At 41.2% G+C, this 72089-nt stretch overlaps 1 protein-coding gene across 8 annotated transcripts; it reads right to left on the bottom strand.

Moving 5' to 3' along the window:
* Positions 1-14805: 14805 nt before the first annotated feature.
* Positions 14806-42516, bottom strand: tle3b (TLE family member 3, transcriptional corepressor b). 8 transcript variants are annotated; one of them, XM_079811104.1, is made up of 22 exons: positions 42153-42515; positions 41484-41686; positions 40678-40778; positions 40228-40291; positions 38855-38899; positions 31257-31319; positions 31067-31141; positions 27966-27998; positions 26060-26264; positions 25895-25911; positions 22569-22688; positions 21916-21966; positions 21683-21835; positions 21128-21260; positions 20742-20917; positions 20081-20157; positions 19284-19533; positions 18287-18534; positions 18029-18176; positions 17585-17735; positions 17166-17242; positions 14806-16328 (listed from the first exon to the last, which is right to left on the bottom strand). In XM_079811104.1, the coding sequence occupies exons 2-22, from the start codon at positions 41505-41507 to the stop codon at positions 16221-16223; spliced, it is 2319 nt and encodes a 772-aa protein (XP_079667230.1). In that variant the 5' UTR covers positions 41508-41686; positions 42153-42515; the 3' UTR covers positions 14806-16220. The 8 variants fall into 8 exon arrangements, with proteins under 8 accessions (XP_079667230.1, XP_079667227.1, XP_079667228.1 ...); XM_079811101.1 differs by having other exon boundaries at positions 31037-31141; positions 42153-42507; XM_079811102.1 differs by having other exon boundaries at positions 27966-27995; positions 31037-31141; positions 42153-42507.
* Between the last annotated feature and the right edge of the window lie 29573 nt (positions 42517-72089).

Below are 72089 nucleotides of genomic sequence, written 5' to 3'. Positions count from 1 at the left end.
GCCTTGCACATTTTTACATAAGCCATCATATGCTCTATTTCTTTCTGTCTCCACTCACTCTTCTTACTCATAGCATTGAAAAATGAATTCCCTGGAACGGTCTTATTGTAAACAGTGAATGTGAAATCAGTAGAGAGTTGCAGGTCTTTTAAGGATCTAGCTTAGCTTTTGAAAAAGCATTTTAGACCAATGGGCCACTGAAGGTAGAACAGTATGTTTACTTCTTTCTTTTCTGTAATAAATCACATATTCAGGCAAATTCAAAAACATTGAGATACTACTTGAGGTAATTTTAGAACAGACATTTTGATTGTGTAGCAAGCGACTGATCAATACTCAGTCAATTGAGACATATGGCAGGAAAAGGGCTTGGATAACAAGACTGGAAACAGCATTATGGAAAGGAAAACTGAATTATTAACAGACCAATATTGTGGGCACAGCGGTTAAAGATCTGGACTGGTAACATGGAGACTGAAACCCCAGAATGTGTGATACATGAACTGGAGAGTTAATCCATAAAATGGCCAAAAACAATTCCACTTGTTGGCCAAGCAAATCAAATGATAAAAAATAATAATAAATTAAATGATAAAAAATGATAAAATTGCTAAGAAAGTCTAAAGTCACCGTGTTATTTCTGCAGACACACGCACGCACGTTCCTAACCACAACCTCTTAAATCCCTCTAAATAATTACATCTGCTCTCAGACATCCAGACACCCACTTAAACAGACACAATCAGATTAAATGACCTTTCAATATATATTTGGTTTACCCCTTATTAAACTGAGGCAGCTTAATTGTATAAAGACACACTGAAGAAGAAAAACGACATGCCTGTATCTACAGAAATTGTGGGAAAACATTTCCACCATTAAAAATGACCACTTAAAAAAAAAAAAGTTTAAATCTTTGCCCTAAAAACCTCCATTCTCAGTAGATTTTACATGTACATGTCTTCTGAGAGGGATTGTTCGAGATTTAAGCTAGCATTAGACAAAATACTACTTGAGTCTGATCTGTAAGAATAGCTTCCCACCACCTAATCAACCCGAGGCCTGTGCTGTCTGTGCGCCTCGGTGCCTTGCCTTTGTTGCACCCTGAATAGACGCTAAATATCCTCCCAATCTCCTTCCTGGCTCTGACTGAGCTCTCAGGACCTGGTCTATTCACATGCTAATGCAGACAGGCTTGATTCCTTAATCACAATCCTGCTGAAATCCAGGAACAAGGAGATGTAATAGGGAACCATTTCCTCATTGTTATTTCATTTTTTTCTTCCACTCAGTAATTCTCTTACCTTCTCAGTTTTGCCATGAATTGCAAAGCAGGGCAATGAGAATGGAAAAAAGTTGGAGTCTAAGATGAGCCGCTCTTTATTGTAGCATTGGATTCTTAGTGGCAGCGACTCTCCGCATCAATTCAGTGGAGGATTTGATTTGTTTCTGTTGACGAGCTCTGTTAATTTCCTCTCCCGCCTCATTAAGCTCTAACTGCCAATTAATGTCTTTTGTTCTCGGTAATGGCTGCCTCCCAAACAGAGCTATACACACACACACGGACACAGGCTTACACAACAATAGGGGAAAAGTATCAGTAGTACACCCCTACAGACGAGAAAAGAGAGCGAGAGAGGGAGTCGTTGATTAATTGGGAGCTCAGTGGAACAGCAGGCAGACAGGATCTCTCATTAGCTCCTCTCCAAACTCCACCAGCACTCAGACACCACTCATAGCCCCTCAGGACATGAGGTCACGAACTCCCATGGCAACAGTTGGACAGACTAACAACGCCCTAATTGCGAAAACCTAAACAATGACACCATAACTTTTCAAGTTTGCACACATAGGCACATAGATACACACTTTGCACTACAAAAGCTTTTGGAAACAACGTTATAGTTAAAGATTAAAGAAAAATTATCAGAATATTAAATCTATGAGAATAATTGTTCACCGTACCACTCATCTCTGCTTTGAGAAATCCTCAACTACGGTCCCATTATTAGCAAAGAGTGGCTTTTTTGAAACACAAGGCTCTTAGATTGAGTGTGGGGGAAAACCACACTTCACCCTTCGGTCCATTAAGAAAGAATGGCTGTTTTTGTTCCGGCCAGGCAATAGAGACAGATACTTTCTGCGAGCGCTCCTATCGGGGCTTTTACAGGAAAATATGATTATGTTGTGATTCGGTTTTCAAAGAGATCCATCTGAAAGGTTTTTGAACCGTGCATTTTTAAGATGACCTTAAATGAACTTTGGTCAGCCTAACTTCTGAAGTACTGAGAACAGTCATCAACTTTTCATTTGAGTCTGGAGAGAGAGCAGGAGAGAAAGAGAGAGAGATCAAAAGAGAGAGACATTTTTAGAGCATTTTTAGAGACCTCAAAGAACGATGGAAGTGGTGAATGTATGCATGCGTGTGTAGACTGCAGATATTTTAGAGCTCTCATTCGTAACCTGCTCTCATCTAACACAACATTCCCAAACCATGCTCTTGACAACAAATATTGCATACTCTTGCATGCATTTTATAGCTAGATACATAATAGAAAGCCCCAGTCAAAATGCCTGTATCAATCTTTTCAGTATATTGACCACTTCGACACACAGTCACGAGAAACCATAATCTAAATGGCCAGTCAGTTCAGAGCCAGTAAAATTTGAAAAATAATTGATGTACTCTAGAACACATTAACTGGACCAGCTAACAAAAATACAGCTTTATATCACACCTATTATACCTCACCAATAGGTGGGAGTTGAGGAGAGACCCCCTGATGTGATTGTAAAGCGCTTTGGGTGTACAGTAGGACATAGTAAAGTGCTATATAAATGCATCATTCATTCATTCACTCATTCATTCATTCATTCATTCATTCAGTCTATTCTCATTACACCGATCAGGCATAACATTATGACCTAATATTGTGTTGGTCCCCCTTTTGCTGCCAAAACAGCCCTGACCCATCGAGGCATGGACTCCACTAGACCCCTGAAGTTGTGCTGGTATCTGGCACCAAGATATTAGCAGCAGATCCTTAAAGTCCTGTAAGTTGCGAGGTGGAGCCTCCATGGATCGGACTTGTTTGTTCAGCACATCCCACAGATGCTTGATTGGATTGAGATCTGGGGATTTTGGAGGCCAAATCAACACCTCAAACTCGTTGTTGTGTTCCTCAAACCATTCCTTAACCATTTTTGCTTTGTTGGGGGGTGCATTATACTGTGGAAAAAGACCTCAGCCACCAGGGAATACCGTTTCCATGAAAGGGTGTACATGGTCTGCAACAATGCTTAGGTAGGTGGTATGTACCACATGGATGGCAGGACCCAAGGTTTCCCAGCAGAACATTGCCCAAAGCATTACACTGCCTCCGCCGGCTTGCCTTCTTCCCATAGTGCATCCTGGTGCCATGTGTTCCCCAGGTAAGCAACGCACACACACCCGGCCATCCATGTGATGTGAAAGAAAACATGATTCATCAGACCAGGCCACCTTCTTTCATTGCTGCGCGGTCCAGTTCTGATGCTCACGTGCCCACTGTTGACGCTTTCGCGGTGGACAGGGGTCAGCATGGGCACCCTGACTGGTCTGTGGCTATGCAGCACCATACGCAACAAACTGCGATGCACTGTGTATTCTGACACCCTTCTAGAACCAGCATTAACTTCTTTAACAATTTGAGCTACAGTAGCACGTCTGTTTGAACAGACCACACAGACCAGTCTTTGCTCTCCACATGCATCAATGACCCCATGACCCTGTCGCCGGTTCACCACTGTTCCTTCCTTGGACCACTTTTGATAGATACTGACCACTGCAGACCGGGAACACCCCACAAGAGCTGCAGTTTTGGAGATGCTCTGACCCAGTCGTCTAGCCATCACAATTAGGCCCTTGTCAAACTCGCTCAAATCCTTACGCTTGCCCATTTTTCCTGCTTCAAACACATCAACTTCTAGGACAAAATGTTCACTTGCTGCCTAATATATCCCACCCACTAACAGGTGCCGTGATGAAGAGATAATCAGTGTTATTCACTTCACCTGTCAGTGGTCATAATGTTAGGCCTGATCAGTGTAAAAACATACGGAGTAAATCTACTTTGATACCACGTGTCAAGTATAGTGTCAATGCGTCTCCTCACTGGCCTCACTTGATACTATTGGAGACATTAAGGAGGCAGAAGTGAGTGAGGCTTCATGTCACTAAGCAGCTGTTGCTGTGTTTACATATCAAACTGCTGTATCATTAAACCCCTCCAAAGCACTCCACAGATAGACTTAATGTGAGAGAGGAAGCTTTAAAACAGAAACAAAACAAGCTTACACCAGTACAGATCAGTGCTTGCATTGGAAATTAAAGAAAGGATTTAAAGAAAGAAAAACACGCCGCTCAAGTGTGTGAGAAAGCAATGCAATGTTAATGAATGTGTTGGAAATTATTAAAGAGATAACCAGCATGACTGACTTTTTTCTGTGGAACCAAAAGATGATAGTTTGAAACATTTCAGTGTTTTTTTGTTTGTACAATGTTAGGATCCAATATTGTTTTGGACACTAATTTTCCATGGTGTGGACAAAAAAAATATCTTCTTTTGTGTTCTACAGAAGAGAGAAAGTCAGATTTGGAACACATGAGGGTGAGAAAATGATAACAGAATGTTCTGCTTATGGGAGAAATAATCCTTTAAGAACGTAATATAAGGAAAATAGATTATTCATGGTGGATAGGCTAACACATACTTTACCACATTTAAACTATGAGTAATGTTTATTTTTTTGTAAAAGTTTCATGGAGTTTTAAAAGCAAAACAAAAACCCACAACTAAATAATCTCCAGCACAAGCATTCTCACATCCAGACATCCTTCTCTCCCATTCTCTATCCCCACAACTGATCAGTGGATTACACTGATCAAATGAGACAGACAATATGCCCAACATGGTGGCAAAGCAGACATCCTGCTGTGCCAGGGACTGACAGAACCCACTCACACGCCTCTGCCAACCCATAGAGGACATGCCGTCTGGGGCTGGCACAGGTCCTGTACTCTGACCACTGCAGCTTCACGCTCATTATCTCTTCCTGGAATTTCCTGTTAACACACATGCATGAAGCAAAAAGCACACACTTACACACTGCTAACATTAGCAAGAAACTACTTCGGCCTGCTAACAGAGTGACAACAGACAACTTTTTTAAGGGAACATATTTTGTTTTTCTTAACATTTGGCTTGGCCTATACTGTATACCACCATCATCATACATACTATACATGTTTGCATAAAGCTGAAGTGCTGGATACACTGTCCTTGCAGCCAAATTTCAGATGTAAAACAGTACTACTGAAGATAAACAATTATCCAAGTATCAAGTCTCCATTTGCATCCTTACCTGACAGAGCAAAAGTTCAACCAGAACACAATCAACAATCTCCTTTTCTCTATTCAGAAAAGAGGAGCACTTATCCCAGCGGGTTGCCAATGATCAGTTTCTTTCTAAGACTTCCCTTTGCCTCGCTCACTCTTTCAATCTCTCCATTTCATTCCTCTCTCTGCCATCTCCTCCCTCTCCTGTTGGTAATGGTGTTAGATAGGGATGGAAAGATGTCATACTGTGCAATAGGCACATCAAGTCAAGCAATGGGATATTAAAGCTAAACATATTGCATGATTTCCTTGTATTGTCTTACTATGTGTTATGTGCCGAAGGGAGGAATCTGCAAGGTGATAGATTTCACTGAACACACAGGCTTGGTTAAACAGGGAAAAAAGGCACATACAGTGGCAAGAAAAAGTATGTGAACCACTTGCAGAATCTGTGAAAATGTGAATAATTTTAACTAAATAAAAGAGATCATACAAAATGTATGTTATTTTTTATTTAGTACTGTCCTGAATAAGATATTTTACATCAAAATGTTTACATATAGTCCACAAGACAAAAAAATAGCCGAATTTATTAAAATAACCCTGTTCAAAAGTTTATGAACCATTAATTCTCAATACTGTGTGTCGTTCCCTGAATGATCCACGGCTGTTTTTTTGATGTGTGATTGTTGTTCATGAGTCCTTGTTTGTCCTGAGCAGTTAAACTGCCCAATGTTCTTCTGAGAAATCCTGCAGGTCCTGCACATTCTTCAGTTTTCCAGCCTCTTTTTCATATTTGAACCCTCTTCAGCAGGGACTGTGTCATTTTAAGATCCATCTTTTCACACTGAGGACAATTGAGGGACTCAAACACAACTATTTAAAAAGGTTGAAACGTTCACTGGTGCTCCAGAAGGAAACACGATGCATTAAGAGCTGGGGGTGAAAACTTTTGAACAGGATGAAGATGTCCAAATGTTTCTTATTTTGTTTAAATATCTTTTCTTTTTCTTTTTTTCATTTAGTACTGCCCTTCAGAAGCAAAAGAAAATACTTGCATGTTTCCCAGAAGACAAATTGATCTTTACCTTAATCTTCAAATTCAATAAGTTTTCACCCCCCCGGCTCTTAATGCGTCGTGTTTCCTTCTGGATCATCAGTGAATGTTTCAACCTTTTTTAGTAGTTGTGTTCGAATCCCTCAATTGTCCTCATGTGAAAAGATGGATCTCAAAATCATACAGTCATTGCTGGAGAGGGTTCAAATATGCAAAAGATGCTGGAAAACTGAAGAATGTGCAGGACCTGGAGGATGTTTCTTAAGAACATTGCACTCTAAAAAATGCTGGGTAAAAAATAACCCAAGTTGGGTTGAAAATGGACTAACCCAGCAATTGGGTTGTTTTAACCCAGCGGTTGGGTTAAATGTTTGCTTAAAACAACGCAATTGCTGGGTTTGTCCATTTTCAACCCAACTTGGGTTATTTTTAACCCAGCATTTTTTAGAGTGTGGGCAGTTTAACTGCTCAGGACAAACAAGGGACTCGTGAACAACCATCACACAACAACAACAACAACAACAACATCAAAAAACAGCCGTGGATCATCCAGGGAACGACACACAGTATTGAGAATGAATGGTTCATAAACTTTTGAACGGGGGTTATTTTAATAAATTCAGCTATTTTTTTTGTCTTGTGGACTATATGTAAACCTTTTTATGTAAAATATCTTATTCAGGACAGTACTAAATAAAAAATAACATGCATTTTGTATGATCTCTTTTATTTAGTTAAAATGATTCACATTTTCACAGATTCTGCAAGTGGTTCCATATAAAGGGAAGACTCTATATGTTAGTGATGTATTATGTAAGTATAATTACTGGATAGTCAAATCAGTAGAAGAGAAATGCACTTCTCTTTCATAGCTTTCATGGATAAGGTGACTAAGTCAAGGTCTTTGACAGAAGACGAATTATCTATTTTAGAATTCTCTTGTAAAGACTGCATTCCACCTTCACATCATTGCACATATATGCCAAATTTGAAGCCTTAATGCTTCTAGCCTCATAACCAACAAACAACAAGCTCAATTTTCATGTGCTTATCATCATGTGATTAGGGTGGATGCTGCACACTGGTGGTGGAGAGACCCCCTGATATGACTGTAAAGCTTTGGGTGTACAGCAGTACATTTCCTTGCTTTCTTACTATAATTTCCCTCTCTTCTCTGATCAAAGGGTTTTTACACTTTTTGATGCTAAGGACCCCCAGATATGACATTCCCATTGGGACGGTCTATCTTACAAAAATATCTATATACAAAAATAAGGAATATATACACTATATTGCCAAAAGTTTTGGGACACCCCTCCAAATCATTGAATTCAGGTGTTCCAATCACTTTCATGGCCACAGGTGTAGAAAATCAAGCACCTATAGTAAGGCATGCAGATGCTTCTACAAACATTTGTGAAAGAATGGGTCACTCTCAGGAGCTCAGTGAATACAAGCGTGGTACCGTCAGTGTTGGGGAGTAACTAGTTACATGTAACTAGATTATATAATTTAATTACAAAATAAATGTAACTAATCAGTTACAGCTACTGAGAAGAAGAAAAAAGTTACTGAGAAAAAAATCCACATTGCTGCTGAAATCTTTAAGGGCTGTTCACACCGGAATGATTTTCGTGCGCATTTAACGCCTCGTGACTAAACAAGGGGCGCCAATGTGAATGTGCACACCGACGCACAAAACGTCACGCGTAAAAGCATCATTTAAAAAAAAAAAAACCCACGTAAATACTGTCTCTCTTCTTCTTCTGTGTGACAAGCGAGTGTCAGAAGCATAATGTGGCACAGCACCACCTTGTTTACCGAGAGCGCCATCTACTGAATTTGCACGTTCACTCGGTGCATCGCCAGTGAAAATTGCTTAGGTGTGAACACAAAGACGCACCGAAAAATGCTGCCGATAAGCGCGGGATAATTGTCCTGGTGTGCACAGTCCTTTGGGCTACAACCGGTTTGAGAGTTGCCACCATGGCGAGTGATAAAAATGCATTCCAGTGCTGGAAACTAGAAAAGTAAACAAAAAGTAATCAAATGTACTTTAATAAAGTAATTGAAATAGCTGCATTACTTATCACATTTTAAAAAGGGTAACTTGTAATCTGTAACCCATTACATTTTAAAAGTAACCTTCCCAACACTGGGTACCGTGATAGGTTGCCACCTGTTCAATAAGTCCATTCGTGAAATGTCCTCACTACTAAATATTCCACGGTTAATTGTTAGTGGTATTATAACAAAGTGGAAGCAATTGGGAACAACAGCAACTCAGCCACGAAGTGGCAGGCCATGTAAAATCACAGAGCGGGGTCAGCACATGCTGAGGCGCACGGTGCACAGAAGTAGCCAACTTTCTGCAGAGTCAATAGCTACAGACCTCCAAACTTCGTGTGGCCTTCAGATTAACTCAAGTACAGTGCATAGAGAGCTTCAAGGAATGGGTTTCCATGGCTGTGCAGCTGCATCCAAGCCTTACATCACCAAGTGCAATGCAAAGCGTCGGATGCAGTGGTGTAAGGCACACCGCCACTGGACTCTAGAGCAGTGGAGACGTGTTCTCTGGAGTAACGAATCACGCTTCTCTGTCTGGCAATCCAATGGACGAGGCTAGGTTTGGAGGTTGCCAGGAGAACGGTACTTGCCCGACTGCATTTTGCCAAGTGTAAAGTTTGGTGGAGGGGGGATTATGGTGTGGGTTTGTTTTTCAGGGGTTGGGATTGGCCCCTTAGTTCCAGTGAAAGGAACTCTGAATGCTTCAGCATACCAAGACATTTTGGACAGTTTCATGCTCCCAACTTTGTGGGAGTAGTTTGGGAATGGCTCCTTCCTGTTCCAACATGACTGCGCACCAGTGCACAAAGCAAGGTCCATAAAGACATGGATGAGTGAGTTTGGTGTGGAGGAACTTGACTGGCCGGTCCTGACCTCAACCCGATAGAACAGTGACCTCACAAATGCGCTTCTAGAAGAATGGTCAAAAATTCCCATAAACACACTCCTAAAACTTGTGGAAAGAAGACTCCCAGAAGAGTTGAAGCTGTTATAGCTGCATAGGGTGGGCCGACTCCATATTAAACCCTACAGTTTAAGAATGGGATGTCATTAAAGTTCATGTCCATGTAATGCTAAATTAAATAATAAGCTTTTATATTCTTGCTGCACAAAGAGAAGGCAAATGATTTTTAAAAAATTCTACCCAACAACTATTGGACTAATTTGAGACTGAAGATAAACATTTTCATTTCAATTCAAAATTATTTATATAGCACTTCTCAAAATAGATATGACCGATTTTACAGTTTCAGTTAACTTTGACAGTAGTGAAGTAGTTTTTTTTTAAACTTTAATTTGAACTCACTTGTGGCCCTTTGGGTACCCCGGACCCCAGTTTGAAAACCCCTGCTCTGACCTTTCTATATAAAATGTATACATATCATAAATATACAAATTTTACTCAATTTACTGTATGCCGCATGTAATTTAGGCGCTGCTCTTTACAGTGTTGAGAGTGAAGCAGAATAATCCATTACTAAATTGTGCACATTAAAACCAACTTTGCATTGTTAAACAAAACAAAATGCAATCGTCTGCCTGTAAACCTGGGGAATGAAAAGTAATACACAGTCGAGCTTATGAATGGTGTGAAGGTGGAGAGTATTTACTGACAGAAGCAGTTGTGCACCAACCACCAACTGTGTCTCACATACGCACACACAAACATCACCATCTGCTCCTGTGCGCGCTGTTAGCCCGATGTGAAAACATATTAGCATTGTGAAATGTGTGTGTAGGTGGGTCAGCTCAGTCACGGCAGAGATCAGGGACAGAGGCGGAAAAAATCTCTCATCAGATTAGGAAGAAAAAGGCTTATGGTGTCAAGAGGTATGAATTACAAACCAGACCCATCTGTTCTCGCTCTCTCAATGTCACTATCATCAACTCTCTAATTATTCTCATTACGACTATTTATTTAGAGTCACAGTAGTCTGTCTCACATCATGGCAGCGCCATTCACAACATACTTCAAGAGCAAGACCACTGACCCCCCCGACGACTCTCACATTCATCAATCAGCATTAGCATGAGACAAACAGGTCATTGTTTACTTGCACTACTGAGGCTGAGGTCTTCAAGAAAAGCACTGCAACTGAAAATAATGAAAAGAAGATGCTCATGAATATAAAAACATCACTCTTTAAAGATTTGATGGCATTTTTGAGGCAGCATTGGCAACCGCCAATACCAGTAACCACAGGAAATCATTAGCAGTAAGAGCTCATTTCAGTCCTGCTCCGACTGATTAAGGAGCTAAAGGAGAACTTCATAATCATGTTAAATTAAAGGTCCTTTAGATTTAATCTCACCCTTTCCAATCTCTTAATTACTTATTTGTCCCAATTATTTGCTTTACTGAGCCCATTAACAGCCCTTTTCACCTCTAGAATTAACCAGTAGCAGCTGCAATCATGCCAGTGTGAAGTCCTCTTCATTAGAGTGCACACACACACACACACACACACACACACACACACAGGGGAGCATGTCAGAGGAAGCTCACACTCTTCTGATTAAAACCAGCATTAAAGTCACTTCAGGTGGCGTTTCAGAGGAAGAACCCAACTGTGCCCAAAGATGATCTGTAGCTGTCACACTCTCCTACACAACACACACACTCATCACAGAATATAAATCATCATCCAATGCTCATGCCCCACTCTTTGTGTGATGTATCACCGCATATGTAATGTAATTTATGTGCAAATAAAATATTTCCTCAAACAGTCACCTTCTCAGCATGGTGCAAATCTTTCATATCTGCTGTGAATCATTCTGAAGACGCCTGCCCCGCTCGCTCTGCCAAAACAGGATATTAACAATTAAAGTGGCACAGATACATCATCATTTTTCCAACTCCCTAAAATGTTGGTACATGATGGACATTTATCATTGTAAGAATGAAGAAATGAACTGCATGCGCAGCAATGATAAATCCTTGGCAAAATGTGTTATGATAGCGCAAGCTCTGCAGTGTTAAAAACCAAAGAAAAGAAGATTAATGTCATAGCGTAGCACAAAACCGCTTGTCCGAAGAAGGATTAAAGGGAAACCTTCCCAACTTTATCGGACCATCTGTGCAGAACAGCATGCACTCGCCTCCTGTGGTTATTACATCTGATTTTTTGTCACAGAGATGGGCCACAAAATTGTTCAGGGCAGGCCGTTCAAGAAATGAGCGGTTTGTTGGGGCTGCTGCTAAATGACCTTAGCAGAAAGATCGGGCTATTACACTTCTAATGACCACTGCAGGAAGCGTTCCCTTAATCCGGTCTGATTGCTAAAGTTAAAAATTTCCACTTCCAACAGGTTTACAGCTAATGACCATTTTGGACATACCTGATGATTAACTTCATAATAATCACTTCCTGCTTCTGTAACCTCTTCTGTCCAGTCTGTCAGAGCTCCATGATGCATGCAACTGTAGGGTACAATAGGATTTGTACACATGATCCATTGATGAAATGGGCAGAAGCAAAACTTTTTACTGCATTTTACAAATAAATGCAGCCATCGTGAAAATAAAAGACTTTAAAAAAAAAATCTTGAAGCAGTCTGTTTCTGCTATAATGTCTCAGAATGAACAAACGTAACACTGAACTCAAAAGAGATGTGGGGAGATTGTCACGTTTAATCACGCATTAACTACCCCAGCCTCCAACTGCAGATGTCAGCAAGAAGCTCACATACATGAACATCACATACACACTAAACTGCCCTCTCAGTGTCTAATCAGGCGGATGAAACTAATCTTCTAGTTCTCTTCCAGTTCAGTAGGAGTCTCCTGAAGAGCCGTAGGAAAGATTCCTGAGCACGCTCGTCACGCAGGAGGAGAGAGACTGCAGCGGAGGATGAGTGAGGTTACCGTTTCATCTGGCTCAGTAAGCCTGGACTAATTTGAGGCCTGAGTGGAGAGGGCACTTGTGTGCAGGCCTGATGAAAGCTCTTCAGAGGAGAGAAAAGAGTGGAGGATTGTATCAAATCGCTGATCGCTCTCACAGAGAAGCCCTTCTCTATCTCCCTCTCTCTCTTGACAGAGCCTTTTTTCTCTCTCTCTCTCTCTTCCTCTTCAGCAGTGCCACTCAACAGGATAGCCCTTTAATCTGCACCTATTCAGCTGCTCCCTTATTAAGAGTGAAACTAGGAAGAAACAAAAAGAAAGAGAAGAAAATAAAAACACACCTTGTCTACGTACAGCTTTTTCACATCTGAGCAAAAGAAATGAAAGAGATGAGAGTGAGCGAGAGCCTGCAGGAAAATCAGTATGTTGGGATTTGGAGTGCTTCTCTCCCTCTCCTTCATCCTCTGAAGCACGCTTTCTGAGGAGAACATCAAACTCAGGGCTCCCAGCTAAGAAAGGTAATGTTTAGAGAGACCCAAGGAGGAAAGCGAACAAGCAACCAAAAGAGAGAAGAAAGGAACTGGCTTCACAAATGCTACTAAAATGCGCTCCGTCAGTCGAGTTTAAACAGCATTCACAGGAACTGAATTAGCTCTGGGTTTGAAAATCTAAAAGGGCTTTTGGACAGGGCGGATAATGCAGACGCCAGACTTGCCGAGCAGGGAAATAGAGCAGGTCAGTCCGTCATCGTCTGAGGAAATCTGCAGAGATTAGTGCAAATCAATAACTCTCATTTGATCTACTGCCATAACGCACAAAGCCGGCGGCTCATTTAATAGGTTGGTACATCAGTCCAGTGCTGAATCACAAAATCTGTTGCTGACACTCCTTTGCCAACAGCCAGTCCAAGTTCATCACCCAGTATCGTGGATTCAGACAGGAGCACCCAAACTAGCAGCTCATGCGGATGTGTAATGGAATCCAAAAGCTGTCTTTGAGGAAAGCGTAACGGGGGCCTTCTCTGACACCTTTGAATAATCAGAAGGAAGTGGCATCATATCGATGACTTGTGCCAAACTATGCTTTACTAGACTTTTCTCTTTTGATGGCGGGACACTAAAGGCCCATTCACATCGAGGACAATATCTATAACGATAATTATATTGTTTTAACAATCTTCTAATATGAGAATTGTGTCGATACCACAGCTATAACAATAATGACACACTGGAATGATATTGTTGGAATCACTTTTAGAAAGACTTTTGTTCTTCTTCCAGATGATAAACAAAAAAAAAAAAAACATTGACAGCCAATCAGAATCCAGCTTAGGCATTTAAAGCAGCAGACCGAATGCATTACCATGCAATTTTTTGGAGCACATGCACGGAACACCACATAGACCCACATGGATTCTGTGATAATAGAAAGCACCACACATTTCCGCAGGATTACAACTTTCTCTTTTATACTTGCAAGTCATTTTAATATATATTCTGCGTCTGCCTAATTTGGTGATTCTACCAGTTGGCAATAGGCATATATGCAGTTAAATCTTTTTTTACCACATTTAAAATCCACAAAATGTATCAGATTTCCCACTAAAATAAGATAATCTGGGCCTTTCCATCTCCACCACCAATCATTTTATAAACAAAAACAAAAAAAACATTTAGTTGAGCACATTCTCCCTGTCCTTCTACAAGGAAAGTTCAAGGCCAAACTCAAAACAATCAGTTCATCACCCAAGCAGTGTTGCAGTATCACAGGCCCCACCAACAATACGTACCCGTCCTCTATGCCGCTGCCTCTAAAAACACCCATCAGTGCTAAGTACAAATGGCTCCTATAGATTTTCACATACACTCAAGACATTCTAGCATTGTATGGATGACTGTTCTAAAAAGCAAAGCAATAACATGACACATTTTATAAAGAGCTACCATGAGCAGAGGAAGTTTAAGATAAAAAAAAGTTGAATTTCTCTAGGCTGGGGGCATCTTACTTCTAAAGCATCAGAGTGCAGGAGCAGGTCAGACAGCGACATATGCTGAAATCACACCCTTAATGAAACCAGTCCAAACCACCAGAATAAATCAATTGACATGAACACACTTCCTGGCCGATAATCAACTTAAGGTGAGGAAATCAAAAAGGTGCGTTGTGTGCCGTCACCAGCTGTGGTTGGGGGACCGCAGGGCATATTTGAGTCAGCTGGGTCTGTGGTTACAACAGATAGCCGAGACAGCAGAAACTATGTCTCTTTGACACACACACACACAGCTACATGTCTCAACTCTTCAATCAGCTTGACACCATGTGGGAACATCTACATGACATATCCAGTATTGCTGGCCTCTGTCATTAATCTCCATACTTAAGACAGCATGACACACACCCAGCCTGTAATTCAAACCTGACGATGGCACTCAAATAAACCAGCATTCTTGACACATTTTACAAAAAAAAAAAGTTTATTGAATTATTAACAGCTGTACATGATCAGTGCTGACACAGTTTGCTACATACTTTGGTGTGAAGTTGAGAGGTTGTGAAAGGCAGGCGGGTCAGGGTTTGTATTGTACTAAAGACCGGTTCTGTTGCGGCCCCAGTTTCAACAGTTAAAACACATTTACACAAAAAGGTTTAAAAGAGCTGCTCTCTTCTCTCACACTCTCGCACACTTTCACACCAAGCTTCCACCAAAGTCAAGTGCAGGCAATGAATATATTCATTACAAAACTGGCTCAACTGGTACTGAAGCGAATCCCCAATTGACTCTGATCGCTCACAAAGAAGGTTTACATCAATCTGAGCGAAAACAGGGCTGCAGGCTCATTAGGGTGGGGCTCTCTACAGCAGAAGCAAGCTGTCAATCACTGGGGTGAGTCATATCCCGTTTCAACAACAGTGAACTATAGTGGGGCCGCTTATGGGATCAGTTGGCATGTTACTCATCACAGCGTGCAATTCATGCCGAGTCAGCATGTTACAATCACACTTCATTATCTGACTTCCTCTTCCCAACAAGACGCCACATAATGCAAAGGGCACAGAAAAGTAGTACAGTTAGTCATCCTCCAAGTTTAATATCGCTTTCAATTTACAAACGACTCTTCATTCTCCTCTGGGCTGTTTCTGTCATATTCCAACTTCTGCAGTATTCCAGTCTGATCCCGTTTCCACGAACAGCACAGGCTCAAAAAGCACAAAAAAAAAAAATTACTAAGATTATTCTGGAAGGGGTTTTCCATGTGAGCCTTTTAGCAAATGGCCAGCCCAGAGAATGTGCTTACAAAATCAAAATTAAAAAAGTGTGTCCTAATCTACATTCATCAAGCATTAAGGACATGAGGACAAAGAAACCCATCACAAGTATATCAGGACATGGAAATATATATAATTATATATATTTATAAAACGTCTTTATTACTCCATATATACACTTTTTAACAAATTGTCCAGAGAGCAGGAGGCTAAATTTGAAGCACTGCTTCATATTACATCACAGATCGTTCACTTTGTTTAAAGGAAGGAAGGCGAGGGGGGGAAAAAAAATACTATGGAAGGAATAGGCACACACAATCCCATGAGCAGACCGAAAGCAAAGGCAAGACGATATTTACTACATTAGTGCCGACAGGGAGTCCTTGGGACAGTTTAAAACGTTTCTGCTTGGATCTGTAAAGGGCCGCTCCACTTCTGTAACAATCCAGGTGTTAAAAATGAAATCCGATCCCAGTGGACCAACCAATTCCTAACCTGGGTTCCTACTATAAAAGGAGGAAAAAGTGGAGGAGTAATCCCTTGAATCGATTCAAAATCGGGCCCAAAGCTCAATCCATAGGTCTTTACATCTGGTGAAGCAGTGAATTTAGTAGATCACTTCATACACAGTGGCCTTCTTGTCTCCAGATCCCGTCACGATGTACTTATCATCAGCCGAGATGTCACAGCTCAGGACAGAGGAAGACTCCTTGGACTGTGGAGGGAAGGGAGCAGAAAAACCATTAGCCTGACATAATCAAACAGAGACTCAGTGACATCATAAACCACAGAGAAGCATGTTAACATCACTCCCTTGTAAATAATAACTGAAAAATGTACGGCACTCTTAAGAGGCAAATATGGGTGTTAAAAATAGACGATTAGCAACATATATGAGCGGTGGAGAGTTGCGTGATTTTTGCGAGAAGCAGGGTGCCGTAAAACATTTTAACAGGCTATATTAATATTTTGAATTAGCTTTTATTTTTTACATTTTGTATTAATTTAAAACAGTTTGTCACTTTAAAAAAAAAAAAAAAAAAATTTAGTACTTCAACAAACTTCAGTTAGCTGCCAAGGCCTACGTAGCTTTTTCCATCTAATATTTATATTTTATTTGTTTTCTGCTTTAACAACAACAAAATATCTTAACAAAATTTTAGTTGACAATAGCAAACTTTAGTTTAAAACAGTAGTTTCTTCACTGACATACTGATTGATTTTGATGTGCATTATTTGACAAGGTCATTCAGACAGAGTAAGCTCAAATATGGCAGCCGTGCACCCTCTGAAACTTGCACCAGAACATTAAACTTGAAAACTTGTATGCCCACAATGATAGCCTTTTCTGTACAGCTGCAATTCCACAACAAAAATAAAAGCCACCACTCAATGACTATTACGACAGGGATTAAAGTCCCAATGAAAGCCTGAAGAGAGAATCAATCAAACTTGCACTACAACTCACACAAAACACACACTTCCAATGTAGTATGGACATTTGGAGCACCTCTGTAGCAAGGGGGAGGGAATGAGGTATTGACTGACATACCTGGAAAATGCTGGCACCATAGGGAGTCCTCCAGGCATTCAAGAGATTGTCCTTCCCGGTGCTCACAAACCATTTACCTTTAGGAAATGGAACAAACACACATGCACTAATGGGTACAGAGTCAAGGTTGATCTAAATGACTTGATTCACTACAGCTCGACTTATTTGGAAGTAGAGTGGGCCATTAAAAGAGGGAGAGGGAGGGAGAGAGAGAGAGCAGGGAGTGGTACAAAGTGCAATCTGGCCCCGCTAAAATGGAAAAACACCACTGAACACTAAACTAAAGCGCAATTGTTTTCCCAAGTCATGTCCCATGTTCTCATACTTTACAGTAAGTCTAATGCCCCCCACCCCCCATCAATTAATTTTCAGGTGCAAGACATCTGCACTACATAAAAGGTAAAGTAACAGCGTCTTACCACAGTAGGCAAATTTGAGGGAGAGGACACAGCTCTCGTGCAGGTGCAGCTGGTACTTGTCAGGCTTGGTATGATGAAGCACCTCCACATTACTACTCTCCATTCCCACAGCCAGCCACTCACCCGTCGGACAGTAGCCCAAAGAGAAGATCTGCATCAGAGCGCAAAGCACATCACACACCGATTTAAAAACATATAAAGCATTCAGCATACAGATCATGTGTCATAATCTTTAAAATAAGTCAAGAAAATACATTTTAAAACATTGTGACTTGATGTTTTGGACATGCAACATGAATCAGTCATTCTATGGTTCAAACCTACAATGTTTGAGTACTTGCCTAGTTTGTTTATTACGTAAAAGAAATTGGGTAACATTTTACATTACATGTGCTCATGTATCACAGGGCAAAGTATTCATGTGAAAGTGTGTGTGAAGTTTACCTGTGAAGTGAAGTCATGCTGCTGAAGCTGTCTTCCCTCTCTCAAGTCCCAGGAACGTACCGTGTTGTCCAGTCCACCCGTCCACAGTTTGGTGCCATCATGGGAAATGTCTATACAACTTGCCCCATCTGTGTGGCCCTGGAACTGCCTACATACATAGACATAAACACATTGTCTTTAAATGCATCAGTGCACTGTATACATCTCTATCCACAAAGAGACACCAATTCATGTGGCATCCCCTGGTGTGCTTCCTACCTGACAAGGGTTTGGTTATGAAGGTCCCAGACAGCAATATTTCCGTCACTGCAGCAGGAGAAGCAGACCTTGGCGTCGGGGCTGATCGCCAGCGCATAGCAGGCTGGAGCAGAAGAGGTGAGCTCGGCTTTGATACGGGGCGTCTGAGAAGCTAAATCCCATATGGTGAGAGTGCTGGCTTCTCCTCCAACAATCAGAGTACGGCCATCCGGAAGCAGCTTACAGGAACGGATGTAGTTATCCCTGTTCTGAAAGGAGAGAGAAGAGGGGAACTCATGTTGACAGACATTTTTGAAATGCTGCATTAAAAGAGTATTTTGAAAAAAATGCTACAAAAACAATCTTCAATTTCTTTTTTGTGTTTCACAAGAATATGTACAAATATCCCTCTCTAGGCTGAAGAGGTAAACCAATCAAAATGGCAGAGCTAAAAAGCAGTTGTACAGCTCCCTGTTATTTGCTCTGGCTCTCTAAATCTTGTCTAACCTGTGTTTATGAAGGTTAATAGAGGAGAAGAGGCGGCCGATAAGAGGGCACAGAACGGTAAGTGGGTAGGGAAAAGCTTTTAAGGGTTTTTAGTTGCAGCACCAGTATGAAGCACATTTTCAAATTAGCAGGAGAATTCTAGATCTGTTCCTGAGGGAGATCAATAACTCCAGGCTTTCAGACAAATTAAATCACTTTATAATGGCCAAACAGCTCATCAAATACACGGCTTTCTGCACTATAGAGCAAGCACAGGGACATGCACACACACACACAAACAGCAAGTTACTCTGACTGAGGGGGATAATGGAGAGCCATCAAGGTATTTTCTCTTAAAATAACTACACATAGCCTACAGATTTGGTTCTTTATTTGGCAGGGGGATTAAAGGTAGGATAAAGATTAAAAATAGTAATGTTTAAAAAATTAAAGAGTGGATTTGTACTTCAGAAAGTATAATTCAAAAATAAGCCTGGTCATTTGTGTGGACTGATTAGACATCAATTTTTACCAGACAGTCGAGTTGCGAGACGGGGCTCTTGCTGCCAGGCTGACTGATGTCCCAGATCTTCACGCAGCCCTTGCCACCAGTGTAGACGTGCCGCGTGGGGTTGCTGATAGTTACGGCGCACACCACCTCACCATGGCTGAGTGTGTTGATCTGCCGAGCGTGACGGGGAATGCCTGGTCCAATAAGAGCGTCTGGAGGAAAAGGTACCGGTTGCATCTGGCCATCCGCACTAACGTGGAAGGAGTAGGCCCTATTTATCATGGACAAAAAAGAATGAGAAGAGAATAAGGATAAAGAAATAAGAAATTCTCTTACACCAACGTTCAAAAGTTAGTAAGATTTATAAAGTTTTTAAAAGTAGTATGTTAAACTCAGCCAGGCTGCATTCATTAGATCAAAAATACAGTATAACATTAATATTTTGAAATATTCTAACAATTTAATATGTAACTAACCATTTTTAAATATATCTTGAAACGTAATTTATTTAATTCAGAAATCTTTCTAATATGCTGATCTGGTGTTCAAGAAAAAAAATTATTGTTATTAATGTTAATATGCTCAATATTTTTGTGGAAACTGATACTTTTTTCAGGATTCTCTGATGAATAGAAAGTTATAGAAAAGAACAGCATTTATTTTAAATGTAAATATTTTCTAACATTATACATGTCACGAGAAATGTAATGCATCCTTGCTGAATAAAAGTATTACTTTAAAAAAAAACGTATTGACCTAAAACTTTCTAACAGTAGTGTGCTATACATGATTACAGATAGCTCAATAACAGCACTTACGGTTTCCCTCCAGGTATAGAGGTCAGACTGGCTGGCAGACCGGGAGCACGCATGTGCGGATGAGGATCAAAGCCGGCCTGCAACACACAGACATCTTAGCATAAAAAAGTAAAATGTGAAAAATACATAAGCTGCAAAACAAACTGAAACTGATTTGACAGTCTAATTTTCCCGTTTCAGCTCTATTGTTATACATTTTTAATCTTCTAGTTGAGCACTTGTTTGCACTTTATCTCTCCCCTCAAGCCTTTATTAGAGACCCCCAGACAACTGTTTTACTTCCCATGCCATCAGCGCAAACAGAGATGCAGAACAAACGCATTAAAAATGCAAAAGGTAATATTTAACCGGAATGCTATGCTAACAGGGTATGCATGCTAAGTTAGCTAAGCTAACTCTAGATCCTGGGGATGTACCTATCAGAATGTTTTAGATGTCTCACTAATTAAAACACCCGATTCAACATATCAGCTGTTTTGATTAGGGAGACATCTTAAACATACAGGGAGGTGGGTCCCAAGAACTGGAGTTGAGAAACACTGTCCTAGATGATAAGAAGAACAGGAGATGGAGAAAGAAAAACGGGAACAGGACAACAAGCTTCTGCAAGCATTTAGGAAAGTTTATGTAATCATAGAAAATAACAACATGGGAGTCTAACCATTGGTGAGCGTCCATAGGCAGCAGCGGCTGCGGCGCTCATCTGAGGAGAGATGTGAAGGCCAGGGTAAACACCTGGACTAGTTAATGAACCATTCATCTCTGGGTGGTGTCCCATCATGGCAAACGGAGCCCCATATGGCGCCGCAATCGACAATGGTGTACGTAGGGCAGGTGCTGATGGGAACATATGGAAAAATAAAAAGCCACAGTTAAAAAGCCATAAAAATACCCTCACACTTACACGTTTGGTTGGTTAGCATAGATTAGCTCTTTTGCCTCAAAAAGTTGTCCCATAACTAAAAATATGGTCACAATCTTCAAGTTTAGACAAATGTGAATGGTTGATGAATGGATAGCTTTATAACGTGCGCATTTACTACTTACCCAGCGCCTCCATGCCAGGCGGTTTTCCGGGAATGGGTCTGAGCCCAGGGGTGTTGCTGGTTCCTGGGGTGGGAGCGTCGTTGCGTGGGGTGGGGGTGTTGGACTTTAAACCTGGGGTGGAGGACTTGTCGTTCTGCAAGATGAAGGAACAGAGATGGAATTAACTAAGCTAAAGCTACATACCACAAATGCTCAAATCCAGAGAGCTCTCTCGCACTAATCCAGTCAAACACTGACAGCTCATTATTGCGGAGGAGGATAAAGCTAAACTTCAGACCGAACCCTTCCCCGAGACCTCATCCTCTCGCTCATCTTTAATCACTCTCTCTTCTCTCTTTTCTCCTCTTCCCCTCTGAGGCTAGCTAAGCGCATCGAGATATTAGCCAAGGCTAGCAGCTAAGCCGCTGTTTGTCTGACAGTAGCTGATGTATTCATGTTACGCTTCAAACTGACATTTATGCTGAAGCTATAAAACTGCTGAGAGGAAGAAGAGGGTTTGTAAATGTGCAGAGACTTGACACCACAAACGCCCATCCTCTAGCCCCTAACGCTTACATGTGGGTGGTCCTTCACTTTAGAAGAGGGCGTGCTCCCAGAGGAGGCCACAGAAGCTGGGCTGTTGGGGGCATCTTTCTTCAGTGCTCTGGGCTTATCAAGTCCATTCTCAGGAGGAGAGTGAGACGGGCTGACCCTTGGAGTGGCTGGATCCTACAGTGGGAAAAAGAAAAGTCAGTCACATACGAAAGATGTTCTCCAAACAAAAATGGGAAAGTCATGTTAGTTTTTACCTCATTAGACACATCCACGACTAGATCATCACTTTTGTCACCATCACTGTCCTGTAGTGTATAAACAGCAGTGATTTAAGACCGTTATGAATATTGTGGGGTTCAATAATACATTTACAGCAGGGTACGAGTAAAATTTATAAAAGTAAAACGTACACTACAGTTGAAAAGTTTCAGGTCAGTGAGATATCTTAAATGTTTTTGAAAGAAGTCTTTTAAGCTCATGAAGGCTTAATTTATTTGATCAAAATACAGTAAACACAATAACATTCTGAAATATTATTGTAAATTAAAATAACCATTTTAAATTTGAATACATTTAAAAATGTAATTTATTCCTGCAAAAGCAAAGATGAATTTCCAGCAGTCCTCCAGTCTTCAGAAATCTTTCTAATATACTGATTTGGTGCTAAAGAAACATGCATTAATATTATCAATGTTGGAAATAGTGGTTGGAAAAGAACAGCATTTATTTGAAACTAATGTTTTATAACAATGTAAATGTCTTTGCTGTCACTTTTGATCAATTTGTCATCATATCGTTCTTCAGACAAATTATTGGTAGATTGCATTTGCCATCAGATAAAATTAATTTTCAAACACTAATTTAACACTATCAAAAATGAATGCATTTCTCAAACTGTATAACTTACATATCGGCTCATGTTGTCCTTCTCCTCCACTCTGCGTTTCTTCGGGTCCAGACTGTATTCAGACGAGCCTCTGTGTTTCTCACTGGCTCTCAGACTGTCTGATGGTGATACTGAATTATTCTGCCAAGACAGAAAGAAAAAAACGTTGATCAGAAGTTGAACAAATCACTAATAAAATCTTATCCCTGTGCACTTGCTGACAATACAAACTCTTAATGTTCCCTTGAAATAGCATTACATTTAAAGAACATGTAAACTGCCCACTTGCGAATAATCAATATTTCAGGATCCTCAATAAAAGGTGTCACCTTGAGAAACTCAAATTGATAGAACACACATTTATTTATTTTTATTTAATATTTATTAATAAGAACTTCTCCCTCAGTATAATAAAAATGGCACTTTAGGCTCAGCTCATTAGCTGTAGACAGTCAGCTATGCTGAGGATGGCCCAGGCTCTCAGCAGCACAAATACAAATATCAGAGGCGTCATGGGGCCACCAGTGGCTTTGAGCGGGCCATGTGTGTAAATTCCTCCCTTGTACAAGGTAAACACGGAAAAGCGAGGGGGTTAAGCCCCAGGCCCTGTTAGATCACCCTGTACTCCCTGGCAATGAGGAAGGGAGAGAGCGTGGGGCCTGCCAAGCAAGCAAGCCCAGGCCCCATGAAGCAAAGCAGGCGGGACAGCTGAGCAAACTATCCCTGAAGAGTGAGGCCTCTAAACCAGCCTGACCACACCACACTTCAAACATTCTGGGCTAACCCCGCAGCCCTGGGCAACCTGCACCGAGCATTACACAACGCGAATGCGCCAAACTGGACAGCAGGGTCAAGCGAAAACTGATCCCTGCGGCACGGAGAGGGGGAGAGAGAGAATAACACAGTGAAACGCAAACACCAGACCAGAATAAACGGACCCTCACCCTGAGAGTTAACCAGCCAGACGACAGCTTGTTTTCCTACCCTCCCGCACATGCCCATCCCAACTAAAACACAGCAAACAGCCACCCTTTCAGCACAACTAGTGGGCCTTAACTGAGGCCGTAGCAGAGAGAGCGAGTCCACGCATGGCCCTCTGCCAAGACCACTCACTACCTTTATTATAGGTGGCATGAAAACATAATATGCCTTAGTGCAATTATCAACATGCAAATGCTGAAATTTAATTAAATAAATAAATGCACTGTGCGTTTCGGAGATAAATGCGGCACATGATCTGGTGCATTCGGTGTCTCGGGGCAGCTTGCTTCGCAGTAAATGCTGCTCCTCACGAAAACCATCTCTGCACGAGCAAATTGTGGAGTCCTCCAAATAAGCACAGCAAACCTGGGTTTTCACCACAAAAAAATAAAGTGTACTTAAACTGAGAAAGTGTGTGTACATACAGAAGGAGAAAGTGAAAACAGAACGGACAGGAAAGGAGAAAGGAAGAGCAGCTGGAATTTCATTGCCCAGAATGCACAGAGAATGGCAGCGGCTGAGTGGCGCTCCCTCTGTGAGCACAGCTGGGCAGACGGGCACCATCTCTGGGCCAGAGAGTGTGGACCTGCCAGGGCATGATCTCAGTGCCAAGCCCACACTCTTAGTCTGACTGGCAAACCTCTATTCATGCAGAGAGTGAAGAGGAGATAGATGAAAAGGAGGATGTGGCTGGGCCAAAGGAAGTGATCTCCAAGGCAGAAGGAACTCCATGCTCTCCAGGAGATGACACAAAGGAATCCCAGGAGCTTTAAGCCCACTCACAAACACTCTACAACATTCTCAGTGTTGCTTTTGTCAGCATTAAGCAGCCCATTCCTCTCCCCACCCCCTTCTTCTGCTAATCCAAAAGTAATAAATAGACCTAGACTGCTCTCTCAGCCTGACAGGGAGCGAGCGAGCAACTGAGCGTGTATGTGTGCATCTCAGCTGCGGGTTTAATAGGCTGACCTTTTAAGACAGGCTTAACGTGACTCAATAAGCAAAGTCAGAGCGGTGCTATCAGATGACCCGTGACAACAGGAAGTCCTGGCGGGCAGAGAGCAGGATGGTCGCTGCTGCACTAAGCGCTAATCAGCAGCAGAGTCTGATTTCTGCAGGCATGACTGCACCCATTCACACTGCTGCCCATTCAACACACACACACACACAAAACTCTATTGCCAAGTCAAACCTTTCTGCATATCCAGTTTAAGAGGTGAAATGGGGCAATCCAGCATTTGGGAGATAGGGAGAATTTAAGTGGTTATATGAAAACCTCAAATAAACACAGCAAGAAGTATGCACAGAGGGACAGAACCAGAGCTGTGGAGACAAAGAGCTAAAGGAACGAATGAAAGAGCAGTTAACAAAACTGAAGAAAAGAGGCACAAGAAGAAACAAAGGAGGAGGCTATGAGATATGGATGAATGAGTAAGGTTTATCTGAGCCAAGAGCTGCAGACATGAAGAGTGCTCGAGGACAAATCCTTTAAGATAGAGAGTCAAAGTCTTTTTTAATTGTGATGAAATTATAGCGCTGCTAATCCCTGGCCTGTGCTTTTGCGCAATTTTTACCTGGATTAAAAGCAGGATTATACAACAGGCTCCCTTCTCCTTTTAATTTTTTTTAAAAGCTTAGTGTGCGCCCTAATGCTGCCTGCTTGGCTCTCTACATGCTGCTTATGAACCACTGACTCCCTCTTTATCAAATGTCAGGACTTAAAGGAATAGTTCAACGAAAATTATTTTAATTCTGCCATGACATACTTCATACTTATTCCAAAACAAATTATTTTTGTGGAACACAAAAGGAATAATGTTAAAGAATGTACTAGCCTTTCTTACACACAATTACAAACAACAGGTTTTCCAGGTTTAGGTTGTTTGCTAATTAAAAAATATCTGCATATCAATGAATAAATCATGTTTTGTAAAGAGTCATCTGAATGGTGTACACTGTACTCATAATTGTTTTCTATAAAAAGCATTTTAATTTTGTATTGTGCAGTAAACAGCAGGCAAATCACTACCTGTAGGGTCGTAAACGTAGCTGCCTACCGTAATTTACATAAAATTCAGAGATGATCATACCGATCGGCTTCGACAGATGGAGGTGCAGTGTCTAACACCATTGTGGCATCGGTACTTAAATGTACATGAAGAACAGCAATGCGAACGCTAGCTAAAAAGCTACTGAATGCACATTTAAAATGGACACAAAGCTACCACTAAAGTTAAACTCCAAATTACACATTTGTAAAGCCTTCCGCACTATTCAGTAGTTTACAATAGATTAGTAGATTACAATTGTTAGTCTTGGAAAAAAAGGAAAGTAGACACAGAGAATCAGAAACTGACAGAACTCACCGTGCTAGACTCCCGCTCTTTATCCAAGGGAGAACGATGAAGACGATAAAAGAAACAGAAAGAAAAACATCAAGTCAGCGTTTACATTTATTTTCCTACCAAAGCATGAACATGCTGCTTCAGGACATTGGTTTTCATTTTCTCTTCAGTGCATGCACAAGTTACCTCTGTGCTCCAGGTCATGGTGGTTCTTCTCATCTTTGACTGGCAGGTGTGCCTGGCTACCCAGAGCCCCCAGCGCCAGCAGACCTGATCCTGAGCCTGTGACTGGAGGGATGCCTGGGGGCTGTAGCCCCGAGGGGTGAGGGGGCAGCTGGACTGGGGGTCCGTGGGCAGCATGAGAAAGGTGCTGTGCCTGGAGCTGCTGCTGCTGTCAACACACACATTTACATCAAGTGGGTCGGAGGGAATGGGGAAATGGACAGCAAGCACTGACTAAAGGTGACTGGTTAAGCCCCTCTCTCACAGGATGCACGGAGAGGAACATTGGCACCCTAACACTTCCATTAGTGGCTGGATCAAAGCAGGACACTCTTCACAAGGACATGTCCTCCTTGAGCTCAGCGGGAACAGCTCACTCAAACACATACATATTTCTAAACTTATGCACTGCTCTTAAAAAAAACCCACACTACTTAACATGCATCTTTTTGCAGAAACCAAGATATGCACAAAACTTTTAGTAATTACAGGAGATTCACACTGGTTTGATTTATACACACTCCCATCTTACACAAGAGGCTAAATTAAAATGAGTGTGCATGACTTTCAGATATTTGTTCATTGAATCAATATGTACATACATTAATCCACACACATACACATACACACACACACACACAGTCAAGTGAGTTTAGTGAAATGTTGGTAAACACTGCAGTCACCTCACAGCATATAATATAGAGTTTACACACAGACCCATGGTTATTATCACTTAGGCTACGCCACACCTCCATGCCTCCTTAACAACAGCCAATGATATATGCCATTCTCTGTTTGTGTTAATTTAATAGTAAGAAACACGTGGTGTCAAAGCAGTGGCTGTTTACAGCCGAGAGAGGAAGATGTGATTATGCAACCGTTTAGGTAAACATAATGTTGTTCCTTGCTTAATGTCTGAAATAAAAATGGAGAAAACTTGTGTTTTCGTCTAATACAATTAAAGCTACACATCTCATTGCACGTAATTGTACACAGCGTTATAATTATAGAATTTAAAACCAAGATAATTTTGCTTTATTAACGGTTCTGTGACATACATACATTGCACATGAGCTTCTCATATCTACAGTAGACAGACACACCCACATTAGTAATAACTGCAGAAAACCCAATTCAGTTTAAATCAGTACTTAACTAATAACTGTAAAATCAAACTAATTCAGTCCATATAGTGCTTAACAAAATACTGACATTGATTGTCAGATAAAAAGCTGAAATACACTACCGTTCAAAACTGACAGAAAAGACATTTATAAATGTTACAAAAAATTATATTTCAAAAAAGAAATGCTGGTATTCTTCAAATGTGATAAGAAATCATTAGAAATTATGTGACACTGAAGAAATAATGACTGACAAAACAGCGTTGCCATCACATTTTAAAATATATATTTTTTAAAAAGTTACTTTTCACAATATTAGCATAGTTTTTCAATATAATAAATGCAGTCTTTGTGAGCATAAGAGACTTTTTAAAACATTTTTTTGAACAGTAGTGTATATGTATTTTAGACCCGTGAATAGACAACTGACAGTAATTTAAGATTTTTTTTCTCATGCAAAATGTAATGCATTTAAAGTTAATGCATTCAGTTCTTTTAAGCAAACAAAATATGTATCAAATACATTTTATTGATGTCTCAGCAGTCCTGCAGTCTCATTAATGTAAACAGCACTCATAAATATATAATATATATTTATAAAACTGTGAGCAAGCACTACTATTCTGACAGTAAAAAGCCATTGCTTTGACTAAAAAAAAAGCACAATGCAGAACATAAGCACACTAAATAACACAGAAGCGTTAGGATCTAAAGAATGTTGGGGTTTCAGCTTCTTTAGCACTGACCATCAGAGCAGGGTAGACAGCATGAGGCTGCTGCTGATGAGAGAAAAGAGACGAGCATGTCATTACACGCTCACATAGACGTTCACTCATGAATAACACATCACTACTTCACAAATCCACCCAGACACACCAAGCTGACCAACATTGTTTTTAGCAACAAAGGGTGCTTTTATTTAAATGTGTTTTTCTAACCTTCGCACAGTGCTGAACACCCGGCCTTAACCTTCCTAGAAAGACACCCTGATCCCCATTAGTAATCTGCTAATAGTTTAAAGTGGCAAATAACTGGCTAAACATTCATTTTTATTGTTATAAGCCATGTTTTGAGACACACTGAGGCTATTTATGCTGCTAGTGTGAAATCTGAAATGCAAATGAACAGAAACAGTATGCAAAGTGAATCTGGTGTTCTGTATCAAAACAAAGAGCAAACCAGCAGCAAACCTCAGAGTCAGCCACTAATGTTTTACATGAAAAGCATTAACATTCACATTGACATCTATATGAAAAATACTACAATTTATGAAATGAAAGTCCAGTTTGGCTTGATCACACCTGTATTAATATCAAATTACAAGTGGTGATTAAGTTAATGAATTGCAATTGATAAAAATGCAATAAAATAGATTTGCTTTGCTTGTCTGCAAAACTGCACAATTTGGTAAAATAGTTGGACTTATTTTTATTAATACTACCAACTGAAATGAAAAACAAGAAATGACTACAGTGTTTTAGTCCTGAACCAAGCCACACTACAAACATTGAAAAAGAACAGTGCCATGATTCACTCTGAAACAGCGCATGGCAAAATATTTTATTATAAAAATTGCAGTAATTTCATGTCTTCAATTTTATTTTGAATAACTGTGCAGCCCTAACATATGTAACATAAGTCTATGTGTGTGCGCGCGTTATTCATACTCATTTAACATTTCTACAGCATCATTAACATAAGAACTCAACGGCAGTAACTTATTAGCTAAGCCACAGACATGTACAGCACTACCACTTTAACAGGTCAGTCGTACCACAGACTAAAGCTTTCATGGGCGTATCTATCCTCTTACTAACCCACTTATTTGCCTCTGCCCCTCCCTGTGGATATCACTCCCTCTCACAATGTCTCTCTCTCTCGCCTTTCACAATCTTCCTTATCCTCTCTCTTTCTCTCTCTCCGTGCCAAACACTGCTGGCTCCTGATTAACAGTGAATCTTTAATGACCCCCGCCCCCCTTCCCTCTCCACCAGGGCACACAGATTGATCTCCTGCCATCTTCACCAGCCAACAAATAAAAGCTTTTTTTTTTTTTTTTTTCAAGCCTGTGAGGATGTGTTAATTCCTGCAACAGTGAGGCAAGTGTCCGCCTGACTACATCTATTTATCCGCCATCATGATGACCATGTGACTGCTAAGTGTGTGTATGTGTGAGCAAAAGCAACAAGCCCTGCCCCCATGCCTCCCCCACCTCTTGCCAAGCTGCTCTGCTGAATGGCTAGCTGTTAAATGATGGAGCCCCGTCGACAGTTGCATTCAGGCAGATTCGAGGAAGCAATTACCTTGAAAACAGGGGTCAGAGTCTTGGCTCATCTGCCTTAATTGAATTCCAATATCTGGCTCTGGCTGTCCTGACCCAGCTCAGGACCTCCTACCCACTAGCCCAACCCAGGCTAATCAAAGCTGGGTAACCACACTCCCCACAGAACTTTTACATGCACATTCAAGTTGATTAGTTGGATTAAGGAAATAATTTAAGGACGATAATTATCCACCTTACACAAATAAATGATATTGTTGAAATTATTTTCAGAATTTTTTTTCCAGCTGAAAAATGCTAAAAACATTGACAGCAAATCAGAATCCACCGGAATTGAAAGAGCTAGAGCATTTAAATCAGATGATGGTTTAACTGTGTGCACTTTTATAATAAACAGAACATTATAATTAGTTAGTGTGGACACTAATATTACATTATAGTTATCTTAATAGTTTATGTTTTTTGATGTGAATGGGCCTTTAGTCCGGCTGAAATCATAACGGTTTGGCTGGACCTAGACTGTCAAGCATGTATACATTGGTCAAAATACAACTGACCTTATCGCTGTGCGCTTGCTCTGAACGACAAAGACAACATGCAACTTCAAATATTCAATTATGCATTTGAACATGTATATTTGGACAGAAAGATGAAGACTGTAGCTTGACTATGCAAAAACCTGCCATAACTTGCTTAACTGCGCATGTAAGAGTACTTGTGTTTATAGTCTACTGACCTTATCAGACCTCATACTTTTATTATTTCACAGTTATCTCAGGATTACAATCAAACGTATTGGCTGGCATACCGAAACCGGTTTACTTTCTCAAAAACCTAAGGCTGTAATTCAAGTAATGCTTGTGTTGCCCAAGCCAGTAGGAAGCTTCTCAATGCTCCTTAACACAAGCTCTTTAAAGTATTTAACATGGCTAATCACAGACAACCCTGACAGAATTAGACTTCTCCCTTTGTGTGATCAAAACAAGAGCTTAATTACACAAGCCCAAACAGGTCTCTCTCACACGTGCCTCTCAAACCTTGTGACAAACCGACACAGATTGGCACATATTGACAAGACAAAAACGATGGCATAAAAAGGCAAACAAAATGGTGTAAACATCACATTACAAACTAAAAGTAAAAACAAGACCATGAAGGGCAGGAGCAAATCTGCAGCAGGAGACTGATGGGACTAAGACACATCAACAATCCTGATCTCCTCTCAGAACACAGGTTTAAACGGCTCTAGCAATCACGGATTTGCCCTTGGACTGTTAAAGAGCTGCTGAGGTGATACGTGTTGAATTGAAGGTTTTACAGTGGAGGATTAAGACTGATTTATCACCTTTGACCCCACCTGTGGGAGTAGGCTAATTTAGCTGCTTTTTAAAGAGCAAATTTGATGTTTTTTACTACACACTATAAATCCAATTGTCATTTAGGAGCCAGGCATGAATGCATTAGTACACTGAGCTGCATGTGTGCAGGTTTGTCCCTGGCCCTGGTCAAATGAAGGAGAAAGAGGGGTATACACACGGTGAGAGGCAGATTGGGAAGTCCACGTACCCCGATGATGGCATTCAACTCGGTCATTGTCACTTGCTTAGCACGTTCAACAGCCTGTGCGACCTGCTGTTGGTGCTGTAAAAAAGAGAAAAGAAAATCAATACACAGCAAATTAGCATGGGCTAATGGAGATAATTGACACAACGATGGCAAACCGCTCATTTTATGAAAAGAGATGGAGAATATTTACCTCTTGTGACAAAAAAGGCATTATTTGAGCAAGAATTGCATTTAGCCGTTTGGCAATCTCAGTCTGAAACAGAAAAAAAAGACACAAATGTTGTCAGCTCTTCTCTAATCACTCAAATGTACTTAATTCCCGACAGCATGCGCTCCAACACCCTCACGTTGCTGAATGCTCTAATCAAGCCTCCGTGGATCTAAATAAGGCATGATGGGATACCTCCAGAACTCCTGATAAATGAAGTAAAAACTTCAGAAACGTCTGTTTTCGCTAATGTTGCCATGTGTCTGATTCGGTGCATAATGAACATGAGGCTCTTTGAGGGCTGATATGGTGTGTGCGGCTCACAAAGCCAAACGGCACTCCAGCACACTGCTACTGAAACAGATCTGGCCAAATCCACAGCTCTGCCAGGCCAAGATGGGCAGAAGGCCTGCAGTGCCCATCTGGCAGAGAGAGAAGGAGAGATAATGGAAGGGGGGAGGGGCGTCTGGCCTCAACCCCCCACCACCCCCTCATTACCCAGACAGATTATTTCATTAAGATGCTGAAATATGCTAATGCCGATTTGGTGCTGGGAGATTAACGATGGCAATACTGAGCAATTACCATTTTTCCCCATGCTCCCATTCCAGCAGCGCAGGAGGCGAGGAACTGGAGCCCTACAGCAATATTCAAAATGACTTTTATTGATATGGAGAGACGGACAGGGTAATCAGCCAACATGCTCTGGTTCTCCTGCATTACTCACAGCTACCTGAAGTCCCCAAGAGCTATATTTCATCATGAGCTATGCTAACGCTTCAGGAAGAAAGGGAGAGAAGGGAAAGGAGAGCATGAGTGAAGGGGGAGAGGGAAGTATGGGGCGGTGAACAAATTGATTATAGGTTGGAGCAGATGGCCCAGCAGGTGAGGGAGAAGAGAAATTTCTCTTTCTTTCACTGGAAGCCACATTCCATTCATTTTTTGGCAGTGTGACCTCAGTGCCTGTGGGAGGGTGCTGACCCTGGCACTCTGATGGATTCGGTCTCTCTTTAGAGCGGGCGAGAGTGGATGTGTTCTGACCTGTGATGAACTGTCTCTAGGGACATGAACAAAGGATCTAAGCCCTCTCCACACCCGTTCAGAGTCATTGAGCTATTAATGCTTTTACAGCCCAGCTTTGCTAGACAAACACACACTCCTTCACAAAACAAACGCATACAACAATCTGTTGGCATCTAACCAAAAAAAAGAAAGATTTGAGCATAAGAACCTTGCCTGCCCTCATACACCAGCCATAAGCTGAGGTTCTTTTTCCTCGCTCACTCTATCAGTTCACCCCCTCCCCTTGGCTTCCATTCCTGTATGCCACTCTGAGGTTGCCACAGCAACTGGCCCACCCCTATCTCTCCCTCAGATCATTATGTAAATTGGAGCTCTGCTTGACCATAACAGGCAGTAAAATCATATTACGCGCACAGGGGCAGGTCATTAAATTGAATTTTCGGCCTGTCGATCAGATCAACTCAGCAAATTAATGTGGGATGAAAGGGAGCAGACGGGGGAGGGGGGAGTAACGGCTTGTCTTTCATGGGTGGGGTGAAGTGCGTGTGTGCGTGCGCGCGCGTGTGTGTGTGTGTTAACAGAGGAAAGATTGAGAAACAACCCCCTATGCCTGTGCCAAAAAACCCTGGTGACTGTCCAAAGGAGAATATATTCCACAGTAATTATCAGAAGTGACTTTTCCACTGATAAACGGCATACAAGACTTGTTAGTACACAGCACACCATGTACCACAGCAGTGAGCACCTGCTTTAGCAAACAGCCTCCTGTTGTGACGCCGGCTTGAATCAAAATGTGGATTGTGCTACAAATATCTACATTTAAAAAATAAAAACACTTTAGGAGAGACATGATACAAGGGTGAATCTCACGACAATAAAACTGCCTATGCTTAAAGAATTTTTAAAGATTAAAGCATTGTGACATTGACAATTATATCAGATTGTATCCTCTAATCTCATGATCACGATACAAAAAAACAAAACAAATACTGTACTCCTATTAGAGTAAAAAAAGAAAAAAAAAGGACAAACAATTTAAGGGAAAAAAGAAAACGAGTGACCCACACATTACAGTAATGATAAAAAACTAAAGACAAACATTATTGTAACACAAATGCAACATTGTAAATAATCTACTGGAAATTGATTTATGACAAAATGCACCATTTTCTTTAGGCAAAATGTGCGATTCGCCCTTGATAGTCCATAAAACAAGAATTTAATCCGAATCACTTCACACAAACTAAACTACTACATACATTAATCTCAGATTAAACCACTGCCCCACGGAAAGAGAACAGGAAGTGTGGTGTTGCTGAGTGCCGTAAGCTACTAGAACAGCTTCCACACAGGCTGATAAGAAAATAGGGCAGAGGGAGTGAAAACAAGGCCCTTCAGCAGAGAGAGGCTTTCTGCTCAGCTTCACAATCCCAGGTGCTCAGTGCTGTCAAGCAGCATGTGAAGAGCTCTCACGCACAGCACTGTCAATGGCACGCCAGAAGCCATTTACCTGTTGCTGTGGGTACGAGCTGAGTGCAGGGAGACACTGATGAGGATTAAATATGCTGCAAAACAACTGCACACTGAAGGAGAGCCACTCACTGACAAATGAACACACATACAGCTGCACTGTGACTCAAAGAACAATTACAGACAAGAGGGAGAGAAAAAAACAAGGAGACCGTTTGGATGGTTGAACTTACATTTACATGCTCGCTTAAACTTAAGCAGCCACATATACACATGCATTCTTCACAGAGAAGACAAGCTAACAAATAAACAAAAGCACACATTTGAGTTTCTCATTCCTTCCCGCCTGATACAGACTCCTCTAACCCTCGGCTTCCCTCGGGCTGAAAGGCTGCATTGAGCAGCAGTCGTCTGTACAGGGTGTCTCTGTCTTGCTCTCGCTGCATATGCAGCACAAATCCTGTTGGAACTGTTTAGTGATGTTTGTGTCTCTCTGTGCATTCATCTGCTGAAGCCGGACACAAAGGACACAGACACAACCACCTGGTTCAGTGAACAGAGCTGAGAGACAGATGTGGCCTAAAATTACACACACAAACTACAGTATCTATATTCAACACTAAAGATGCAATGTGGTTAGCAGCTTAAAATATCCTGCTTGTATCTGATTACAGATTGCGCTGTCCAATAACATGACACATATTTAGTGTAGCTATTTTGATATTAAAAGACTTAATTTATCATTTTGGGTCTACATTTAAAATGTATGTCGGCCAATATTGGATATTGCACCGCGAGTGATACAAAAAGTGCTCATTTAAAGTTAGTCCTTAAAGGCGTTAATTAATAAACATTTAATATAATTAACTTTCAGTGCAGAATTGGCATTTATATTAAATGTTGTTGTGACAGCAATTTACTTGATTTGACTGTTTATTCTTATTTAGATAAAATATAAGTTGTGTCCCAAATGATGCACAATACATTATGTACTTATACTATGTAATATGGAATCCACCCTCTAGTGTATAAACTTCATAAGGTTATTTTATCATCCAGCATTGGAATATGATAGCACTGTGGAATGTAATTAACAGCTGAGTGCATAGTGTGTCCAACTGAACTTAGTATTTGGTATTTGAAGTGCACTTTTCTTCTTGGAATTTTTAGTGAACACGCTGCACACACTATTCATAATAAAAATGGCATGGAACAGTGCTTAAGTATGCAAATTGGGACACACCAAAAGAATATGTACGTAAAATAAATAACCCACACAGATTAACCATGAGAAGCTTAAAAAATGTGTTTGACTAAGCCTGCAAAGTTTGTGAAATGAATTGTTTATTAGATATTTAAAGGTTTGTTTAAAATGAGCAAACGCTAATACTTTTTCGTATACAGTTTATTTTCTTCATTTAACAGTTCTATCTAATGACTGTTAAACAGAGACCATAAACTAATGAAGACAGTGAACGGGAGCATTGATGGCAGTGATGTGCGCTGTCAAAATAAAATTTCCGTTTCCGACACATTGGCCAAACAGAAAAACGTATTGGGCGGTATAGATATATATAAAAAAAAAAATTAATTAAAAAAGCCAAATATTGGCGGACCACTAATTATAATATAACCCTGTCTGCACTTTTTGATTTAAGATGATCATGCTTGCCTTTTAGGAATTTACTGGCCTGCCATGATGATGTGGGCGCACTTTGTCACCGCTAGACATCTCACTCACATGTACACAAACACTTCTGAAGAGAGACTGCAGTGTGCTCTGAGTCAGTTTGCTTTGGCTCAGAATCAAATCGACCATCATCACCTTGGCAAACAATTCCTGGAATCCTGAATAAATTATTCATCTGAACAAGTTCCCTCCCCGCTGCCTGTCTCAACCCCCCTCCTCGCTCTCTCTCACCCTCTAAGGCCACAGACTGAGCTTCACTTAATGAATCTGGCTTAGTGCGTGTGCACACAAAGAACTGACCAAATACAGCCACACCAATAACACACACACACACACACACACACACACACACACACACACACTAGTTCTGCATTCATTCGGCAGTGAGTACTTCAGGACAAAATGAGGAAGAAAATGAAGACAGAGGGAACTGTGTTAAACACAGAGGGACAGCAGATCAGGGGCCTCTGAGGCTCAGTAATTAAAGGGCTACATTGACAAGCACAGGCGTCCAGTTCCTGCCCCCACATGGCCAGCCCTCCCCCCATGACCATACACTCACCATCCTGCCCCGAGGCTCTAACGTACCGCAAGATGTGAACTAGGGGTGCACCGATCCGACTTTTTCAGTCCCGATACCGATACCGATGCCTGGGCTTTGTGTATCTGTCGATACCCGATACCGATCCGATATATTGTTGAATTAATAATAAACTGTATATCTTCCACCTTATACCTTCCTTGAAGAGACTAAAGGCACTAGACTTTACTAACTAAACATAACTAAGACAAAATAACAGATGTATGTAAGGTGTTGAATTCTTATTTATTTAAAAAACAATTGTGCATTCAAATCTAAAATAGAATGTAATCTAACTTCTTTAAATAAATAAAATGTAGCAGTGGAAACAAAAAACAGTGTATTGGTCAAACATACAATAGTAATCTGACAGTTACCAAACATTTTTTTACACTACAGATAATTGTTTTGGTATATAATCATATCAATATTAAAAAGTAGCATTACAAATTAACAAATAGTCTAATTTTCTGCCATATGCAATTTAATAAAAATTTTCAGCTAGCTAATAACAACTTTGTTCTGGTTTCACCTCACTCCAGATTAAATGATTGTAGGCTAGGCCTATTTATTTTACTACACATTGTCAACAGAAATAAGATGAAATACTGTTGATAATTAAAAATAATTCTTACTACCCACTCTTGCTAAATTGGGTAAGCACACTTGTGTTCTCATTTCAGATGCGTTCTGAGTAAATTAATAAACTGAGTTCATGAGTTCAGTGTTGGACAGATCAGTTGTTCTGGCCAGTCGTTAAAATGATTCGGTTCAAAGGAGTCATTAGGTCACGAATCGGACATTAGCAGACGCGTTGTGTGCGAATCCCGTCTGTTAGAACATCGCGAAAGATGTCAACACACAGAAAACACTTCATAACTGGATATAATTTGTCTCCCGCTTATTGAAAGTATGCTTTATGTCAGCTGGTCAGAGAAGAGTCAATGTTTTTTGAGCGCAATTCACACCCAGTGATAATTCAAGGACAAAATTGTCCGAATGTGTCACGTGCAACATGGTTTCGGTCTTCCGAGCTTTTGATTTGGATTAATATGTGAAATATGAGAGCGAACACTGATTATTTTGAAGACCCAGAGAGCGCGCGCGGGGGAGGAGCTCTCAGATCGGTCTCTCTGTCACTCAGTCACAAGCGCAGCATCTGTTCTACATCACTCGTAAATCACAATAACTCATCAAATTAGGCTTTGGCCGTCAAAAAAATGTCAATGCAGGAAAGACCCTGACTTTGCAGCAATACCCTCGAAACAGCGACGAACTAGTTGGCGTGGCAAGCGTGAAATATCTCCTCCACACAGCCGTGGCTCGCTCCCTTCTAGCATGCGACACACGTGAAGCTGACGAATGACGTAGGTTCTGCTGCGACGGAAAAAAAACACCTGGATCGGCTTGTGGATCTGTTAATTTTTCCGATCCCCGATCCAGCTATTTTGTCAGTATCGCGGCCGATATCCGATCCTAATATCGGATCGGTGCACCCCTAATGTGAACCACTACAAACTCTCGAGCGTGATTACATAAAACAGTTATTTAACAGTATTTTGAATCTGGTGGATCCTGAAAGCACATGACAAATCTGGCACCCCGGTGTATTTTCCTTCCGATCTTTTCCAGCCAAAAGCACTACATGAAGGGCAGACTGTGTTATCAGACTGCTGTCATCGCTAACTCCAGAGAGAGCAGGGAGTCCATGCTCCAATGAATAATTCATACATTTGAGTCCACTCAGTCAGAGCTCTATTGATAAACAAAAGAGAGGCTCTGCAAAAAAAAAAGCCAGTCGATTAACCTGTTTGCGCAAAGCCCCTGCACCTACCCTTCTCTCCCTTTTCATTTTCTCTCCGTCTCTCTCACAGCTGGAGATAAGTGCCTGACAAAACCTTTCAGAAAATGCAGTGTCTGTGAGAGAGAGACATGTGGCCCAGACACACACACACAAACACGAAGTAGCTGATGGATCGTGCATACTGTTCCAATTCACCACCCTCACACTGATACCATTAACCTTGTGAGGCCTCAGGGTGAGAATCATAAAGGGCCTCTTCAAACTGAGCCCTCCTCATATGACTATACATCATATCACTACTAATGACAGAGAGAAAGAGAAAGAGGAAATGGGGGTGTTGGCTGGTCTCTCTTTTAAAATGCATTTGTTACAAAACCAATCGATCAGTTGCAAGCAAGGGGGGAAAAAAAACAACAACAACATACAGGCTGCCAGCAATTAGGACAGCTTGTGATGGCAACCAATCACATCCATTACTAAAAAAGCCTAAATAACAATTCCTTCTGGACACAGCTGACCTAATGACCTTTAAATGGGCTGGCCTCTGTCTGTGCCTCCATCTTTGTCTTGATTTTCTTTTAAGTTCAGTTATGTGCAGACACCACTTTTGGCTACTTTTATTTATAGGGGCAGCACAGGAAACAAAAAGAAGAAAGGGGAAGAGATTCAGGAAACATATTCAAACTTGCACAAGCCAGATTCAAACATGTGCACTAACCACTATGCCTCTGACCACTGTAATCAATTTAATCACTACTCAAAACGTATACTTGCATGTTTTTGTGCAAGCGCCTCTTGCAGACTCTTTGAAAGATGAAAAAGTAGCCGCTGCGCTGCAGGACATTTTTTCAAAACCCCTACACTGTCCAATAATGTCTGCAAAGACCCTGCTGTGTTATTATCGTCTCTTTGACCAAACAAATTTGTTTGCTGTCATGGCAGAGGACACGTGCAAAACAGAGAAGCATACACATTATGTACAACGAAAACAATATGGTGTCAGTAGACCATACCTGTTTATGCATTTCAATGTTCAGCCCATAGGACATCTCATAGTACTGCAAGAGAAAATGGGAAATGCATTTAGTACACATGTAATAGTACAATGCTATTGCCAACAGTAGCACCTCTATACACACACAAACACACACATCTCATGCACCCAATTTATTTCCTAGTTTAACAGACAAAAAAAAAAACAAGTGTACACAAGGCTAAGACAGATAATTGCCTGATTATATGAGAAGAGAGCAATGTTTACGAATCTCTCTGGTAACACTTATTTAGCGACCACTTACTATTTCCTCACCACTAACATTCAACTCAAACCCGTTAATAAACAACAGCACTTAAACAAAGCAAAGACTGACAAATAAGCATGTCATCTGCCATCCTTCACTCTCTCTCTCTCTACACCCTTTTAATCTCCAAGAGACATTTACTTTCAGTGAAGAGGCATCTCATAGGCATCCGTGTCATCTTAAGATAAAAGTCATTTTCTACACTCAAAATAGCCGATCAGACCATGTTCATCCGAACAACTAAGGCAAACATTTATTTTTCTCTGAGAATGTCTGTGTATTTCATTTCGTTTATCTGGTAGTGGCCTTACCACCACAAGGCATTCCTCCGAAAAATAATATTTAACAAAGGTGCCGGCATGTTGAGTCAATATCTACTGCATGTTCAAATAAGATAAGAGAAAGTAGAGCTCCGTTAACGCCGTTCAACCTGTGCACTATTACATCACATCCTGATGGAATTCAGTTTCCACTCACTGGACTTCTAATAAGAGGTGTTCCTCTGCACTAATATTAGTGTAATTCTTGAATTGCACACGAGCCAATATTTAGTGAGATTGCAATCATCCTGAAGGTTGATAACATTTCAGCTGGGTAGTAATTTAAGACAAAAACAACTATACACACTTAAATTGTATAAATGCGTGCATTGTTTAATTTTTAATCGGTTGGCTGAGAAGATCGCTGGCAGCCCAATTGTCGTTTACGGTCACTGCACGTTATTACCGTAAAATTCTTATTTAATCTTGACAAATTACTTACAATAGAGTGGACCCTTAAATGCTGATTAAACGGAGCAAGCCTGCCTTACTCGAATCAAGAGACATTCAGCACCTCAGGTCAGAGCAGATGGAACAAGAAGCAACTCCCTGTCCAAAACACCCTCCAGGCATTTTACAACAAATAAAAACACCCACACTCTTATACTCTCACCACTGATCCTTCGGTTCAATCAATGCAAACGCTATCACACAATAAATAGAGGTAGTGGATACTAAACATTAGCTCAGATAGCTGGCTGGTGGCCCTATTGATGTTTTCTAGGAACAACAGACCTACGAAAACAATCTACATCTTGCTCTTACCATGACATAATGTCGCTGCATCTCTGTCTTCTCATTTGCCAGTTTGTCATACTCCACTTTAAGACTGTAAGAAGAGAGAAAGACCAGGAATGAGTTCTAAGTGCTGCTGGACGGCAAAGTCCCTTAAGACCTCTAGGGTGGGCACATACACATGGGACTTGTTGACACAAATACTAATGTTGTTTTTACAGTCACTTACATGGAATTTCAAATTAACATATGAAACTATTACAGTTACTGCATTATACATAATGGTATAATACATTGTATAATATAGTTATAGTTACTTATTAACTCTGTTATGACAACTACAACATAGTTGTACTGATACTGCATTTGATTTGCACAGACTTAAAGCAGCATCAGAGCCGCCTCTGAGTCTAGTAACAGGTGTGAAATGCATTAGCCACATACATCATCATCATATAGTTCATTAACAGCAATATTTACCTGTGGTACTGAGCTTGAAGGAATTGAAATTCATCTTTGATCCTGTCACAAGATTCTGCTACAGTGAATTTGAAGCCTGGCTGACCAGGCTGGTGAGGTGCCTGAAAAATATCAATCATTCATTCATGTTAACTGTTGTAAAGCATAGCTCACATTATTAATATGATCTAACCTAGTCACTGATGCAATATGCCATTACACCAACGGAGTTTTTAATATGTCACTGTACCACCAATACCAAAACAAACTACGACCTTCTCCATTACTCATTTTACAGCAGTCCATAGGTCTCAGGTTTTACTTTCACTGTGTTTTTGAACAAGTCATGGGTATAACCACGGGTGTCAATAACACATTTCATGCTTCCCGATTTTGGGGGGAAATTATATTTCATCGGGGCAGAATTGCAGTTTGTCAGAAGTGCCCAGGAGCTCCCTCGAGCTCGGCCTGTCGGTGGTTTGGGCACTCTGGTGGGAACAGCCTCCGACAATCAGCAGCGGTCGGCGTGACACAGACGGGTCACTGCGTCTAAACAACCCCGGAGAAAAACTAGCCACTGATTTCCCTCCTTACACATTATTTTTTACTTGAAAGTGATATGAAAATGTACCACTGTTCGGAAGCAAGTTAACGGACACCCAGGAGAGCACATTATTGTTAAGTTTTAGCAGAAATAAAGGACACACCGCGCGAGAGAAACGTCACGCGACACAATAGTGCGCGAGGATCACGAGCTCAACGGTCGAGAAGGTAACGCGCTCGCGCGGCGCTGGACACAATGCATCAATATAATTTATGTTACTCACCGGATGCCGGCCCTGCGGATACATCTTGAATGTATCCCTTCTGAGGTGAAGATCCAGGGGAAGTGGCGTTCCTCAGTAATCCGAGAAGATGATCGAGAGCCCGTCCGTCACCCCTCCCTGCACTCGCGGACACACAAAGCCCAGTCCGTCCACCCGATCCACGCGCTTCTCGCAATCCTTTCCCCCGATTTAACTCCTTTATCCTTCACAGAGCCGATGAGCAAAACAAAAACACAGCGCGATGGCTCATTATCTCCAATAAGAGTCAAGCATTCAGCTGCGCGTGTGCTGTAAACACAGAATAGTTGTGTCGAGCGAGTCAAACACACATTTGCTGCTTGTCATCTGCGCTGCGAGCTGCGACTAACAAGCTGCTTACAAGTCTTCTCGCAATAACAAGATTACCTGACTGCTGTTTGCATGAATGTAACCCGACAAGATTACGGGACAATGTCAAAAACGCGAGATAAGACATACAGCAACAGAATCCAATCAACTCAAGAGCAACGGATTGTACATTTATTCCTTTTTGCACAATGTCGAGCCTCGAGGTACATACGAAATAACCTAAAACAGGAACGGAGAAAATAAAGCACGAAGAGCGCTCAATTGCTAAATAAACAGTCTAGATTACAAGTGGATTCTTGTGAAAGTTATCTTTCGCGTTACCTTTAGCCTCCATAAAATCCTTTTCCGCGAATGTAAATACAGCAATAATTCCTCGCTCCGCGGAAACGTCGAAGTCCTCCACTCGTGACCTTATACGAGCAGTATTAGGCGCTGGTTGGGAATCAATCCCAACCCTAGAAAAGCAGCGCCTGCAATCGCTTCGAGAAGGTTTTCCCCAGTCAAGACTCGGGTCTCGCTTGAACACAGTTCGCAGAATTGTCGTCGTTGGAAAAATCTCCCAATCCTTATTTGCGTGTTTGTTTAAAAAGGTCTGGTTGTGAAAAGTTTGCCTCGAACGAGCCAGGCGCTCGCAATCGCTTTGCCTAGTTTCTCCAACACTCGCAGTACCACACACAGACTGCCCACTGACACGCGGGCTCAACTACCGCGAGAACAACCGAACGCGACCAATCAAATCACGAAAAGAACTTCACCGCACCCGACCAATCAAACGTGGGATCCCACGTGGGGCACGTCTGTTCTACCCGCGCCGATTGGCCAATAAAAATCTGACCTCATGTTCGCCATTTTGGCTCTAAAATAGGTTGCTTTCCCCGTAGACAAACAACTTACATGAGCGACGATTGTTCGAAGTCTAGCCACTAACTGAAATCTCAAGAGACAGATTGTAGCATAAGAAATACATATTACAAGCGAAATTGTCTGTTGCGCTTCTATTCACTGATTTATGACCATGACTGCTGCTGTTTCAACGAAAAGCAGTTGTAAATTATATCATGACTCTTTGCCGTTTCATAAAATGTCATGTTTTCAATAAACTGTGAACTCGTCACTGATTCAAAAAAATATGTAAGCAACTGATCGACTGGTTTGAGTAAAAAAAAAACTTCAAATGTCCAGTTTTATCCCTCCCAAGGACACCTAACATGGATAGCAGTGATGCGAGAGCGCACCCTCATTGCAAATGTATAGTTATGCTACCGATTTTGAATGTAACTCAAATTAACAGCATAATCTGTGAAATCAGCCCTCATTACTTGATTCACGCTGTCTGCTCAGCAACACCCTCCATACCCACGTCTACGCCCGAAAAAAACCCAACCTATCATGTGTTGCTCAGACCCACGTGGGGTGCAGCTCCTCGTTCTGCGCCCGCTGACCAATCAGAGCGCTGGCCTGCATCTGATTGGCTTAGAGCGACACGGGTTGTCAGTTCGAGACCTAAGTTGTCAATCAAGCCCACGAGGGGTAGAGCGCTGACAAATGCTTGTGCCTCTCAGCCTCCCGCCTGCGAATAGTGCTTGGAATGGCTGCTTAATTAGCTTCGAATGGCTTTTCCTTCCAGCTCAAACAATCTGTCACTACCATGTGGTAAAAAGAGCCCTGCGCAAAACAAAAGAGGGAAAAGCTAGTAGGGGCTAAATATCAGTTTGATTTTTTTTTCTATGTATGCAAGTCGCATTACCACAAAACAAAACATTTATTCCAAAGGCTGGTTCATCGTAGCCAACTGTTTCTGGCTTTATTTGTTTTCACCAAATAGGGGTATAATCTGATATGTTTAATAATCCTCTAATGTTATTTTTTATTTTTTAATCAGTGAAAAAAATAACAATATTACACATTTGCTAATAAAACATAAATCTGGGATACCTGATTATGGAAGGTGGGATGTAGTGTTAAACTGGAGCTTCCGTCTAATTGGACACATTTAAAATGTTTGCATTCAGGGACTTTAGGGTCATTTCAATACAAAAGATCTGGGAAAAAGCCAACCATTGTTCGATTAAACGGTAAACTTTTGTCCATCCCATTTGGGAGGGTTAGTGGCTGGAACGAATGTCAGAAGTGGAACCAGGGAGGGAGCATGGAGTCACAAAGAGAGCCATCGTTGACAAATTACTGCTTTAACACTTAAGGGAGCTGTGCATCATCATTTTGTCAGTGCACAAATGTAATATTGATTTTTTTTTTCTCTCTCCTGGAATTACAGAAATGTTCAAAGCATTAAATTGGGTTAATGGCAGACGTCCTTCTATGAAGAGTAAGCTATCTTTAGAGGTTTGCTCAGTGACCCCTCACAAAAAAGTTCTATATAATACAACAAAAGTGAGAGTCAATGAGTTTTCAACCCACAGACAAGGGCTAACAAAGCCCTGTCAAGTCTATTTTGACGACCATAGCAACAGCTGAAGTTGACAGACTGCACCCCGCCCCTCTTTTCAAATTACTGCCTGGCCTATAAAACCAAGTATTTGTCATATACCTGAAACATGTGTTGCTATAACCATTGCTAAAGGATCGAACTGATTTAGCCGCAATTATGGAGAGGAAACACACAACGGATTCATATCCAAGTGCGTGTTCATTCGCATTTTGTTCTGACAAACACGCTTTGTATTTTCATGCTAATGTTTTTCCAAATGATAGCTGGCAGGATTATTCTCAGGATGTGAGAAACGCTTCTTTCTCAGTCTCTGCCTGCCTGTTTTTCATCCACACAACCCTCCTCTACCTACCTCTCTCTTCTTTGCTTGATTTCCCTGGTAGTGGAGCAGAAAACTAGGTTCGACTCTGCATGGCGTGCATGCATTGTGGGGCACCTCTGTCTCTGGATTATTGACGTGCTTTCATACGTGGGATTGGGGCCTGAAAAGAGACATTCCTTCTTACAATAGCTTCAGTGTGCAGCGCTAGGCTGAATGGGCCATGGTGTATCAGAGTGACTTGTCAGGCTGTAATCAATGCAAACAGGATGAAAGGCCTTATCAAAAGAGACAAATGCAGACATGAGCACTGTCGCCAAATGAAAACAAGAGTAAGAAAGATGGAGGTTTTGGCAGTTGGCCCTAGCCTGTTGTATGTGTGTGTGTGTGTGTGTGTGTGTGTGTGTGTGTGTGTGTGTGTGTGTGTGTGTGTGTGTGTGTGTGTGTGTGTGTGTGTGTGTGTGTGTGTGTGTGTGTGTGTGTGTGTGTGTGTGTGTGTGTGTGCGTGTGCGTGTGTGTGTGTGTGAGAGAGAGAGAGAGAAATTGAGCCAATGAGCACTTAGAAATCCTGCTTCTTTTCCAGTAAAAAATAACATCTTCCGAACAGAAGCCATGGCATAACCGTGCTGACTCACACACCGCTCGAAGAAATAGCATATATTAGATGCTAATGTGCAGGTAATGGATGATATATATGCATATAAAAGGACTTGGTGCTTGTGGATCTGTGACCGTTAATCCCACATTTTGATTTGGGAGCTGCCAGAGATGATGGGTAAAGAAAAGCTTCTCTTTAGGGATTCGCCTCCCAATCCAATCTGCATCTGTACTGATGGATTCACTATAATCTCACCATAAAGAAGAAAGGGATTCCACACAGGAACCTGTGGCACATAAGCCTGTTGAGAACTCAGCTGGCTGTCACAGTGTGTGCGAGTGTGTATAAGCCTGTTTTGAGCACAGCTGAGAGAGTGTGTGTGTGTGTGTGTGTGTGTGTGTGTTTGGAGAGGGTGTTATATGTTCATAAGCCTGTTTGGGACACAGCTGCCTATCACAGCTATTTGAAAAGCTCCGGGGGTAAGCCACTGGGGCATGAGAGCTCTCTTGAAAAAACTTGGCAGCAATACTTAGCTGAGTTTTTCTCCATGTTGTCTAAGGAATCAATAGTGTCCACTCTCAGGTTCAGAGACAGGTTAAGTACACATTTAAAGAGAATCGGGATTATTTTTTCAAGGCTTAAAACATTTATGGGGCCTCTTTGTGTATGCTAGACTCTCCATAAAAAATGGTGTAATGGAGAACATTTTTCTGACGTTTCATTGGTTAGTGGAGAAGGAATGCTGTTTTTCCATTCTAAATGTTCACACGGACTGTAGTTTATCTGTGTAAAAGCCACACAGTAGCACTATTGCTTTTATACAACAGCTCAAACTAAAAGCTATGCACTTTAGTATCGATGAGATAATACATTTCCATTTTAAAGTTGTATTATTGTTGTGTTTTTGTCATTTGTATTAGTTTTTTAAATGCCTAAAGCTGTTTTTTTGGTGTAATATTTTACTTCAGTTTTAGTTATTTTAATACATCAAGTTAAACTAAACGAAAATGAGAAGTGTTGCCTCAGCAACTAGCTGAAATAAAATACGTTTTTTGTAATTTATTTCATTTAACGTTTATTTCAAGTAATGTTTTTTTTACAGTGTATAGTTACTATAATAGTGCCTGTTTACACCTGGTCATTCATGTGTTTTTACTGATCGGATATCTGATTTGTTAAAACAGTTTAATTTACACTTGTCCACATAAATGTGTCTCCGCAAAACAAACATAAATCCGATTGTCAATTCCCTGAGCTATATGCACAGTTCACATCAACAAAAGCAACAGATATGAGATGTGTTTTATTTATCATCAGCTAATTTCAAGATCAAAGACCACAATAGGAGAGAGAGCAGCATCAGCACTGGTGAGAACATTTAGACTGCGTTTACACCAAGTCTTAATGCACAGATCTGATTTTTTTGACAATATACGATTTTTATGGCCCGCCTGTTTACATTCACTTTAGACACGACTGGTATCGGATATCTGTGTTTACATGAATTCCCGGCTAAAGTGATCGTCGGTGATCGCTTTACTATGCACATGGTAGACCCTCTGGTTTTGAATGGGCGTGCAATTAAAATGATTTATATAATTCATATCGGGTGGCCATGATTATTTGCCAGCATGGACAAGATAACAGCTGGAAATAGACCGGAAAATAACGGTAATTTTCTGTTGTTATTTTATCAACGGCTTGTTAGATCTAGAATTCTGAAGTGAAAAGTAAAATGATACAAATAATTTTAATAGCACGTCCATCAGAGGCGGACAGTAGTAAAGTATTTTTACATTCTACTCAAGTACATATTTCATGTTTTTCTTTGGAAAACTTTTACTTCACTACATTCCAAAGCATAATGTCGTACTTTTAACTGCACTTTATTTAATAAATTAAAGTTTTTTTTTTACCTTTAATACTTAATTACATTAAAAATGTACTTTATTACTTGTCCTCAAGTAAAACTTTGAATTACTGTTACTTGAGTAAAAGTACACACAACATTTTTTATGTAAATAAGTATTAAATGATATTCAATATGAAACGTAGTGCAGTAAAAATTACAATATTATGTTTTGGAATGTTGTGAAGTAAAAGTTTTCCAAAGAAGAACACTGATAAAGTACATATACTTGAAAGATAAAATTACTTAGAAAGTAAAAAAGACTTCACCACGGTCCGCCTCTAACGTCCATTCAAAACCAGAGGGTCTACATTAGCGTTGTAAAACAATCACCAACAATCTCTTTGCCCGGTAATTCATGTAAACACAGATATCGGATACCAGTCGTGTCTAAAAGAATATAAACAGGTGGGCCATAACAATTGCATACAGTCAAATAATTGGATCTGTGCATTAAGACTTGCAGTGTAAACGCACCCTAAGTTTCACTATTATGAAGATGATTGTGTGTTGAGCATCTGCAGCTTACTTTCAGCTACTCATCTGGGGCGATGTGTGCTGCAGTAGCACTGCATATCTGGCTATAACATCATTTTATTTTGGTGACAAATTTTCTTGATTTGATCATTTGTTAATATGTATACATTATATTAATATTTTTTAAAGTAAAATAGTAAATGCTATGTGCTTTCACACTTTGAGAGAAAAAGCGAGAGAAACAGAAAGAAGCGAGAGAGTCCGGAGTTCTTCAGAGGGGTGTAGTTATTTTTGGTGATTGAGACACAAGTGGATAGGACTTTAAAAGCAGGTCAACAAAGTGGCCAGGTGCTGCAGGCGGAGTGTGAAAGCTTGGGGGGGGATGAAAAGTCAAGCACCTCCTCAACACCACCAGTATCTGTAGTGCCAAGCAAGCTATCATCTGACAGAGAGAATAGTGGATGAGAGGAAATATAGCTGGCTTTACACCTACACACACAAATGCCCACAGATATACTTGTTCATGCTCACTAGCTGTGGAGTGGGTCTACTGAACATGGCACCTCTCATTAAAAATGACCTTTTTACAACTGTTTAATGAAAAACTATATATATATTTCCTAATAAAAAAGACAACAATTCGATCTGTAACTGATGACTGTAAATGTGAGGCTTTTGTTTGTTGGAAACATCTATCCTTTGTTCTCAGCTCCTTTCAGACATTTTGTGAACAATTTGACAAATAACAAACAGTCAAAATTTCCCTGGGGGGGTGGGGGGTGGGGGGGGGGGGTACTGTTCTCTGGGGAAGATTTCATGTAACTATTACCCTATCCTGTGACACACACACATACCTGTCTAAATTCAGTATTGTAGAAGGCCCAGTGTAAAACAAGGTTATCACCTCAGATCAGGTCTTGTGGGAGACATGCAACAAAGAGTCCAGCCCAGCCCTGCCCTGAGGGTCTCATTAGCATGACACAGCTGTGATCATGTTAGCACACCTAATATGTCCATGCAATCAGTTCCTGCACAACAACATTACTGCAAACAAGTCTTAAAGTAAACCGGCTTTTCTTATTAATGATGCTAGTGTTTATATTTTTAAATATTTTATTCAAAAATATATTTAAATAGTTACTATTGTTCCATTTTCGATTAGAGTCTGTGATAAGGAATGGTACCACTTCATATACAAATGACAAATAATATGATATATATATTTAATATATATATATTATTTAGTATATATATATATATATTAAATATATATATATATATATATATATATATATATATATATATATATATATATATATATATATATATATATATATATATATATTTTTTTTTTTTTTTTTTTTTTTTTTTTTACAAATTAGTCAAACATAACTCTTCATGACAGTTAAGATCAGAAGTCCTTGACAATTATTAATTCCCAATGGTTTTTATGAAACAACTAAAACATTTTTACTTGTTCTGCCCAAAGGCCAGAGATCTGTATGGGAATTTACGTTTATTCTAAAATAATGTAGGCTATATTAATCGTTTTGTAGAAAGGGCCTTTATCTCCTTTTTCCAGCTGTCATTCCCATGAAAAGGCTTCAGATTTTTCACTTAAAAGGTGATTCTTTAATTTGTAACGCTTTCACAGACTGCCCTTTTTCAGAATTTTCTATCATCCAGCAGCTGTCTTCTCTCTTATATCATTCTTATTGCTCGTTATCTCATGCCATTATTTTGATCAAAGAAAAATCCCTAATATTCATGGCAAAAGGTGCACATACAGTACAATAGAACTGAATACAGACCACACAAAAGTAGAGACCTATGTGCATACATAGACATACATACACGGGCACGCACTATCAAACATAAACTTTCTTCCTTACGTATTTACGCAAACAGAAAAAGAAGATATTCTTATCACATCCTTGATCTGAAACTCCTGCGGACCTCTTTCATGCTTTTAACATCTACAATCCCTATAGCTCTCTCCTTCTCTTGACTTCACAGAGAGTGCTGCTACCTTGTTATCAGCATCTCCCTGCAGTCCACTTGACTTGGCGAAGGGCTGGGGAGCTGCCCAAGGTCCATCTAACTCACTAGAGACCGCTGACTATTCTGCCTCTGCAGTTCTTTCTTTCTTTATCTATCTCTCAGATAGTAACACATTTCAGAAACTCTTAGACAAACTCCATCAGCGTGTAGCCAATCACATTGTGAAACTCAGATAAGGTTAAGTACTCTTTGATAATATTATAGTGTGAGTTTGACACTATGCGGAAAGAGAGAGCTCACTGTCACGGCCCACAACTCACCATCAGGCTCACATTTCTGCAGGCATTTTTCGTAATGATATTCATAACCTCAGGACTCAGAGGATGGGTGAATATGTGAAAAATAAATCGATATCTCTTGCTGATAGTACTATTTTGTTTACTGTACATTCAAAGGGGGTGGGGGTGCTTTTTTGACCCTGGATTAAAATATGATATAGCCTACCTCTAATATGTTTTCAGAGTAAAAGAAAAACACAATTATGTATTCAAGTCATGACTTACTAAATTATTACAAAACCTATTCTAACATCGATGACCTATGAGTTCATATTTTCATATAATCTTTGAAGGAGATGAAAGAAAATATATTTGGCTTGCTGTCCATGATGGAGGATTTGAACACAAAACTCGCCTTCAGCTTCTGGATCCACCACCCCAGACTAATTAATGCTTTTTAATTTGAATGCTAATATAATTTGTAAAACATAATAAAACTGGAGTTGGAGTGGTGGAGGGATGCCGGAGGACTTGTGACAAGTCTTTACTTCCTCTTTAAGTTATTTTACCTATACCGTAAAATACCTACTAAGTCAACTTTGTGGCATTGGAAGCAATATATCGAATATCTGGTTTGCATGCTGAAAGCAAAATATGCTCTTTTTATTTACCAATTATTATTTCGATTATTACTTCATGCTTATACAGATCATTCTATATTAATTCAAGATCCTTTGTTAATTCACAAAAATATACTTTTATGGCATTAATATTTTTTCTCCTTTGTTTAAATTTAATGTGATCCTCGCATTTTTTGTTCCTACCACATTAATACGTAACATTGAATGCATTTACATTTCAAAGTAACAGAACAAAACAGAACCTTTTCTTTGATAAACACTGTTCCATCATGTTAGACTGATATGATGTCCTGGGCCCTGCTGCTGCTGCGTGCTGGGATCTGCTATTATAGCAAGACATTTTCCTCAGGGAACAATGACGCTCTATCGTATCCTGTCCTAATTATGCTACAGAGAATTAACATGACCTCTTAGCAGTGAGAAAGACAATTATGAGATTCTTGAAAAACGATTACATCTCAATGTTCCTTTACTTTTTGCAGTACCTTGAAAATCTAACCTGTACTGGCTGCTTCATAAATGACCATAAACTCAGCTTGAGTGCTTTTAGAAAGCTCAACCCTGCCATTTTGACCTAATGAACACTGCTGGAATAAAGCAGCCGTGCTGTATCTAATGCTCAGGTCTTAAGAGGTTTGGCCTCTTCTGTGAGGTGATGGGGTTTCTGGGAATACAAAACGCTGTCTCTGTACTTCTCTGACAATGCTACTGCTTTATTCAACTCACGTAAAGCTCTGCATTTTCCTCCTTCTTTCCTTCTCTCACTGCAGAAAGCTTTTAAGTCTGTGTACAGTTTGCCGCCAGCACTGAAAAGTGATGAGCGTGCCATAACCTGTTGCTTTTAGTGATTACCTCCCATTTGCATTATTTATACAGTAAAATCCTTTCGGTTGCTTTTTAAAGCATTATGTTAACAAGACGAAAGAGTCACAGCAGCCACGGTTCACTACCACAATAAAGAATTGATCTGAGCAGGATGTGCTGCTTTTAACCTTCCTTTTTAAAGGCTCCATTAATGCACTCACAGAGAAGAGTGGCACTCCCAGCATGCACTAGTGTTAATGGCACTGTGACAGAGGCCTGGGCGGACAGTCTGGTATGTGCGTCACTGACAGCCTACAACCTACAGGGTGTGAAATCTCGCTCTCACTCTCTCACAAACACACACATACACAAAACTACACACACACCCACAAACACACACAAATAACTCAACAGCATGAGGTGGAGTGACTGGTTGCCATCACAAGCAGAGATTATAGGAAACGGTTTCAAAGGTGAATACAGGCAACCAGATCCTGCAAACAGTCAAAACAAGTAAAGGTAATCATCACAGGCATTGTGTGTAAACCGCAGTTGATGGATTAGAACTGCACACTTGTTTTCGTTATAAAGAAGGGCGATTAATATCACGTTATAGGCGTAGCCGGTGTCATCACACAATGGTTATTTGCTAAAGTCAGCCACAAATATCTGAGGACATAAGAATAAAGAACAAGATCAGAGGAATAAAATGAGATTATTCACATTTGCATATCACTGCTGATGTAAGTATCGACGCAGACTGACGTGTGAGGAAAATGTTTGTATAGGGGAGAGCAGGGCACAACCTAACGCTTTTTGACTGTCTCGGTTTGTGTAAATCCACTTGGGGTTAATGTTTCCCACATAAATTTTACACATGTCTAGTACAATTATGTGGTTTTGTTTAATTAAAACAGTGTATACTTTTTTCTTGATTTACCCCGAAAGAATGGAAGTGAAATGTGACAACATGCCCCATAGGTAGGGCACATTGTAACATGACCAAATGACAGCTTAAAATGTTATCTGATATAATCAAAAAAATAACCATGACAAACTAAAATATTTCGTCAATAAAATACAATTATTAACTTTTTAAAATAAAATAATGGCATTTTTTAATCATTAAAAATATACTATTTTTGAGTTGGACAACAAACACATCGCTAAATTCAGCTATAGAGCGTAGTTCAAAACATAATGATAATGAATAATTTCTGAACATTGACTCTCAGTCATTATTCACCCTTTTCTCATGGTTTCTCAAAAGAATTCATGAAAGTATAGAATATAATAGCATATTTCTAATAGGGGCACATTGTAACGCAGTGTTACCACCTGCGCAACTGGGATTTAAACCGCGGCTCGTATCTTCTGCTGGTTAGATCAGCATTAAAGAACGATATCAACTGTTAAATAACAGATATAAGATTAAAATAATATCAGGCTTGTCTTATTTTAAATAAACACAAAAAAACAGAAATGAAAAATAACCTTAAGTAAGAAATTTACTTTTGCTATGGTTGTTCAGTAATATCTTCCAAAGATTTTTGAATTTTGGCGCAATTTTTTCTCTATATAGTGTTGATATGGCAACTAGTAAATACACTAAGTTTCATCATCCTGGTATGTGTGGAAAGTTTTAAACCATGCGTGTTACAACTAACCCTGCGCTCCCCTACACAGCAAATTACTGAGGGATAAAAACCTAGTGTTGGGCAGCTAGTGATAAAATCTGGTGTTCATTTACAAATATTATATGCTTTATCACTTGTTTAGTGATAAAGCAATGTTTCGTTTGGGTGAAATTTTTGAGTAATGTCAGTTACAATACGGATGTAATCTGTAGATCTGAACTGCAATAATTCCCACAAGGGTTATGTGTCATTTAGAATGGATTTGAGAATGACAGATTAATAAGTTTAAAAAACATTTTTATGAGAATTATAATTTGAATAAAAATGTAAGGAAGGTAAAATTGAAACTAAAAGTAATAAAACATTTTTAACAGAATTCTCTTTTTTTGTTGTTGAAGATGATGATGATGATGATGATGATGATGATGATGATGATGATGATGATGACAAAAACGACAGACCACCCTGATCCTCCCAAAATAAGACAAGATAAAATTCTATTTGAATATAAAAGTTGAACAAGCACTTATATGCTTCCTTCAAGGCAGAGGGTGTTCAGCTTATGCAGAGACGCAGAGCAATCAGACAGCCTGTGTCTGTGAATGTGAAAACTAGAGTATCCGCAGGGATGGAGGATAACAATTAAAGAGCGTCTGTCAGAGTCAAGCACCCCCTCTCAGCCTTTTTTCCCATTAATTGGGATGTAGGGAGGCTGAGGGCGGGCAGGTTCAAGAGGCTTCATGTGAATGACAGACCCACTCAGGGGCCTCTTCAGAAACCATCCAGAGCAGATGAGTTTCTGACAAAACGTGATCAACAGCATACGGTAACAGCTGAGGGGTTACACCCCCCCCAGAAGAGTGCTTTCTCACTCACAGTTGCAGCAGTTTGCTATCAGTGTTCATTTGTGGAGTGACGAGAATGTAATATAATTTTGATAAGAATAGAATTTCCTAAAGGAAAAAAATTGCTCTTTAGAGATTCACCTTTTTCATATTTCATATCTAGACAGACAGACAGCTGATAAATGTATAGATAGATGGATAGATTTACTCTATATTAAGAAAAAAAAAGTCTCTGAATGTTTTTGTCTATACACTGTAAAAATCCAAAGTTGTAAATAAAACAAAAATGTGTTTTATTTTCCTACCTTCTTTCCGTTATCATCCTATGTAAATGTTACCAAGCAGCAACGTTGAAAGTCTGGTATTTCATATGCAAAATGGGATTTGCTCATTCAAGGGGAGATAGCAAAACAAACACTCAAGTTTCTTTGTAACTTTGCTATATGGACAATGAGCAGAGCAGAGGGTGAGAAAGGAAGTTAAGAGCACTTTTTAAGAGGCCATGAGTGTCAGAAGTGGGGATGTGACTTATCAGTTCAGTGCTAAATGGGTTCAGTGTCCACTATCACCTCTCAAGACCTTGGACCAAATGCCCGAGGCTAGAAAAGCTGAATGCTGTGTGTAAAACAACAGCAACAACAGAATCTCTTATTCTAAATAAAATAAACAATTCAATGCAACAATATGATTGAGTCTAGGATTTAGACTTGTAAATCCTGCCTGCTTCCTTTGATACAAACACACAGAGTCTCAATGTTCTGGTCACTCTATGTACTTCACACACTTTCTGGAAGGAGCGGAGAGGAGATGGGAGAAGGCGGACTGGCTGTGACAATACACACCACTGTGTTTTCCTGTTGAACACAAAGGCTATCTGTCACTGCAGGCCCCTTCTGACTCACTCCTCCTAGATGCTAATTTCATGACCTTCCCAGGAAAAAAAAATGAAAGAAAAAAAATGCTTTCCCTCTGGTACTCACTGCAACTTAAATCCCCCTCCAGGCGAAATTGACTTCACACAAGTACTGCCATGCTCGCTGAATGGTCTCACAGTCTCTCTAAAAATATCCCCTTCACCGGCAATGGATTGCTGTTGAGCTCTATTTCCTGTCAGAACACACTAGACTAGATGGTGAGATGGAGGGAAAGAGGGAGATGAAGGAAAAGAGCAAGAGTGAAGGCACAAAAAACGCTTCAAACATGGAGTTATCAAAAAGCTGGGGTTGCGATACACATCAAACGCACCTCAGGCTCCCTGTTATCATGCATACATTAACACCCACAATCTCTCTTACACATCCTAATAAACAGAAACACACACACTTCACAAATGTGTTATGTTGATTTAACAATCATAAAAGCTCAACACACACACACATACACACAAGAGGTGTGCGCTATAGCTCAGAGCAGTCAGTTACTCTGATTAACACTGATTAACCTCCTCACGGATCATGAAGTCTGCCGGGGCCTGATACAGGATTCATCGATCGTAACACTCAGCTGTTTCTTCCGGACGGAAAACGTCTCTGAACCCAAAACCTCATAATCATCTTTCTATGATCTTCCACACAAGAGAGAGAAAGCGATTACCCAAATCAACAGAGATTAATGCACTAACCGTGTGTGTGTGTGTGTGTGTGTGTGTGTGTGTGTGTGTAAAATCCATTAGTCTTCTTTTCCAAAGAAGATTAAAAATGGACTTTCTTTTAATTCTCTAATTATCAGACTGTTCCATGTTAATGTATCTCCAACAAGGCTGCAGCTCTCAAGCAATTATTATGAGTATGGCTGATGGCAAGCTAAAAACAAATAGCATATTTAACTGGTGCTAATGACTTAATTACTGTACGATTCAGTGCCAGTGATCTTATTTCGTATTTATCCACTTCAAACTAAAACAATCACAGAGAACGTATTTCACAGCTGTCTTCAAGGTCAGTCTTGTTCAATTTCTACCCTTTCAAAAGATTGTATCTATTACACCTGTGTGTCCAGTTCACATTTCTCTCATGTGGTCAGGAAACAGTTGGTTTTTTGATTTAAGATATTTTTGTCTCTGTGAGTCACACACCATAATGTCATGAGGGTTGCACGTCACCGTGTGAGTTTCTTTCCTGATGGTGTGAATCCGGACCTCTGTGTGAATTAGGGCAAAACTCCCCAGGAAGAACTGTATGGACTAAATGACTAACATGTGGTGTTAGTCTAGCCCTGTCACTCCTGTTTTCAACCATCTGTTCTTCCTGTCTAATGAGCGATCATTTCCTTTATATGCAGCCAGGATTTTTGGTACCATGGTGGTGAATATTGTCATGGTGTTTAGTGCCATTGTAACATAGAATGCCTTAGTGATTATGAGAACATGACACCATGACAACACTTATTGTTTGATGGCACAATTCGTTCGTAGATATGTATAGGTAGATGCCCCATTTGACTGCTCCAGACACTCCGGCGTGCGCCGTCGCGCCATCTTGTAACGGTCAGCGTGCCGTTACTCACAGTAAGAATAAATTATACCACAACATTGCATCTCGTTGTGAAACCATCGAGATTTAAATTCCCAAAGAAATGGGACAACCTTTTACAGGTGAGAATGTGTTACAATACAGGTGCACTAATATGCATTTATTCATGCTTAACTAATGCACAGATAGTCATGAGTTAATGAATGACTCATGACGAACTAACCCATTTATTAATGATTACTGCATCAGCAACTAATGAACATTTTATATGATTAATAGATTATTAGAAGTAATATACACTGTAAAATCCAACAGTGATTCTAACTAACACTTTTTAGTTGACTTTACTTAGTGTCTTATAGGGTTAGTTCACCCAAAAATCAATATTCTGTCATTAATTACTTACCCTCATGTCGTTTGACACCCGTAAGAACTCAAATGAGCGTAAGAAAACAAATGAAGATATTTTAGTTGAAATCCGATGGCTCAGAAAGGCCTCCATTGGCACAATGCAATGTAAACTCTCAAGACCCATAAAAGGTACTAAAGACATCGTTACAAAGTCCATCTCACTACAGTGATTCTACAATAATTTTATGAATCGATGAGAATAGTTTTTGTGAGCAAAAAAAACGAAATAACGACTTATTTAGTGATGACCGATTTCAAAACACTGCATCATGAAGCTTCGAAGCGTTATGAATCAGTGAGTCAATTCAGCGATTTGGATCGCCAAAGTCACGTGATTTCAGAAGTTTGGCGGTTTGACACACGATCCGAATCATGATTCGACTCACTGATTCATAACGCTTCGAAGCTTCATGATGCGGTATTTTGAAATCGGTCATCACTATATAAGTCGTTATTTAGGGTTTTTTTACGCACAAAAACTATTCTCGTTAAGATTAATTGATTGGTTTGAGTGCCATTTTGTCAAGCAAAAAAATATATATATTACCTCACCCGTTGTGGTGATAGGTGTTAACTTTGGTTGGGCACTTGGATAATTTATATTATTATAATGCGATGCAACAAGAAATCACAGTTATTTGGTTTCACAGGAAGAGAAGTAAATAGGTTGCTTTTAAAAGTTGACCTAGCTTCTGACTGAATAATAAACTATAGTTAATGATTTAGTCAGAAATTAAGATCATCTTTTAAAATTAACCTATGTAATATTTCCCTTTATGTCATATAATGATCGTTTACAATGTTATTGATCGTTTACAATTTTATTGCTAACCCTTACGTCATAAACGTAACTTTTAATTGGGTTGATATAATCCCTCTATATTTGGACAATATCTTGCAGCTGATCATGCTTCAGTCACTCACAAACTTCAACATTCAGCATCAAAACACAAAAATGGTAACAACAATGGTTCCTATACTAAGTCAAGAGTAAAACTAAATTAAAAGATCAAGTACTCTCTACTGTTCTTTTTAAGTTACTAGAACTCTTGTGTAAGTGAACTATACTAAGCATTTGTTAGCACAACATACTATTCCTATTTCACTTTACTTGTTTTTTTAAGGCAATCGGTTTGCATGCTTTTTTCAAGTAAGTCTAACTAGATTTTACAGTGTATGAATTGTTATTAATTAAATATGACATCATTGTATAACATTATTAAGTGTTACCGTTTTTACTTTTACTATAAGTAACTTTTTAATGTCTTGTTGTATTGTATTGTTAGTTTAGCAAAATCATCTGCTGAAGTCTAGTTCATATTGATATTCATACATGCGTCTAATAACGGTCGCAGATGCTCAGTCATACTTGCTCTTGGATGTTCACGGACCTGTCATGAGTGATCGGGTCTCCAACCGAGATCTTTGACCGTTCCAATATGGCGGACAACTTGCGACTATTGAAACAGCCGCTAACGAGGCATCTATGTATATATCTATGCAGTTTGTTCACATGACCTGTGGCGTGAAAGGCAACAAAGAGGATTTTTTTTCAACACATTAGAAAGTCACTGGTAAAACAATGCTATAATGAAATATAAACAATGTATGTTCTCGCAAAAACTATATTCTGTGAGATGCACAGATTTTTAAATGCCACCAATGAACAAAGATGTTTTTTTTTAGAAGCAGCTACCAGCTCTACCAGCTGGCGTGGTCAACTACCATAAGCAAGGGTTAATGGGGCCATGCTAACCAGCCAAATCATGACCCCTTAGGAACAGATTGCAAACAGATATCGAACCAAACAGCTGTGTGCAAAGCGACAAATCTCTGGTGCAATAAACACCACTCCAAATTAACAGACACCTCACAGGGAAAGAATTTTGAAAAATGAACAAAAATACAGCTGTCTATGATGATTATTTATTCAAGAGACATAGATTTTCGGCAGAGGGAGTCTCGTATCTTTGTCAGCATTTTGAGCCGCACATTAAAAATTTATTATTGCTTTCTGTTTCGTCATACCTGTATGGAGAGAGTGACGCCTCAGCAAAAACTCTTTGCAGAGCTCTTTGTCAGATGGTCCTTAAACTTTTTTTGTTTAAATACATTATTATGATGTTCCCCTGTCATTTACCTACTAAAATATTAAAAATTAAATATCAATAAAAATACAAAACAATCTATAGAAATCCATATTAATCTATCACCAATCGATTTCCTACAGCTAGCAAGATCATTCATATCAACAAAAGTGAAATTTATTTCTGTTAATACTGGAAATAAACAAAACTAAGCAATCAAATTGTATGTTTTGAAGAAAGAAATTTTGCATCCCAGGGATTTATATTATCAGGGTCATGTTATGTGCAGTTTTAAGTTGATTTGGCTTAATTAGTAGATCTTCTATTGTACATTATAGAAGTCTTTCCTCAAAGAGCTACTCACACCGTTGCCAAGACTGCAGTCCTAAAAGTCTCAGAGCAGGTGTTGCCCTGGTAACATACAGGTAGTGTCTAGTGTTCTGACGGCTGTGCCACACGAGACAGAGAGAGTGCTGCGCTCACGTGATGGCTGGCAGTCTGAACAAATGACTACAGACAGTTGAGACATCATCTGCTTACTGTAAACTGTTAAGATATCCAGAATAGGGTAATGACCAACATATTGAATATAATATGAGCATTTACTATGGGAAAACCATCAACAACAATCATTGCAGGTGCAGAGACTGTATGATCACATACTTGTATAAAATACACAGATATAATAACACAGTCCTAATGATATTTTTAAGCAAAACATCAAACCCATAATATAAATGAAAAGTTTGTGATTTGTTGCTTACAAAAAACTAAATGGGCTAACTGGCCCATGTTAACCAGCCAAAACCTGACCCCATGATATACACACAGGGTGCTTCCCAATCAGAAGACTGCATTTTAGTGAGGCTCTGTCCTTCCTAGTCCAGTCCTTCTGAGGCTTCTGGGCTAGACTCCTTCTCAGCACAGAATAACTTGATCTACTAAGTCCACTGACTACATCATAAAGGTTTCTGAGACCCACATGTGGTGGTGTGAAAATACTATTAAAAATATATTTTGAAAAATACCTTATATTAAAATTCTTTGCATTTTCGGACTTTCCATTAATGCAATAGAGTGAACGACAATCGCCACCATGGGTAGTTTAGTATTATGTCACTCGTTTCCAACACAATAAAAAAAAAACAATGTATAATTTCCAAAAATATTTTTTTTTGTCTTTTAATAATAAACTCGGACAAGCTGACTCATTTTCCACCAGTTCTTTTTGTGAACTGGAATGTGTGACTTGTGGGTGACTGGAGGATACAAAGGATACACTTGATGTATCCTTCAAAATATGCCACAAGGAGGACACAAAATGAAGGCTGCCTTCAAGGGATCCTTCAAATTGAGATGGCCTTTGATGGCACTTGATGATATGGCAGCTGAGATATGCAACCTTTCTAAGATGCAGCCTTTTGATTGAGCAACATTCACCAGGACTAAAGATTTAACAACAAGTTACACATGGAGACATAATAATGGTATAATAATGCGCATTGTGTGTGATTTTGCTTTTTTATGTTTTTGTTTTGTTGAATTATTATATATTTTATTGTAATTGTACAATACTATGGTATTTTAGACAAGCAACGCAAAACAAAAAATTATTTTAACAAATGTATCATTACTACAAAATGCATGCATTGTGTCTGACATGTTTTCTCAGAAATGCTCCAAACTGGGAAACTTGAGGCTTAAAGAAAAGGGAGAAAAGATTCCCACTTGTAATTATGACTTTGTGGTGACGTTGATCTGCATTCAGCTTGTAATATGACCTTTCTGACGACTTAAAAGCACCAAAATATACCGTAATTAAGACACTGTAAACATGACTATGAAGTTGTATGAAATAGTTCAGCCCAAAATGAATCCTGTCAGTCTGAAGGCTCAATCCAACAAGCACATACACACATACAGATGTCTTCAGATCATTCCCACAAGTCCTGAGAACACGGCTTTTGACATATGAATGAACACACACACACACACACACACACACACACACACACACACACACACACACACACACACACACACACACACACACACACACACACACACACACACACACACACACACACACACACACACACACACACACACACACACACACACACACACATATATCCTGTACACTAACATCGACCATCATACAGACATGTAATCTCTTTCTTGTGCTTCCCTCACTTATTCTGTCTCCCCCAGGACAGCAAGTCCAGCCAAGATCTGAAAACACATTTTCGGCTCTACTGAACAATCGACTGTGAGGGTGCAGAGATGCTTGTCCTTGCTGCTCTCTCTTGCCGCCTCTCCACCTTGTGTTAGGACAGTCCAATAAATCTATACTGCTCTGGCAACATGCCGTTTACACCTCAAGCCTACTTTTTAGACAACCTTCTTTAGTTCCCCCCTTCCCATGCCAGCTTCCTGTGGATTACTACAGACAGATTGCATGCTCAGCAAAGGACACTGAGTCCACAGCGCGCTAGCACTAATGAGCTATCTGCCCACTGATGGGGCAACCGCACATACCCACGTCAAAGTCGCTCAGTGACCCTCACTAATTGGGCTCTGGCAGAGAACAGCTCCATTTGCCCAAGAGGCGTGTAGAGAAGCAGACTACCTGAACACGCAATGAGCAGAATAAGTATGCACTGCATTTATCACATAAACGTCACATAATAATTACAACGAGATGCTTCCTGCAACATGCTGTGAATTTTTTCCCCTTCATTTATAGTCATACTGCACAATTATGCCAATTATATTTTATTAAAGTTATATTGTTAGATACACTATATTGCCAAAACTATTGGGACACCCCTCCAAATAATTGAATTTAGGTGTTCCAATCACTTCCATGACCACAGGTGTATAAAATCAAGCACCTAGGCATGCAGACGCTTCTACAAACATTTGTGAAAGAACGGGTCGCTCTCAGGAGCTCAGTGTATACAAGCGTGGCACCGTGATAGATTGCCACGTGTGCAATAAGTCCATTCATGAAATTTCCTCACTACTAAATATTCCACGGTCAACTGTTAGTGGTATTATAACAAAGTGGAAGCAATTGGGAACAACAGCAACTCAGCCACAAAGTGGTAGGCCACAGAGCGGAGTCAATAGCTACAGACCTCCAAACTTTGTGTGGCCTTCAGATTAGTTCAAGTACAGTGCAGAGAGCTTCATGGAATGGGTTTCCATGGCTGTGCAGCTGCATCCAAGCGTTACATCACCAAGTGCAATGCAAAGCGTCGGATGCAGTGTTGTAAAGCACAACGCCACTGGACTCTAGAGCAGTGGAGACGTGTTCTCTGGAGTGACGAATCACGCTTTTCTGTCTGGCAATCCGATGGACAAGTCTGGGTTTGGATGCCAGGAGAACGGTACTTGCCTGACTGCATTGTGCCAAGTGTAAAGTTTGGTGGAGGGGGAATTATGGTGTGGGGTTGGGCTTGGCCCCTTAGTTCCAGTGAAAGGAACTCTTAATGCTTCAACATACCAAGACATTTTGGACAATTTCATGCTCCCAACTTTGTGGGGACAATTTGGGGATGGCCTCTTCCTGTTCAAACATGACTGCGCACCAGTGCACAAAGCAAGGTCCATAAAGACATGGATGAGCGAGTTTGGTGTAGAGGAACTTGACTGGCCTGCGAGCCAGGCCTTCTCGTCCAACATCAGTGCCTGATCACAAATGCACTTTTAGAAGAATTGTCAAAAATTCCCATAAACACACTCCTAAACCTTGTGGAAAGCCTTCCCAGAAGAGTTGAAGCTGTTATAGCTGCATAGGGTGGGCCGACTCCATATTAAACCCTACGGATTAAGAATGGGATGTCATTAAAGTTCATGTGCATGTAAAGGCAGGAGTCCCAAAACTGTTGGCAATATAGTGTATAGTGTTACAGTGTGAAATATCAAGTTAAAAGTGTTAAATTTAAAGTCGCAGTTACAAGAAACAGACTTGTGAGAAGTAAAGTCGCAGTTTCACAAAAGAACAATAACTACACTGTGTTTCTTAGGTTAATACATTATAATAGGCTCTAATATTTAAAGTAGTTCTATCTATCTGCTTTTCTTCTTGGTTTTGTTTTTCTCTAGTGAGGAAGCTTCAGTAGCCACATGTTCCACTCACCATCAAAACCACAGAGAAGACGCTCATCTCAGGCAGGAAGTGGCTGCTGAGGCCAAGGCTTTTCAGTGGCAGTAGATGGCAGAGCAAAGGATGTGCGTCACAGATCAGACAGGTTGAACTGTGTCTTGGAACACCGCAGACTGACCACATTCTAGAACGTCTATCTGCAAGAGCACATCTGTACATCACACAGGAATGTAAACAGGTCACACATCCTTGCACCCAGCGCTTAGAAACCCTGCAATTATCACATGATCAAAATGCTGTTAAGGAAGAGAAGAATCAGCATCAGAGTGAAGACTTGCAATAAATTAATCAAATGAAAATGAATACATTTTACATATACTGTACATATATACAGTAAGTCCAAAAGTTAAAAAAAAAACATTGTTACAAAAATATCTATTCATCAAAAAAAGCGTGTCATGGATTCCAGAAAAATATTAAACAGCAGGACTGTTTCTTGAGCATCAAATCAGCAAATTAGAATGATTTCTGTTGGATCGTGTGACACTGAAGACTCGAGTAATTGCTGAAGAAAAATGGCTTTGCTATTATAGGAATACATTTCATTTTCAAACATACTGTATTTTCCACCAATTAGGGTCAAATCTGAAGCCTCATTAACAAGTGTCTGTGATTAGTAATGCCAGTGGATGGAAACTTGCACTAATTCTGGATAAAGAAAGAGGAAGATCGAGAAAGAGAGAAATATAAACGCGTAGAAAAGCAATATAAGCTGTAATTTATGTCACACTCGTTAGCAAGCTAAGCAAGCTGAGAACCAGACAAGTTGGTAACACATTTTTACACACACATCCCACACAGTCTGTTTACAAGCATTAGTGCAGACTTACTTTCAAAGTTACATTTGTCTATACTATTGTACTTAATGTATTGCTATTTTTAATATTCCCTAACTTAGTGTTTTACAGGCTTTAGCCAAGCTTAGTGTAATCACATCACAATGCCTTTGTGTGTGTACTGCACAAGTCAGATCAACAGAGCTGAAATTTACAGGATAAATGCTCCTACAGTCTTCATCTTTCTGTCCAACTACATGACATGATGTGTAATCTGAACTATGAAGCGTTAAATAAACACTATCATGTCTTTCGGAGCAAGCACTCAACAGTGAGGTCAATTGTAGATCAATTAGCATGCAGGACAAAGCCCATGCAGCTACAATCACATAATCTAGCTCTGTTAGTCCGACTTCACACACACACACACACACACACACACACACACACACACACACACACACACACACACACACACACACACACACACACACACACACACACACACACACACACACACACACACACACACACACACACACACACACACACACACACACACACACACACACACACACACACACACACACACACACACACACACACACACAAAAAATGGTTCAGTTAGACTAAAACATTCACATGACATTTAAAAAAGAATGACTGTTTTAGCCTGAAACTGAACTTTTAAAGTGCATGTAAACACACTTACTGACTGCAAGTGTGCCCACAGATTCCAATCTCCATCTTTGTAGTGCTAATTTTATACCCGCTACCACACAGACATGTGTCAGAGGAGCTGGCAGGAACCTGCAAATCTGCATAAGCAAATCTACAGGGCTGCAATGAAGACACTTCAGTAATGATCCACCATCTTTATGAGCTTCATTAGCCACACACGCAGAACAGAGGAGCACCTGTGGCAAGCCTGAGCTCCCAGGCCTGGCACTCGTGGCCCACCCATGTGCATTTGTGTGCGGGTTCAAGGCCTACAGCACTGTTGCGCATCGGGGCCTATGAAACAAGAGCCCTTGATGAGAGACGAGTGGAGCGTTTTACTGTGTGTGTGAGAGAGCAGACTAAACCACAGCTCTACAGCAGGCTGTAATTCACCCGCCACTGAAACCGCCGACAATGCTGCTACCACCGTCTAAGCTGCGCCTGCTTTCATACACATGCACGCACACACAGGATTTCCATGTTTGTTTATGCTATGTCAAGAATTGGTTGTGTACAAAAATGCAGCTTCTGACATAAAGCAAATTTGTGATCCAACTCCAAGGTGGTTGTCGTGTTTGAAGGTAGTGATCATGGCTCAGAGATGAGGTTTCATTTCTCCCACTGACCTCTCAGGATAAACTAGAAAAGCCACTTAACTCTGGGGCTCAGCTGCCAAACCTCAAGAGAGTTAGTCTGAGAGGGAGAGAGAGAGACAGACAGGGAGTGACAAAAAACTGACACAGAAAAAGAGAACAAGGAAGTGGTTACTTGACTACAGTACAAGCAGTGTGGTTGTGTGTGGTGCTACACAGTTGTTACATTTAATTAGTCATATTGCACTTTTTGAATGCAGGATCTTATAATTATAGGCTTCAAAGAGTTTCTAACTTAATTGGATTTAAAAACCATGAAGTAAACATTTGAGTTTTGTGTTTGATAGAATCTACTGTGTGGTATATTCCTAAAAGTGGAAATAAAATCACTTTTATCAGATATGCACATTTAAAAATACAGTTCCCTTTCGTTCAGTCACTACGACGTACGTTAATGACTAACGAATGGGGGTTTCGCCTAGAAGCCAATTACCTTCGAGGTGTTTAACAGCGCCCAATGGCGTGCCAATGCCATGGGCATGCGGAATTTGCATGCGTAACTCCGCCCCACCGCGTGGGTATATAAGGAAGTACGCTGGCAACATCGCATTATGTTTCTGCTTTGGAGCCAAGAGTACCTCTTCACTCCTTCAAGCCTACAACTGAGTCTTTGTCAAGCCTTCGAGACGAGCAGCTTTCCAGGGGCGTTGGATCTACGGCGCGTTCCAGTGATCGCATACTGCCTGCCTGGCACATCCTTTTCAGGATGTCTCGCCCGTGTACTTCTGGGTGTGGCCGGTCGTTGACTTCCTCTGATGGGCACGATCTCTGCTTGGTATGCTTGGTTCGCAGGCCAAGCGGCGCTCCTGAGACGGACGGCTCAGGGATGGGAAATTCTTTCGAGGAGATCGTAGCAGGACCACTCCTTCCCCTGGTGGAGGGCCGGGGGAGAATCCTTTGTTTAGCTGCTGGCCCCCGGGTCAGCAGCACCCTAATCTGGTCAAAGAAAGAATTAACACTCCCATCCCTGAGCCCCCAGAGATCGGTGATGTCAGTGCGCGCCACCCACGGGTCCCGCCACTCGCATCCCACTCTGTCGCCAGCCTCCTGGCAGAGCAGACCCCAGTGGAACGTGCGTCCTTCCCTGGTCTCCTCTGTCAGGACGCATCAGTTACCCGCACCCCCACACCGGGACGCCCAACAGCCTCCCTTGTCCGGGTCGGTAACGCTGCATCGCTGCCCCACACCGGGTACGTCTGTAGTCCGAATGACCCCGCTGGTGCAGTTCCTGGGAGCCTGGCTTCAGATTCCAGGGCTGTCCCGCTGGGTCGCGAAGACAGTCAGGCGCGGCTACGCGATTCAGTTCGCGCAGGTTCCTCCCTGTTTCCGGGGAGTCCGCTTTACTATGGTCGGGGCCAATGCCCCTGTCATGCGAGCGGAGGTTGCCACCCTACTGGCGAAGGGTGCGATCGAACCTGTCCCTCCAGCCGAGATGAAGTCCGGGTTTTACAGCCCCTACTTCATTGTACCCAAAAAGACCGGTGGGTTGAGACCAATCCTGGACCTGCGCATCTTGAACCGTTACCTTCACAAGTCTCGGTTCAAGATGTTGACAGCGAAACGCCTTTTCGAATGCGTTCGTCCCGGCAATTGGTTTGCAGCGATCGACCTGAAGGACGCCTACTTTCATGTCTCCATCCTACCTCGACACAGACCGTTCCTACGGTTTGCTTTCGAGGGGCGGGCATACCAGTACGCGGTCCTCCCATTCTCTGTCCCCTCGCGTCTTTACGAAGATTGCCGAGGCAGCCCTTGCGCCCCTACGGCAGCACGGGGTTCGCATCCTGAACTACCTCGACGACTGGCTCATACTGAGTCACTCTCGAGAGCAGGTTTGCGAACACCGAGATCTGGTTCTCCACCACTTAGCCTGTCTGGGCCTTCGGGTCAACTGGGAGAAGAGCAAACTCTGCCCCGTGCAGAGGATCTCTTTTCTCGGTATGGATATCAACTCGGTCGCCATGTGCGCGCAGCTTACGAGCGAGCGCGCGCAGTCTCTGCTGACTTGCCTCCGTCAAATCGAGAGCAAGAGTGCGGTTCCACTGAAACATTTTCAGAGGCTCCTGGGGCATATGGCATCTGCAGCCGCGGTAACGCCGCTCGGATTGCTACATATGAGACCGCTTCAGCACTGGCTTCGCGATCGAGTCCCGAGATGGGCATGGCGGTCTGGCACGCTCCGGGTCCAAATAACCCGGGCCTGCTTACAGACACTCACTCCGTGGTCGAACCTCAGTTTTCTACGGACCGGCGTGTCCTTAGAACGAGTTTCCAGGCATGTTGTTGTATCAACGGATGCCTCCTCCACGGGCTGGGGTGCCATGTGCAATGGACAAGCAGCCGCGGGCTCCTGGACAGGACCCCAGCGCCTTCTGCATGTCAATTGCCTCGAGTTGCTGGCAGTACGGTTCGCCCTGCACCGCTTCCGAGCGTTGCTGAGGGGTCAACACGTACTTGTCCGGACAGACAACACGGCCACTGTAGCGTACATCAACCACCAGGGCGGTCTACGCTCCCGCCGCATGTCTCAACTCGCCCGCCATCTCGTTTTATGGAGTCAGAAGCACCTGAGGTCCCTTCGTGCTATCCACATCCCGGGAGAACTGAACCGTGCAGCCGACGAGCTATCACGGATTCAGCCACTTCCTGGAGAATGGAGACTCCATCCCCAGACGGTCCAGCTGATTTGGGAACAGTTCGGCGACGCACAGGTAGATCTGTTTGCCTCCCACGACTCTTCCCACTGCAGCCTGTACTATTCCCTGACCGAGGGCACGCTCGGCACGGATGCACTGGCGCACAGCTGGCCCCAGGGCCTACGCTTATATGCGTTTCCCCCAGTGAGCCTTCTCGCACGAGTACTGTGCAAGATCAGGGAGGACAAGGAGCAGGTCATGTTGGTCGCCCCGTATTGGCACGGCCAGACCTGGTTCTCAGAACTGCTACTCCTTGCGACAGCCCCTCCCTGGCCTATCCCTCTGAGACCGGACCTCCTCTCTCAGAGACGGGGCACCCTATGGCACCCGCGTCCAGCGCTCTGGAAGCTCCACGTGTGGCTTCTAGACGGGACGCGGCAGGTTTGAGTGGCCTGCCACCTACGGTGGCCGCCACCATCACTTCCGCTAGGGCAGAGTCTACACGACACCTCTATGCGTTGAAGTGGAACCTCTTCGTCACCTGGTGCTCTTCCCGCCAAGAAGACCCCTGGAATTGCCCGATCGGGTCCGTGCTTGAGTTTCTCCAAGAGGGGCTGGAGCGAAGGCTGTCTCCCTCCACCCTGAAAGTGTATGTGGCTGCAATATCTGCCCATCACGACCTCTTGGGAGACAAAAAGGTAAGTCAGCACGACCTGATCATCAGGTTCCTGAGGGGGGCGAGGAGACTGAATCCTCCTCGCTCTCCTCTCGTTCCCTCTTGGGACCTCTCAGTAGTCCTAAGTGCTCTGCAGAGGCCTCCCTTTGAGCCTTTGCGGTCGGTTGATATTAAGTTCCTGTCGATGAAGACGGCTCTGCTGACCGCATTGGCCTCTCTTAAGAGGGTCGGGGACCTGCAGGCTTTTTCAGTTGACGAAGCGTGCCTTGAATTCGGGCCGGCTAACTCTCACGTGACCTTGAGACCCCGGCCTGGATATGTGCCCAAGGTTCCTACCACTCCCTTCAGAGATCAGGTAGTGAACCTGCAAGCGCTGCCTTTGGAGGAGGCAGACCCAGCCTTGGCATTGCTCTGTCCAGTACGCGCTCTCCGCGCTTACGTAGACATGACGCAGTATTTCAGGACCTCAGACCAGCTCTTTGTCTGTTATGGTGGAGAGCGGAAGGGAAGTGCTCTCTCAAAGCAGAGGTTGTCTCACTGGATAGTGGACACCATTGTTTTGGCTTACCAGCAGCAAGGTCGACCATGTCCCCTTGGTGTGAGGGCACACTCCACCCGGAGTGTGGCCTCCTCTTGGGCTCTAGCGCATGGCGCCTCGCTAACAGACATCTGCAGAGCTGCAGGCTGGGCGACACCCAACACATTCGCCAGATTCTACAATCTCCGAGTGGAGCCAGTGTCCGACTATGTACTCGCCCCCCCCGAGGGGCCGGTAATGGACCAGGCTCTAGGTGTCTTCGCTTGCTCGCCACTCCACTCCACGGACTGGATACGTACAATATTCTCCTCAGGTGAGCTCCCCGAGAGCCCTGAGCTCCTCCAGCACTGCTTACGCCGACATCAGTTCAGTCTGCCCTTTCGAGCCCAGACCCTCATGTCCGGCCAGGTGCCCCGTGTGCATGGTTCCCTCCGGCGACCCCCACACGAGTATTTCCACCGTAAGCCTCCTCAGTGAGCAGGTGTCTTTCCCTTGGCAAGCTCCTGCCACCCCTAGGGTTAAAAATCCACCTTCGGCTGGTACCCTAGAGTTTCCCATATGCAGCCCACAGCGGGTCATATGTGTACTCTCTAAGTCCTCCCCACGGGTAGGCATCTTGGCATTCCCTCACTGGGATATGCTTCCCAGTGTACCTTGGTAATCCTGTGATAAGTGGGAGTCCTACGGCCTTAAGTGGCGGGATCTCACACTTATGCAGGGCACTGGACGACAGCTGAGTGGCGCGGTTATATTGGAACCCCCATTCGTTAGTCACTAACGTACGTCGTAGTGACTGAACCAAAGGGAACATCTCGGTTACGTATGTAACCCTCGTTCCCTGAGGAGGGAACGGAGACGTACGTTCCTCAGCCACGTCAGCTGTGCTGCTGGAACGCGGAGTTCAGATCTTGGCTCCGCAGCAGATACATAATGCGATGTTGCCAGCGTACTTCCTTATATACCCACGCGGTTGGGCGGAGTTACGCATGCAAATTCCACATGGCCATGGCATTGGCACGCCATTGGGCGCTGTTAAACACCTCGAAGGTAATTGGCTTCTAGGCGAAACCCCCATTCGTTAGTCACTAACGTACGTCTCCGTTCCCTCCTCAGGGAACGAGGGTTACATACGTAACCGAGACGTTTTTACAGGAAAACACAGCAAAATTGCAGATTTTTTTGTCCATCGCCCTGACACCCCTGCAACTGGTTAGCTAGTAGGTTCACGATTTTAACATATATATATATATATATATTGCCAAACGTTTTGGGACGTCTGCCTTTACATGCACATGAACTTTAATGACACTCCATTCTTAATAATATGGAGTTGGCCCACCCTTTGCAGCTATAACAGCTTCAACTCTTCTGGGAAGGCTTTCCACAAGGTTTAGGAGTGTGTATATGGAAATTTTGGACCATTCTTCTAGAAGCGCATTTGTGAGGTCAGTCACTGATGTTGGACGAGAAGCCTGACTTGCAGTCTCCGCTCTAATTCATCCCAAAGGTGTTCTATCGGGTTGAGGTCAGGACCAGTCAAGTTCCTCCACACCAAACTCGCTCATCCATGTCTTTATGTACCTTGCTTTGTGCACTGGTGCGCAGTCATGTTAGAACAGGAAGGAGCCATTCCCAAAACAGTTCCCACAAAGTTGGGAGCATGAAATTGTCCAAAATGTCTTGGTATTCTGAAGCATTAATAGTTCCTTTCACTGGAACTAATTGGCCAAGCCCAACCCCTGAAAAACAACCCCACACCATAATGTGGCCTACCACTTTTGCTGAGTTGCCGTTGTTCCCAATTGTTTCCACTTTGTTATAATACCACTAACAGTTGACTGTGGAATATTTAGTAGTGAGGAAATTTCATGAATGGACTTATTGCAAAGGTAGCAACCTATCAGGGTACCATGCTTGAATTCACTGAGCTCCTGAGAGCGACCCGTTCTTTCACAAATGTTTGTAGAAGCGTCTGCATGCCTAGGTGCTTGATTGTATACACCTGTGGCCATGGAAGTGATTGGAACACCTGAATTAAATGATTTTGAGGGGTGTCCCAATACTTTTGGCAATATAGTGTACCATAAGCTACTACTTTTTATAGGTTAACACTTTACAATAGGATTCAAATTGTTAACATTAATTAATGCATTAAAGGTTTGGTCATAATACTAGTGAAATTTTATAGGCAAATGGTATATTGTCTATTGTCAATAGTGTAGAGATGTATGAAGCACCGCTCACATATCACTTTTAAAACAAGAAGCTTTCTGGTGGTGACCAACTTGAACTCGTTGTGAAAACTGCATGGGGAAATCTTTTGCCCTCACATGAAATTCCTAATCGAGTGGATTTTTTTTTACAGCATTTATTAATCTAGGTTAATGCTAATTTATAAATACACTACTGTTTATTGTTAATTCATGTTTTTACATAATAAATAAACTTGGTAACACTTTACAATAAGGTTGTATTAGTTTACATTTGTTGATGCATTAGTTAACATGAACCAACCATGAACAACACCTCTGTTCAGCATTAGTTAATCTTTGTTAACATTAGTTAATAAAAATACAGCTGTTCATGGTTTGTTCATGTTAGTTCACAGTGCATTAACTAATGTTAACAAGATTTGAATAATGCATTAGTAAATGTTGAAATTAACATTAACAAAGATAAATAACTGGTTTATAAGTGCAGTTCATTATTAGTTCATGTTAACTAATGTAGTTAACTAATGTTAAGTAATGAACCTTATTTTAAAGTGTTACCATAAACGTAATGTTTATTTATACGATTTTATTAACCAAGATTAATAAATGCTGTAAAATGTTGGTTATTATTATTTAATGTTAGCTACTGCATTAAATAATGGTAAAGTATTGGTAAACATAATGCTATTAGTTAAGTGTTACCTAAAAAAAAAGGGGTGATCCATTCAACATGTTCCACCCAAACTCCTGGTTTCCATGGGAAATATGTCAATACAGGGCAGCAAATGATGCTTGTCATGTGACTTAATGGGGCCTTTAAAGATATAGGAAGGGTGAAGAAGGCATACAAATGTCTGTCAGCATGTCATGTCCATATCAGTCTTTTACCTCGTCAAATTCTCACAGAAAGCTGAGCTAGCTTACCATCTGGCTGACAGAATTTAGACC

The sequence above is a fragment of the Gobio gobio genome (genome assembly GCF_949357685.1).
Source record: "Gobio gobio genome assembly, chromosome: 2".
Classification (NCBI taxonomy): Eukaryota; Metazoa; Chordata; class Actinopteri; order Cypriniformes; family Gobionidae; genus Gobio; species Gobio gobio.
Note: the sequence above shows the minus strand (reverse complement) of the source record. Positions and strands in the feature narration are given on the sequence as shown.

Excerpts from the sequence above, each read along its gene's own strand:
- tle3b (XM_079811101.1), bottom strand. The coding sequence starts at position 41,507 with ATGTATCCGCAGGGCCGGCATCCG. Across the intron at positions 21,836-21,915 it reads TCGTGGATGTGTCTAATGAG|GATCCAGCCACTCCAAGGGT; the intron begins GTAAAAACTAAC and ends TTCCCACTGTAG. Across the intron at positions 17,736-18,028 it reads AGCATGACTTCACTTCACAG|ATCTTCTCTTTGGGCTACTG; the intron begins GTAAACTTCACA and ends GCTCTGATGCAG.